We start from the raw sequence: 71892 nt of genomic DNA, 5'->3' as shown, positions 1-71892 counted from the left end.
ACCACATTTTCTCTACAGAAATGTCGAAAGAAGTAAGCGAAATCGGAGAAACAGCAAGGCGAGACTATGTCGACCCACCACCAGCACCCCTCCTTGACATGGCGGAGCTGAAGCTCTGGTCCTTTTACCGAGCCCTCATAGCAGAGTTTGTCGCCACCCTAATCTTCCTCTACGTCACCGTCGCCACCGTCATCGGCTGCAAAAAAGAAACCGACCCGATGCGCTCTCTCCCTCTCTCTATCTCTCCTCGCTCTCCCTCTCTCTCCTGCGTTGCCGTCGTGCGCCACCACCAAGCAATGGTGGTGGCCGGCCGATGATTTAGAGAGGTAAGTGGGTGTTGTGTGGTGGGTTTAAGGTGGTGGAGAGGTTGGGGGTACAAACACAAAATTCGTTTTCGTTTTTATGCTCGTTACTTTGGATTATTTATGTGAAAAACTAACAAAATTAATGATTTGCAGCTGTTGAAAACCTGAAAATTTGAGCTCGTATACGGCGTGGTCTTCGGGTTTGTGGACTTGAAAACACCAAGTTTTGTTCAGAATGACTCGTGCTCAATTTATTGTGCCAAAAGTTAAGTTATGATGCATAGCCTTTAGATGTTTGATTGTTTGTGTTACTATTTAATGCATTTTGTACCAAATTGAAATCAAAATTGTGGCGGTGACGGTGGAGGGTGGAGGAGGGTGATGATGGGTGGAGATTGAAGATGAAGTGTGGTGGGGGGAGGTTTATAAATAAAAATGAAGAAGATGCTCGGATAGTCCCTATGGTTTGGCCTTTTAAGGAAAGGGTATTTTTGTCATTTCACACCCTCTTAACAGAGTAAACAAACTGAAGTTAGACCCAGGGACTATCCGGGAACAAAAAATGAAAAGTTGGGGACTATTCAGGTAATTTTAGAAAGTTGGGGACTATAGGTGAAAAAAGGCGAAACCACAGGGACTATCCGGGCATTTTTCTCTTCTAATAAAAAAATTATATGTAAGTAATTTGGGCTTGCGATTGTTTGTGACCTCGTGGTGAGTTTTGTTGTCTATAATCTATTATATATAATAAATGTGTTAATTTTTGCTGATGTGTCAAGCTAGGAGCCTCTAAATTTTGCTTTTTGGCGGGAAAACTTCAGGTCAAAGATTTTTGTATATGGGCTACAGCGGGATCCATTTCCTATTATTATGACCCGATTTTATTTTGTACGACATACATTTGTGTTTCTTTTCCAAAACCCTAGACAGCCTCCATCTCCATTCTAGCAACTGATTATTTGTTACATCCAATCTATTACAATCTCAAACCCTAAATCTCAGTCGATTATGACTTCGAAGATTTCAAGCTGGGCGATTTCATATACTGATTTCATCTGCATCAATTTCATATGGATCGTGGTATGTTTTTTTAATCCACAATTTGTAGAGAATTTTACTTGAATTTCATATGTTCATCCGCTTCTCTCTTCTTTGCAGACCATTTCTTTTGGATCGTCGGACGGATGACGGCTTGGGCGATTCCTGAGGCTGAAGACAACAACTGCAAGAGGCACTCCGGCGGCGCGATTAGGGTTTCTCTATGAACCCTAACAGCAGTGGCAGCGGCGCATTTTATTTTTGAAGATTTGATTTTTTCCAATGTATCAAACCGTTTGTGTTCTAATCCGTCTCTTGCTCTAATTGTTTATTTGTTTTTTTATTTTCTTCAGGTGCAGTCCAAGTTAAGTTTGTGAAAATTTAGTCATAAAATTAAGCATCAATTTTGTTATTAGATAAGGTATGTATTTCGTCTTCAATTTCGTTTGTAGTCTGACTTTTTGTCGGTTTCTTAAGGTTCTTTTTTTTAATTTCTAATCATAATTTATTCGCTGCACATATTGAATTAATGGCTTTTTGTGTTGATTTGGTGCTTTTTGGCGCTGCAGTTGCACTTTAAATTGATAGGGTTCTGGTACTCGGAGGAACCAATTAATGGCAGCTCAATCCTCATATTCTTTTGTTATTCTGAAATTTTCTCCAACCATTTTTTTTTTATTCCTTAATATCTAGCAATTTCATTCCAATCATCAGGGCAAATTACATAAGGATAGCAGGTACGAGCAACAAACTGCGCCGCCATCCCTTTTTGGATCTGATTTTGGATCATGTTTAAGCAGAGATCTACGTGGAAATAGATTATCTGGTCAAATTCCAGATGAGATTGCTGATTGCAAGACCCTCAAGAACCTGTAAGCATCATATAAAAAATAACCTTTTTTTTGTGATTTCTGGGATCTGTTTTTTATTTAATAACTTTAACAAGTTTTGTGGTTATGATTTATGATTAAATTACTTTACTAGGGATCTATCATTCAATATGTTAACCGGAGACATCCCGTTTTCGGTATCGAAGTTAAAACAGCTCGAGCTCTTGTACGTATAACATTCACTAATATTTGCTAGCTAAACATTGGCCACATTTGATGACACTATTTCCATTTGTATCACAGAGTCTTAAAAGACAATCAATTAACCAGTCCGATCCCTACAACGTTATCACAGATTCCTAATTTGAAGATTTTGTAAGCATCATTCCTTCATTTTCTTCCTAAAAGAATAAAAAAATAATAAAAAAATCCATAATTTTATTTATATAAATGATGGCTATCTTAGGGACTTGGCACAAAATCAGCTAAATGGCGAAATCCCGAGGCTTATATACTGGAATGAATTGTTGCAGTATCTGGTACTTTCTAAAGCTTGTATCTTTAAAGTAGGTTCGGGTAAGATTGGTTTTATGTTAGAATGGGTTGATTAAAATAGTTTTATTTTTGGTTCGTGTCATAACCAGTTGATTAAAAAAGTTTTAATTTTGTTTGGATCAGAATGGGTCGATCAAAAAAGGTTTATTTTGGTTTGGGTCAAAACGAGTCGCTTTGAAAAAAGGCATGGCATTTTAGTTTGGGTCAAAACTCATGATTACATTGATGGCAATATTGTTTCTTCTTCACTGCTGACATATTCCTTTCAACTTTGGCAGATACTTTACTATAATATTGGAAATCCACAATCACTTGGTCAAAAGCCTATAACTTTCTTTCGAGAGGTTGCGATGCTGCATCTTTACTCTCAACATAAGTAATTTCCATATACTACCGATCATGTGTCTTATCTTATGCCAGGTTTTTGCATTATGTGATTACCCTGCTTTATTAGACAAGAGAGAAACAAACAATTCGTTTAGGTATGGGTTTATCTATCTTATCTTGGTTTTTGCCATTGATGAAACAATTTATTGTTCTTGAATGAAATTGTCATGGTGAATCAACAAATATCTTTACTAACTTCTTTCAGTGCAGATTCCATAAAACTTGCATTATTGATCTTGTATCAAAAATCTTGAAGAGCTGCTGGTGCATATAGCCACAGTCAGGTAATTATTCCCGTTATGTTATACGTTTGTGCTCTAAACTAATATGATATTTTTGTGTTGTTCTTAATCCATGAAACAAATTAAAAATATGCGAAAATAGTCATCTCTATAGGTATTGAGATGTCATTGAAGATGTATTGAGAAACTTAATGTCGACAACTTCAACTGTCAAAATGGACTATGTTTCACAAAGGTATGACACTTTCTCATTTTCATTTGAAGCTTTATTCTGTTGAGCAGTGCTTTTATATTAAAAAGAAAGAAAGAAAACAAAAGCAACCAAAAAAATAATCCACTCTTAGTTTGCTATTTATACTTAACCTTTTGGGTTTAAATTATCTTCTTTGACCGGGTACAAGAATTTGAATTTAAAATGGGATCTTTTTGTAGTATCCAGTAAGTTTTGGTCAAAGACCTTAATTCATAATTGCATGGTGCATTATTTCAAGAAAAAGTAAACTTATAACTAAATAAAGGGACACATTTAGAGTTCAACCAAATGTTACCATTGCAGCCAAAGAAGATAAGTTGAATCTACCTATTACTACTTAATAATTACACTGATAAGCTTCATGCTTCCTTTCATTAATTGGAACACATCCCCATGGCCAGTTGGGAGCAATCTTGACTCACAAAAGAACTCCTTTCTAATTGTGAGAGCATTGAATGGCAAGTATCTAAAATGCAGTTTACAAATCATGTTTATTGTTTCATGAAACCAATTAGGGGTCTCTATGTCCTTTCCCTCTCTTCATTACCAGACTATATTTTTATCTTTTAACCTCTTTTGCATAACCTATTGTTTCTACTCTTTGTTTGTTTGTTGAGATTGTATAAACTTATGTTTTAGTAACTAAGTATCTTTATTCATTCTTCATTTGGATATCAATATTTATTGTCCATATTTATTCATTCTTCATTGTTCTATATGTATCCTTTTTTTATTATTTTAAAAGTCTGGTTAATATAATTAGGGATATAAGGCGCTTATAACTATTTCCGGATTGCATCAACTCCACATATTTAACTTTCTTCCACACATTTAACTTTCTTTGACGCAGATACGCGAATGGAAATTCTGGGAAAAAGATACCGCGCATCAACAAGATAGTGCACATGTTACGTCATTTCTACGAAGGCAAAAAGTGTTAGTGGAACAACCCAGGCCAACCCGATCCAGCCTGTTTCAACCAATAGTACATATGTGAGTTATTTAGACATGACCCGTTTTGACCCCTCTGTCGCCACCTCTTAAGTAACTTGAATATTTATGACCCTTTTGATAAATGCCACTATTAATGGATCCAATGTTGTTTATCTTGAAAACTAATTAGACAAGAAAACGAGAATAAGGAGGTTACTGTCAATGATACAATGATTCTATGCACACCAGTCACTATAATATTATAGTACATAGATAGTGAAAACTATTTCATTTCATTGATCTATAAAACTTTTTTTTTTTTCTAAATCATCCACACCAGTAACTATAATATTATAACTACTTAGATAGTGATCGTCTCATGATGTATCTATCGTGACGTGTGTGTATATATATATTATAGAGGTTAATGAATTATTTCATTTGATATAGCACCAATGTGGTCGAGTATGCTCATTGAAGTAGCTTAAAATATTTATAGATTTAGATTATTACATTTCCTGTCGTACACCAAGATTTCATAGTTAAATTATTACTTTTTATAGCTATGCAAACGGGCTAACTCATATCGACTCTTTTTCCCTGAAAATTGATCAGCAAGGCGCATTTGTTTGTTACAAAAAATTTAATCGGGTCAAGATTTGAACTAGCTTTGTGTATCTTATGTGCTTAGATTCTTACATGTTGCCTTAAACTCTGTGTATTTTGCAATGACAATAAACAAGAGTCTGGGTCAATCATTATCAAGGATTGGATTCTTAAGAGAACCGATTTTCACTCATGGGCAGCTATACGCGACACTTTGAAGAGTGAAAAGCATGAACAAATTAAAACTTTTATAGTTTCTAGTTTGTACTTTCACACTTTGTGTTTATATTTATTAGCTGTTTATGTTTTGTTTTTTCTTTCCTGTTACTAAATACTTTGATTTGCATTTTTTTAAATCTTTCAATAGTTTCATGCATTTGTTACATTACAGAGTTCAATTACTATTTGAATTTGTTATTACCTTTTTAAAGTTATTCCCGTTATGTTATACGTTATCTAATTGTATGAATACAGTTGGGAGGAAAAGGAGCAAATCCTGCTGAGATGGCAAGCATTGGTCTATCAGTTCCTCCTGGGCTCATTATTTCAACTGAAGCATGTGATGAATATCAACAAAGTAGAAAAAAAACTGCCTCCAGGTTTGTGGGATGAGATTTTGGAAGGCTTACAGTTTGTCCAGAAAGAAATGGGTGCATATTTCGGCGACCCGTCTAAGGCTCTCCTCCTTTCGGTCCGTTCAGGCGCTGCGGTACGTATTCTTCAAGCTATAATGCATACACATTTCCTTTGGTACGACCTGATATTTTAAGAACTGGTCGATTTGGGCTATATTTTATCCAACATGAGCGATAAAAGATTTAGCTAGCTATATAGAGAACGGGTCGAATGACTTAGAAGTCAGCAAAAGTTTAACTCATAAAGTGTGCTATTCAAACATGTAAACTATCATTGTAACTATAGTTAGTGCATTAGTTATCTATAACCAAATTTTAAAATGGATATGAAAGGTGTTCGTGGGTCAGCCCAACCCGTTCTACTTGAATTTGAGCCGGTCAACCACTTACCCAACCATGTTAATTTTATATCACGCCATATTGTGGTTTCATGGATATGTACATCACAAAGAAGATAAACAAATGATTTTGACTCATGAAAACTATATAATAAGAGAGTAAATTATTATTTCAGGCTCTGAGGTTTAGTCAACTTAACATTTTCGGCCCCAAAAAGGAATCTTTTGACACATCAGACCCTGAGGTTGCATTTTGTTATGGTTTTGGCCCCTAACACTAATTTTGTTACTTTTTTTTTGTCAAGTGTAAGAGTATTTTGGTCATTTTACACCTCAGGGGTTGTTTATGTAAATGAAAGAATTTAAAAAAGAAAGATTTACCTAAAAAAACCCTTAATGCGTAAAAGTAATAAAATACTCTTACACTTCATAGAAAAAACTAGAGTTAGTGTTGGGGGATAAAAGCGTTACAAAATGCAACCTCAAGGTTTGATGTGTCAAACGATTCCTTATTTGGATTGAAAGGGTTAAACAGACCAAACCTGATGGGCCAAAATAGTAATTTACTCATAACAATATAATTCTTTTAAATAGTAATTTACTCATAACAATATAATTCTTTTAAATAAAGTAATTTTGAGAGGTTGTATGCATGAAATACACTCTGGAGTTTGGTTGGCTTTAAAACTGTTTGACTTATTAGTGATTAATTTAAAATGTGTAATACAACCATCAGTACTAAATATACTAAAAAATGTATCTGTTATATCTTAACTGCAGGAACAAATATTCTTAACGGAATCAAATCTGTGGTTGACCCAATAACTGAAATAACCTACATGGAGAATCCAAACACCGAATTCATCAAGTTCAACAACTTCTCTTACGCTATAGTTGTGGTTGGTGAGCATCCTTACACAGAGGTGTTCGGTGATAGTTCAAACCTCACAATTGCAGACCCCGGTCCAAGTATCATCACAAATGTTTGTGGGAATGTGAAGTGTGAAGTGTTTTGTGGTCATCATATCGGGTCGCCCGGTTGTGATTGAACCATATATGTCTGTTATCGATGCTTTGGTTGCAGCCTGGTTGCCCGGCCTGAATGCCAATGTGTGGCTGATGTTCTTTTCAAAGACCATGGATTTACCGGTAAACTTTCAAGAACTTGGTTAAAAATGTAGACCAACTCCCTATGAACATAGGCGATCCACATTACGATCCGCTCTTTCCTTTTGGATTTGGACTCACAACAAAATCAATGACTGAAAGGTAAAAACTTGTAGATATCTGATTAGTTTCTTTTGTATCTTTTGCCATTGGATCGAAGAATATGACTATAACTTGAATGGTACAGACACAGAGTGACAAAGTACAAGAATCTTGTACATTGTTAATAGTGGTAAATAGCGACAAGCTATCTATACGCTACGTAGCAATAGCGAGTGCTATTTGATGTTTAGCGATAATGTACTAGAATTTTTTTTCAACAAAATTAGGGGTTTATTAATGAATTTAAGATTTTTCGTTGAAATTAGTGAAGACTACAGCTAATGTCTTTTTTTTGACACTAATTATTTACTTTATAGAAGTATTTCAGTTTGATTTTATTTACTTGAAATTTTTTTGTTATCTATTTCTCTAGGTATATATTACATAGCGTATGAGTGTGAAAAGTGATTGAAGAAGTCAAAGCCGTCGCAATCCTTTGGGTGAAAAAATAGATCGAAATAAGTTGTAATATATTTTTGGTCGTGTCTTGGCGCTTTATTTAGGGTTTGTATTGTACTATGGCTAATGGATTGCCTCCACGTACTGTAATATGTTTCTTTTTTGAGGATTCTATACAATTGGTGCTTGCTACTTGCAACATTTCTAATGATATTATGTTGGCCTTTTAAAAAAAAAAACTGTCTCACGTTGAAAAAAGACTACATTTGGTAAGCGAAGTTTGAACGAGAGAGAATACCCTCTTTTGGACAGATAATTGTTTAGATGGCGGAGCAACTTTTTAACTCTAATTATACCAACACATTAATCTGTCATACATTTTGTATCATTTTTAGTATGTATTAATCATAAACAATAAGTATATTAACAACTTAGGTCAAAAATCCCTTAATTGAAATTTGAAAGGGCATTTCTATCCAAAACATCCCATTCAGCCTTAAATGAGTTGATCAATGTCATTTCTTAGTTAGTGGAGCTTTTTTTAAGATAAACTATATCATTAATTTAATATATTTTTATGTACTTTTAACATTGAATTATTGAATATATATCCTCACAAATTTTATAAAAAAACTGTTTTAATAAAATTAATAAAATATTAATATCCTTAAAAATAGAGCGACCCGTGGGTACCACGGGTTATAACCTAGTTATAAATATAAACGGATTTTTTTAACATCAAACTTTTACACCTAAATACCATTTTCGCAAAATAGCCCATGTCACTTAATTGAAAGAGGAACATGAACTTGCTGAGCAACAAAGAAATTTACTTCAAGCTGTAGTAATAACAGAAGTTTATTTATATATTTCTAAAATCTTGTATGAATATTGCTTGTATAATAAGTTAATATATATGTAGTCATCATCACATAATAGCATTCACATTGCAACCTTTTTACTTATCATTTCTTTATAGTATAGAAAAAAATAAAAAACACAACTAAAATACTACTACAATCGATTCTCTATAATATAGAATACTTTAGAGAAAACTAAAGTACATCTTTATATTTAGAGGCTTATATGGTACATATCTAATTTTTTTGTGTGTGTATAATAAAGAGAAAAAAAAAATAAAATAAGTGTTTTTAAGTATGATAGAGATAGAGATAAAGAGTTGGATACGAGAAGTTTTTATGAAATAAACAAAATTTAAAGAAAAATGTGTTTTTGTATTAAATAGATAGATGAAGATGTAGGCTCAAATATAAACGCTCACACATGATTGTTAGATTGTAAGGTTAATCAATACATTTGATGATTAAAATTATATCATATACTTCAAATTACTTTTGGTGGTAACGGGTTTTCTTAAACAGAAAGTAGCTAGTTTATCTAAAGAATTAGGGTGGCTGAGGCACTTTACGGGTAGGAGTATACAGGTAAGGTACCCGCACGGTAACATCGTTGCCGCCCTCTAGGGTAGGCTATGCGGGTTCTAGTCACGAGTTTACCTATGCTAGAAAGGGTAAAGGTTTGAGGGTTGGGGTGTAAATGGTTGTGTGATAGGTGGGTGGAGTAAAAGAGTGGGGTCCATAATTCTAGGGTACTTGTGGGTAGGTGCCGCCAGTATTTTGTGGTTCTAGAGTACCTTGTGTGTAGAATTGATATGACAATGCGGATTGGTCGGGGCTAGGGTAGTACCCTTGAGGGCCCCTTCTTCCCTTAGAGGCTCCTTTGTTCGTAGGCAGCGCTGGAGCTTGAACGGAAACTCAGTGGAGGCCGGACTCTCACAATCTAAATTTATAGTAGTTGACTCTTAAAAACCAAATATTTTACACTACAAAAGGTAATATTTCTTTAAAATTAGAGTTAATTATTGTTTTCGTCCCTGTAGTTTTTCAAAAATCACTATTTCAGTTCATTAGTTTAAAAATTGCGATTTCAGTCCCTGTGGTTTCACTTTCGTAACCATTTCAATCCATTTATTCTGTTAATACAGGGACTGAAATGGTTACGAAAGTGAAACAGAAAGACTAAAATCGCAATTTTTAAACTAATGGACTGAAATAGTGACTTTTGACACGTTAAAGAAAATAGTAATTAACTCTTAAAATTAACAAAAGGGAAAAACCTATAAAGCTCCGCCCTTTCCGTAGGCAAGTCTCTCTCTCATACACACGTAGAATCCCTTCTTATATTGGTTATTGGTTATTTGGTTATCAGTTTATTTATTTTATTGCCTAAATTAAATTAGAATTGATATGCTAATTTTCTTTTCTCGATTTCTGTCCATCTCACATGTGTTGCATATGATATCATAAGCGTTAATGTCTTTATGCAACTCTCCAAGATTTATCAAATTGAACCTTTCTAGCTGAAGAATATCTATGTTTCATTTGGCGTTTTGTAACGGTAATTTTTTTTATTAATCCCTGTGGCCTATAAGACTTGAAGTCAAGACCTTTTTGTTTTCAAACTTTGGTGTAGGCTTTATCTTTGTCAATAGCCACCACCCCATTGGTGTCTACTTTGGCAATTGATCAGTCACTATATCTTAGGTGGTGTTTGGTATACTGGAATAAAAGGCTTAATGACCATTATGAGGGAAAGAACAAAAAGGTGTTTCGTTGGTCAATACAATGGAACCACCTATTACATAACATAACGCATTCCATTTCCTCAAAATCATTTCATCTTCCCATATATTTTTTTTTTCATTCCATCCTCACTTGCACTTGCACCGTTCACTCATAACACCCTAACCCACCACCACAGTCACTACATCTTAGGCGGTGTTTGTACTATCTGATTCACTCAATTTTCTTTCTATAGAGCCGTGTGTGTGCTTTTTTACTTTCTTTTTCTTCTCTTTTGAATTTTTATGTATTTTTGAATGCTTATAAAGTATGCATGTTCTAATACGAAAACAAATTACTCAGCATATCAAGTTAGCAACTATGTGAACTTGCTATCGAAATTAAAGCAACTACGTTTTGTTCTTGTAGTTTGCGCAACGAAATTTTGTTCCTAATTGCCTTTTAATCTTTTTTTTAAGTTTAGGTTAAATTAATCAAGACTATTATGAAATTAGTCTGTTAGAAATAAATCTAATCTTAAAACAAGTGGAGACCAATGTTGGATCAGTTCTATTTAAATGTAATGGAAAACATGAATAATACCTGTTACAGCAGACAGGCCAGCAGAGAATCCAGTCAGAGATGCAGCCATTGAGTTCGACATGATTGTCAGGATGATCTGGTTCCTCCTTAGGGTGTAAGTTAATGATGGTGATGAAACCGAAATTAGGGAGGTTTCGGTTATGGAGAGAATTCTTGATGTTATGAGGGTTTGTGATTGTGTAATGTGTGTAACCCTTTAACTCTCTAATAAGCCCCTTATTTATACACCCAAGAGGAAACCCAATTAGTTAATAAGGGTAATATGGTCCATCAACAATTACCAACTAATTATTAATAGGTTATTAAATATATTTTGATCTAATATATAATATAAATGATTATATAGGCTACAAGATTAAATATTACATTTATATATTTAATCTCACATTCTCCCACTTAGCCAAGTAATCATTTATCATGAGTATTAGGTAAGCCTGGCCAGGAGTTAACACTCATTTTAGCTTTAAACCAAGAACTATAGCAGAGAAATACAGCCGTTGAATCATCATTCGACTCAGGAACCCCATTAATCATACTATAGCCTCAATTTAAAACCTAATAGTTACGATCAAAATATGTATAAGCCCTTTAGCGTCTGATTCGTATTTATATTTGTCTATATGTCATTACACCGTCAGAACATATGTTAGAGACATACAAAATCAAACTGAGGAAATTTCATTAATTAAAACATAAGCTAGTACAATATGTCATTAAATAAGGTCTTTAGTAAGTCCCATATTCGATACATGTTCTTCGAAAACTTTAGGTGGGAGACCTTTAGTCATCGGATCCGCTAGCATATCTTTAGTACTAATATACTCAATACAAAGATTATTTTCCTCAACTCGTTCACGTACGAACAAATATTTTGTATCGAGATATAAACCAGCTCCAGTCGAACTGTTACTGTTCGAGAAACTAACGACAGCTGAGTTATCACAGTAAAGCTTCAATGGTCTAGAAATGGAATTAACGATTTTGAGTCTAGTGATCAGATTTCTAAGCAACATTCCATGACAGGTTGCGTTGTAAACAGCAATGTATTCTGCCATCATTGTGGAAGTTGTAGTTAACTGTTGTTTATGACTCTTCCATGAGATAGGTCCGCCTGCTAACATAAAGATGTAGCCCGAAGTGGATTTCTTGTCATCTTTGCATTTGGCAAAGTCAGAATCAGAATAACCTACCACTTCTAAGTGATCACTTCTTCTATAAGTCAGTTTATAGTCTTTCGTCCCTTGCAGATATCTGAGGACCTTCTTAGCTGCTTTCTAGTGATCTAGGCCAGGATTAGTCTGATAACGGCCTAGCATTCCAGCAATATAAGCGATATCTGGGCGAGTACAGACTTGAGCATACATCAGGCTCCCGACTACTGACGCGTAAGGTATCTGGCTCATTTGCTCCTTTTCAACCTCTGTTGTCGGACACTGGAATGAACCGAAAACATCTCTCTTAACTACTGGAGCGACGGAGGGTTTGCACTGTTGCATGTTGTAACGTGTAAGGACACGATCTATGTAAGTCTTTTGAGACAATCCTAAGATCCCTTTGTGTCTATCTCGGTGAATTTCGATGCCAATGACGTAAGAAGCATCTCCGAGATCCTTCATGTCGAAGTTATGCGAGAGTAACCGCTTTGACTCATGCAACATGTCTAAACTATTACTTGCCAATAGAATATCATCTACATAAAGAACAAGTATAGTGAAGTTACTCCCACTCATCTTGAGGTAGGTGCATTGATCCACTTGATTCTTCATAAAACCTTGCCTCTTCATGACTTCATCAAACTTGAGGTACCATTGACGTGATGCTTGTTTTAACCCATAAATGGATTTCTTCAACTTACAGACTAGATGCTCCTGACCTTCAGGTTTAAAGCCTTCAGGTTGTTTCATGTAAACATCTTCGTCTAAGTCTCCGTTAAGGAAAGCAGTTTTGACGTCCATCTGATGTAGCTCTAAATCAAAATGAGCTACTAGGGCCATAACGATCCTTAATGAATCTTTACGAGAGACAGGTGAAAACGTCTCTTGATAATCAATTCCCTCTTTCTGAGTGTAGCCCTTTGCAACCAATCTCGCTTTATAGCGTTCAACGTTCCCATTCGGATCCAGTTTTGTTTTGAACACCCATTTACAACCTACAGGTTTGACACCGTTGGGTAATTCTACCAAATCCCAAACGTCATTTTTCTTCATGGATTCAAGCTCATCAATCATTGCTTTGTTCCATTCAGAAGACTGATCACTGCTAATGGCTTCATTATAAGAGATAGGATCATAGAGCTTTCCAGCATCCATTTCAGTCAGGTAGGTAACATAATCATCCCAATTAGTAGGCCGTTTCTGCCTAGATGACCTCCTGAGCTGATTTGTGGGTTCAGCGTTGTCTTGGTTTTGAGCGTTTGATGTGCCTTCGTTATGAGGTATGATGGGTTCTGGTTGTGGAGATGGAGTTTGTGCAGTGGCTTCAGGTGCAGTTGCATGGGGTACAAGAGGAGTAAACAGAGTAATGGTAAGCGACGAGTCTCTCCCCCCGCGTCTTGTACTTCTTGCAATTCTTCGTAAGGGTTGGTACTGCTCCCACTGACCTTGAAATCCTCCAGGAACGCAGCACGCTTGGTTTCAACAATACGGGTGACATGGGAAGGACAATAGAAACGATAACCCTTTGAATGATCAGGATACCCAATAAAGAAATAGGTAACTGTTTTAGGGTCAAGTTTCCTTAGGAAAGGATTATATAATTTTGCTTCAGCAATGCAGCCCCATACTTTCATATATTTAAGACTCGTTTCCTTCCTGTCCAAAGTTAATAAGGAGTTTTAGGGACAGACTTAGAAGGAACTCTATTGAGTATATGAACAACTGCTTTTAACGCTTTAGTCCAGAGGAATAATGGTAAATTAGTGTTGGCTAACATACTGCGCACCATGTTCATAAGGGTACGATTTCTTCGTTCAGCGACACCATTCTGCTGAGGTGTACCAGGCATGGTGTATTGGTTTACAATCCCCTGGCCCTTACAAAACTCATAAAATGGACCAGGAGCTTGACCCACATCAGTATGTCTTCCATAATATTCACCGCCTCTGTCTGATCTCACAACTTTAATCTGACGATCTAATTGCTTTTCAACTTCAGCTTTATAATCTTTAAAAGTTGTAAGAGATTCAGACTTTTCCTTAATAAGATACAAGTACATGTAACGAGAATAATCATCAATGAAAGTGATAAATGAAGTATGTCCTGTGATGCCAGCGATTTGATAGGGACCACTAATGTCAGTGTGAATGAGTTCTAATAAATTAGAGCTCTCAGTGGCACCTTTCTTATTCGCTGATGTCATTTTGCCTTTAAGACATTTGACACATGTTCCAAAATCAGTGAAATCGAGAGGAGGTAAGACTTCATCCTTTACGAGACGATTTAATCGTTCTCTTGAGATGTGGCCTAAACGTTGATGCCACAACATAGATGAAGTCTCTAAGTCTCGAATTTGTTTCTTTTCCATCTTTGTGAGTGATTCATTAATATTATATGACAACAAAGATTTGGAAAAACTATCATCTAGTTCTAATCTATAGAGACCACCATCCAGAATGCCAGTACCATAAACAACGGAATCATAGAGAATAGAGAGTTTGCGATGACCATGAGAAACGACAAAACCGTCCATGTCTAACTTTGGTCCTGATACAAGGTTCCGAGTTACCTCAGGAACATATAATGTATCATAAAGTTTAATACATAAACCAGTTTTCAAAAATAATTATAATGTTCCTATGGCCTTCACTTCTAATTCCCGATCATCCCCAACTTTAAGTGTTCTTTGGTTTCTTCCCAGCTTCCGGATTGTAAGGAATCCCTGAAGTGAATTGGTAACATGAACCATAGAACCAGAATTAAACCACCAAGAATTAGCAGGAACATTTAAATTAAAGGACTCAAGTATCATGAAAAAATCGTTATCTTTCTTAGCCAGCCACTCCTTGAAGTCAGGGCATTCCTTTTGCTTATGTCCTGTTTTCTTACAGAACTTGCAATAGGGTTTGCCTAAGGAGTTCTTAGAGCTGGAAGGTGCACTTGTATTAGGATTTGGATTTGGCTTTTGAACCTTAGAAGCATCCTTTCTTTGATAAGAGTTCTTCCTCTTCTTTGAGCTGGAGGTGGTGAAGTTAGCAACATCAGTAGTGCGATCCATCTTCATACGCTCTTCCTCCTGCACGCACATAGCGATCAGCTCACTCATCGTCCATTTGTCCTTCTGAGTGTTGTAATTGATCTTGAATGCTTCATAGGACGAAGGAAGCGAAGTGATGATGAAGTGAACAAGAAAACCATCACTGATTTCCATCTCAAGGCCCTTCAGCTTATTGGACATGTCATGCATCATCATGATGTGTTCGCGAATGCCGCTCCTCCCATCATATTTAGTTGTCACCAGCTTGAGGATAAGAGTGCTTGCGTGTGCCTTTGATGTTCCCTTGAATTGATTCTCCACAGAAGCCAAATAGGTTTTAGCATCTTCAGAATCAGGAATGGCCCCTCTGATTGAGTTATGAATGGACTGCTTCATGAACATGAGAGACATGCGGTTACACCTAGTCCATTTATCATGGACTATCTGCTCAGCAGCAGTACTTGTAGCGGTAAGGTCCGCTGGCTTATTCTCTCTTAAAGCATAATCAAAGTCTAGCAATCCTAGAGTAAGCATGAGGGCATCCTTCCATTCAGCAAAGTTATCACCAGTCAAAGGTGGAATCCCGCAATTGGGTGCTGATAGTGGAAATAAGATGAGCAAGTTATGATACAAAAGAAGAAGTCCTAATGTGATCTAATGGGCTTGTTATACTAAGGCAGGCATAAATAAATAATGACCATTTTAATTATGAAGATGTGATAATGTCTATTACTAACATCAAAATAATAGACTTAGTTAAAAAATTCTACTTAAACGAAGACAAATCAGCTTTGGCCAGAAGTGTAATCATTTAAGTATGTGTGCAAAGTAATCGTGACAAATCAGCTTTGGCCAGAAATGAGACAATCACTTTAGTTATGCACTTGTCAAGCATGCTAAACATAAATGAATTAAATCAGCTTTGGCCAGAATTAAGACATTTCAGGTTTGTAATGCATACTCAACATAGCTTTTCATAATACTTGAACAATAAATAGATGTATTAAATCAACTTTGGCCAGAATTAATACATCAGAAGCTCATTCAAGTAAAGCTATTTTGGTTTTGCAAAAATTATCTGATTCTGATAAATTAATTAAGTGTTAACAAAACCAAGTATTTAATAGCAAACCACCTGTTAGCGCGGAACGAACTAAGTTTTAAACAGCCTAAGTTTTGAGATCTCGAGTGAGGTCTCGAGTCATGGTCTCGAGTCATGGTTTCGACTGAGTTTTGAGATCTCGAGTTAGTTATGAGGTCTCCAGTCGCAACCTTAGTCTCGACTTGTAGCCTTATTATCTCGAGTAGCAACCTTGGTCTCGAGTAGCAACCTTGGTCTCGAGTTATGACCTTATGGTCTCGAGTAGCAACCTTGGTCTCGAGTTATGACCTTATGATCTCGAGTAGCAACCTTATGGTCTCGAGTAGCAACCTTATGGTCTCGAGTAGCAACCTCATGGTCTCGAGTAGTAACCTTATTAACAGCTGTTTTGTGATGATAACTGAAAACTCGAAATTTTAGGGATTGTGGGATAGTGTTTCCTGTTTTAATGCTGATCTAAACTTATCAAAAGATTTCGAAAATAATAACTGATTATCTTTTAACAGTTTCCGAAATTTTTAGTAGATAAAATTCAGATCAAAAACAGTAAAACACCCACTAATCCGGATTATATTCCAAAACTTAATGAATTTTTCGAGTTTTCTTAGAACATTATGATTGACCCTAAAAAATATAAACATATTTCTGGGTTCCGAAATCTAGATTTTAAGATTTCAGTTAACAGATTTCGGATATTATTATCCCGTTTATGGTTTCGAGTCAAAAATTATTAAACTTATTTTCCGTTTTCCAGATTTTTGATCCCAGAATAATGGATACAAAACCAGAACTGATTTATCAACATACGCTCTGATACCACATGTTGGATCAGTTCTGTTTAAATGTAATGGAAAACATGAATAATACCTGTTACAGCAGACAGGCCAGCAGAGAATCCAGTCAGAGATGCAGCCATTAAGTTCGACATGATTGTCAGGATGATCTGGTTCCTCCTTAGGGTGTAAGTTAATGATGGTGATGAAACCGAAATTAGGGAGGTTTCGGTTATGGGGAGAGAGAGACGAATTCTTGATGTTATGAGGGTTTATGATTGTGTAATGTGTGTAACCCTTTAACTCTCTAATAAGCCCCTTATTTATACACCCAAGAGGAAACCCAATTAGTTAATAAGGGTAATATGGTCCATCAACAATTACCAACTAATTATTAATAGGTTATTAAATATATTTTGATCTAATATATAATATAAATGATTATATAGGCTACAAGATTAAATATTACATTTATATATTTAATCTCACAACCAATTGCTTCACTTGAAGATGTGGTTTACTAATTACCTTTGATGTTCACCATTATTTTTTTTATCAAGTTTTCTATCACGAATTTGTTTTTATTTGCACCAAAGATCAAGGCCCAATCACAACTGATTAACTGAATAGTTCGACACTTCGACCAACACGGAGAAAAAAAATATCAAATCAAGTTGATCGACATCCGAAAACCGAATGTTAGTATACTCTTGAAGGGAAAAGATCAAATAGGAAGTTAATTTTCGCTAGGAAGGATAGGAAGCCATATAATTATGCCATGTGGCAAATTTTAAAATAAAGAGAAAGGGTATTTTAGTCAATCCAACTCCTTCTTCTTCCTTTTTCAAAACCCAGTAACTTCAAAACCCACCATTTTCAAAACCCAACATCTTCAACTATTTCTTCACTTTCTATCTCAATAATCACTACATTATAGTGCGATTTTCATCACCAATTCACCAATCAATGATTCAAAACCCGATCAACGTGTTCTTCAGCTTTTTTTTTTTTTTGAAGAAAACCCAGTTTAATTTCATAAAAAAATCTCGTTTTTTCCGGTGATTTTGGAGATAATCACTCGATTCGTTCGATTCGAGCGTTGATAAGTGTTTCTATCATTCAAATTTCGTCAATTGATGAAGAAATCGGCTTCGATCCTGTAAGAAATTCTTTAATTTCATTTTCACGATCTGGGTTTTTGATTCAGTCATTGCGTTTTACGATCTTTGCGGGGGTCCGGGGGCGGCAACCCCTGGTAGCGGGGTCCCAGGGGCGGCAGCCCCTGGCGGGGTCCAAGGGACAGACAGTTAATTTTTCAGAAATTGGCTCATTTCGAAGACAGTAATTCGTAGACAATTCAGACAGTTCACAGTGACAGACAGTTTTATGTGTCAATTGCGTTTTAGAAATAAGAGAGTTTTATGTGGTTTCTGGCTATTGCGTTTTAGAAAAAAACACATTTTTAAGTGTTTTTAGTCATTGCGTTTTAGGTAAAACACATTTTTAGGTGTTTTCAGTCCATTGCGTTTTAGAATGAGTCATTTTTAAGTGTTTTCTGGCCATTGCGTTTTACATATAAGACATTTCTTTGTGTTTTTGGTGCATTGCGTTTTAGATAAAACACTTTTTTATGTGTTTTCTGGCCATTGCGTTTTACAAATAAGACATTTCTGTGTGTTTTCTGGCCATTGCGTTTTACAAATAAGTCATTTCTTTGTGTTTTTGGTGCATTGCGTTTTAGGTAAAACACATTTTTATGTGTTTTCTGGCCATTGCGTTTTACAAATAAGACATTTCTGTGTGTTTTCTGGCCATTGCGTTTTACAAATAAGTCATTTCTTTGTGTTTTTGGTGCATTGCGTTTTAGAAAAATGTCATTTTTTAGGTTTTTTTTTCATTGCGTTTTACGTAACTGGTGGTTTTTCTATTGCATTTTACGCAACTAGGTTTTAATTTTTTTTAATATAGCAATAATATACTCGTAATAAAGATTAAAAAACGCTCGTTTTTTTGGTACAATTTTTATAAAAAAATAATGTCGTATGAAAGAGTTATTAACGTTTAAAAAATGGGGGGGAATTGGAGGAGAGAGAAACTATTGGCTTGGATTGACTAGTTGCCCTTGAACAAACTCACGCGCCTCTTTTTTTACTTTCAATTTCCCTGATTTAATCTTAGCCCTTGATTAACTTAATGGATGGTCAAGATCACTTTCTAACCTTCCTAGCCAAATAAACTTTCTATTGTATCTCCACCCTACTCTTGAAATATACTTTAAAAAACATTATAATAAGTAAAAAATACTTGAAAATGTACTGTCCCCAGACACCCTTTTAGATTCCTTATCTTTACAATGAACTTTAAATATATGTACGCATGATTTTTAATTTCTCACATCTAGCCTCAATTTCAGTGCACCCAATTATGTGTTTGTATTGAGTTTGAGTTTGTTTACACTATCGGGTATGGGGCTTGGGTTGGGGGAAAACGCTCAAGCCACCACCTCTGGTAGGCTTGGGTTGGGGCGTGGCCCTTGGGGCTTGGGTTTCAAGCCGGGCGTGGGGCGGGGAAAGCAAGCTGACATGGCGGGCTGTGAATGATCAATTCAAACTAGTCGGTGGGTTAGCCGTTGGCCTAGCCATTGGGGGCATGTTTATTTTAATAATTATTTTGTATGTTTATGTAGTTTTTAATGGTTATATATATATATATATATATATATATATATATATATATATATATATATATATATATATATATATATAGGGGAAGGTTCAAATGAAAACCACTAGTTATTGTGAAAACTAGAAAACTAACTAAAACCCACTAAAAAGGAGGGAGGGAAGACTTTTAATGAAGGAGGGGTAAAACTGGAACAAAAAATATATAACTTTTCAAACATTTCTCATTTCTCCATACGTTATCATTTTAAAACAAAAATGGCACCATAAGATCACAAATTTTCTTATCTTTCATTCAAGTATATTCGAGCATATTTTTTATGACATAAAAAAAGATTTATGGTGTCGTCTTGTTTTCAATACTATTATTATAGTAGTGCACATGTGCAATATAACATGTACTACAATGTGCATTACATGCTTAAAATTAGTTTTTTTATTCTAGTTTAGCTTTTAGGGTTAGTTTTTTTGGAGGTTTAGGATTAGGATTAGGTTTTTGGGTGTGGGGGGGAGGGGGTTTAGGTTTTTGGGGGGTGGGGGTGGGGGGTTAGGTTTTTTTCGGGTTTATGTTTAGGGTTTAGTTTTAGGTTTTCGGGAGGGTGGGGGTGGGGGGGTTTAGGTTTTTTTTTTTTTTTTTGGGGGGGGGGGGGTTAGGCTTTTGGTGGGAGGGTGAATTTAGGTTTTGGGGGGGGGGGGAGGTGGGGGGTTTAGGTTTTTGGGGGGTGTCGGTGGGGGGTGGGTTAAGTGGTTTAGGCTTTCCGTATTAGTGCACATGTGCAGTACAACCAATTTTTTTTTTTTTTGAAATTTTTTTCCATATATAAAAAGTAGCGATTTTTCTAAAAAAATTGTAAAAAAAAAAAAAAATTTGTATGTTTTTTAGGTTTTTTTAGGCTTTTTTAGTTAGTTTTCGAGTTTTCACAATAAAAGTGGTTTTCATTTGAACCATCCCCTATATATATATATATTAAAAAAAAGCTAATGTGGCTTGGCCACGCCAGCCAAGCCACGCCCACCATACCCCATCCAAAGTGGGTTTGTGAATTGAGTTTTGAAATTACACGTGTCAAACCATGCCCCAAATCCCCGCCCCACCATACCCCACGGTCTTATGCACGTATCTTTTTATAACAAAGGAGTTGGTGGTGGAGTGGTAAGGGTGAGATATGGTGTTCTAAGTGACCCAGATTTGATTCCTATCCCTACCTAGTTTCGCTGGCACCTGGTGATGATGGGAGAATAGGTTGTTGGGAATCATGGTATCAAAATAATAGCGAAAGCGGTTTATATAATTTACCATAAGCCGATTATATAAATTTGATTTATTAATCCGATTAATAAATATTCCCAATCAGGATCAAGGTTATACTGATACGTGGTCGAAAACTGGTGCTTGTAATTGTTTAATTTGATGTTTTTACGCAAGTTTTAATTTCGAATAGCCTACTTTTGATTAGATACTTGTTTTGCAGGTCTAACAGAGTTTAAGGAGCTTTTCGAGAGCTTTACGGGTCACCGGAGTGAAAACTGGACCACCGGGACGCGAAACGGGTCAACCGGGAGCAAGGAACGCGAAAAACGGAGAATTGGACTTGGGAGCACCGTCACCGACGCCCATACAGGCCGTCGCCGACGGCTGGTGTAATCTTCCGTAGCCAGAACTCCGTAAACAGCAAGTTAACCCGTCGGCCGAAACTAGAAAACCACACACCGTCGCCGACGTTGGTTAGGTCCATCGGCGACGGCCCTCAGATGTTGCTGCGCGAGTGTTTCTTGTTTTGGGTCAAATAAACGAATCAAAAAGGGTTGTTGAGGATCAATTCGGGAGTTACACTTATTTTGGAGATTTGAATTCATCTTGGGAGCCATTTTTCATTACCATTCACCTACCAATTCATCCTTAGTCTCCATCATCATCAACATACAACCCGAATCACCATCACCATCTATACATTCAATCCATCATCCACAAACCCTAATCCTTCTACCATCATCATCTTTTACCAAACATCATCATTCACCATTCTCAAGGCTTTAATATGTTCAATTTCGAGTTCCAATCATCCGGTGATCAAGCTTCTTCAACCATGAGCGGCTAATCATCTCGGTTTCACCCCGGCGTAGGTAGTTGTAATTTTAGGGTTTCGAATTGTTTATTGCTTCAACTTTGTGACAACTTGTGTTTGATTTTTGAAACCTTTGATAATAGTGTTACATTTGTTGCGAATTCGTAAATTGTCGAACGATGTTAAAAGTTATGACTTTGCGAAATGGTGATATGTAATTGTGCATTGTCGTGGTTAGGATTTACTTGTGTTGATTACAAAGTGTATTCTTGTCCGTTCTTCGGGACGTTGATAGTTATTAGCACCTAAGTCACGGTACACTAAATCCGCTAATCATATGCATTTGAGTTGAACCTAAAACTTGTAGAAATCCTAAGTTAGCAATTACCGAAACCGGGTGTGATTCCTTTTTCTTATTATTGTTCTAGTAATCAATTTTCTTGTAATCATTAATCATTAGTTGTTAATCAAATTAATCAATTTACTTAGTCTAAACTCATATCTCCCAATTAAACAAAAACACAAAAATATTCTAGCAAGCTTCATAAACCGTGACATTTATTTTAATTCAATCGAATCCACACACAAACCACATACACTTCGTGGTTCGACCCCTTGCTACCATTAACACATAGTTAAGGGTAATTTGGGCTTATAAATATTATCTTTGACCGGAGCGCGACACTCCGATCATATACACGTATAAACAAATAAAAAGAATAAACAACCATAGAGGGTTTTACTAATCAACCTTTGAAGACTACACCGGAATTGTAACACGTGGGTTACAACGAATCCTCACTAGTAGGAAGTTCACAACTGAGCACAAGATACCCGAGAGTAGAACCGGCCAAGAAGGAGGCGGCGGCGATGCTTGGTCGACGACAAGAGGATGGCGGCCAAGGTTAGGAGGGTGGCTAGGATTTTGTGTTTTTATAAAAGTGTATCTAGGGTTTCCACCTTAAACATCCTTTTATAAAACCCAATCTTACATTAAGGCCCTTTAAGATTATACAATTATAATCCTCTTAATAATAATCTAATTAATATTAAGTCCCTCGGGTTTAAACTATTATTATATCACAAATAATAATCTACCTACTCGTGAACATATACGATTCGTGTACCAACGTGTAACTATCCGGATTGTATCGAGTTAGTTACGTTGACTTTAATTAAGGTCCGACATACATATATCCAACAATCTCCCACTTGGACGATTTTAATTAAATGAGTCAACGTGTGTAGAGTTGGACGCCTAGCTGCATCGCACTGCTCTTAACACGGCATGACACTTTACAGTCGTCAACTAGTTCTTTGCGTTCAAGTAACACTTTACTTAACCAAATACTATAGCCCTGATAATTCTATCAATAAGTCCCTTCTGTATAGAACATTCGTTGATCATAAGACATGGATCATTCATTCTTATATAGTGATCAACCATTCTCTATTCTCGTCTTTAATTCAAAGTGGTCTAACGAACTACTTTTAGTCCGAGCGTGGCCACGCGTTTATTCCAGTTTGAGTTAACGAGGGCGCTAGGATGTCTAAACTTCTAATCCCATAGAAGTACAGAATTCCATCAGCATCATACAACTCCCGCTTAACCTTGGATTCCTTACAACGCTACCCGGATTACTACCCATGTTTCAGGACAGTGTTAGATAACATCAAAGATTGTCCTTGATCAATGCAGTTTAATATGTGCCTAAGGAAAAAGGACAGATTGAGCATATCAATATCAAAACATCTCATGACTTAGATCCATGGAGATCGTTTTGAAGCGAGTCACTTCCAATATCATTCCCTAGTGATATCTGTGAATTTTGATTCTCAAACTCTTGAGTTATTCATCTCATGAATACAATCATCTCAATTCACAATAGTCTTACATTCAAATTCATTCCCATGTAATTTGATCGACTACGGATATTTTAGAATACGCTTATTCAAGGATATAAACATACAAATAACGAACACAGTTACAAAATAATTAAACTTGCATTTAACCAATAAATCAAATAACTATTTCAATGTAACTGTTGTAGTTCAAAATTAAAACACCAATACTAACTACAGATCATGCCCACTGTCTAGCAAATCTAGCCCTATTTTTCCAGCATGCTCCTCATGTTTAGCTTGAGGTAGAGGCTTAGTAAAGGGGTCAGCCAGATTTAGATCCGTATGAACTTTGCTTATTACGATGTCTCCACGCTCTATTATCTCTCTAATATAGTGGAATTTTCTGAGTATATGCCTTGTGGTTTGATGCAACCTTGGTTCCTTTGCAAGAGAAATGGCACCAGTATTGTCACACAGCATCTCGATTGGTTTCTTTATGCTAGACACAACGTCGAGATCAGTAATGAACTTCTTCATCCAGGCAGCCTCCTTAGCAGCATCCGATGCAACATTGTATTCTGGTTCACAGGTGGATTGAGCAACTACACTTTGCTTCGAGCTCTTCCAAGTAACAACCCCACCATTCAGAATGAAAACATATCCCGTCTGTGATCTTGAATCGTCACGATCAGTCTGGAAACTTGCATCAGTATAACACTTAACTGATAGCTCCTCATCCAGTCTTCCATATATTAAGAACATGTCCTTAGTCCTTCTTAAGTACTTAAGAATGTTCTTCACTGCAGCCCAGTGACTCTTTCCTGGATTCTGTTGATATCTACTCGTCATGTTAAGAGCATACGAGACATCAGGTCTGGTACATAACATGGCGTACATGATGGAACCGATAGCAAAAGCACATGGAACTCTTTCCATTTTCTTCTTTTCCTCTTCGGTCTTAGCACACTGCTCGCCATTAAGAATGGTTCCATGTGCCATGGGCAAGAGCCCCTTTTTTGAGTCTTGCATTGAGAAGCGTCGTATGACCTTATCAATATATGTACTTTGACTTTAACCTAATAACTGCTTTGATCTATCTCTATAAATCTTTATTCCTAGAATATAAGCAACTTTACCAAGATCTTTCATTGCGAAACATTTTCCCAACCAAGCCTTAACATCTTTTAGCATAGGGATATTTTTTCCAATGATTAATATGTCATCTACATACAGAATTAGAAAAGTGATATAGCTCCCACTAGATTTCTTGTAAACACACGGCTCATCTTCGTTTTTAATGAAGCCAAACTCTTTAATTTTTTGATCAAAACGAAGATTCCAGCTGCGAGATGCTTGCTTCAATCCATAGATGGATTTATTTAGCTTGCACACCTTATTAGGATTATTTGGATCGACAAAACCTTCAGGTTGAACCATATAGACATCTTCAAGTAAGTGTCCATTAAGGAACGCGGTCTTGACATCCATTTGCCATATCTCATAGTCATAATATGCAGCAATGGCAAGTAGAATTCTAATAGACTTAAGAATGGCTACTGGCGAGAAAGTTTCCTCATAATTAATTCCTTGAGTCTGAGTGAACCCTTTTGCTACAAGCCTTGCTTCGTAGGTTTGCACATTTCCATCCATGTCGGTCTTCTTCTTGAAGATCCATTTGTTTCCTACAGTCCGACCTTCGGTAGGAAGATCAACCAAATCCCAGACTTGGTTATCATACATGGATTGCATCTCTGCATTCATGGCTTCTTGCCATTTCTTGGATTCTGAATCCAACATTGCAGCTTTGTAAGTAGCAGGTTCAGCTTCATCAATCATGAAGATATCGTCATACCTTTCAGGTGCACGACGATCCCTAATACTTCTTCGAACACTTGGTGTTTTTGTTGTTTCTTGAGTCCTCTTAGGCTCAACTTCAACAACTAGATCAGTTACTTCTGGTTCTGTCTGAACAATTGGTTCAGTCACTTGTGATTCTCGAATTTCTTCAAGATCCACATGGTTTTCTCCAATCCCTCGTGCCAGAAGCTCTTCCTCCAAGAAAGTGCCTCTGCATTTAGTGAAAATCTTATTTTCAGTGGGGTGGTAGAAAAGGTAACCGATCCTTTTAGCGTATCCGACGAAAACCACTTTTCGCCTCTGGGATCTAGTTTATCCGAAGATTCTAGAGTGTCATAAGCGTTACATCCCCAGACCTTGAGATAGGATACTTTTGGTTTCTTTCCATGCAATATCTCATAAGGCGTTTTGTCAACCTTCTTCGTTGGAGCTATAATCACAAGTTTTGCGGCAGTTTCCAGAGCATAACTCCAAAAGGGGCGTGGGAGGGTTGTTCGACACATCATTGATCGAACCATATCTAATAGAGTTCGATTTCTCCGTTCAGACACACCATTATGTTGTGGCGTTCCAGGTGGAGTGAGCTGTGAAACTATTCCACAATCCTTTAGATGGTCGATGAACTCCTGACTAAGATATTCACCGCCTCGATCTGATCGAAGCATCTTAATAGTTCTATTTAGCTGATTCTCTACTTCGTTTTGGTACTCCTTGAACTTTTCAAATGTCTCATGTTTATGCTTCATAAGATAAACATGACCACATCTACTGAAATCATCCGTGAATGTAATAAAGTATCTTTCTCCATGTCTTGACATTGTTCTGAATGGACCACATACATCTGAATGTACAAGTCCCAACAGATCATTAGCTCTTTCTCCAACATTTGAAAAAAGGTGCTTTTGTTAACTTTCCACTTAAGCATGATTCGCATTTGCCAAACGTTTCCGAACCCTTAAAATCTAAGATTCCTGCGGTTTTAAGTTGTTTAACACGGTTCTTGCTTATGTGACCAAGTCTACAATGCCACATATACGTATCGTTGAAGTCCAACTTGTTACGTTTATGGGAGATGTTGCATAATATGTTATTGTTTTGGATTTCTATCTCATAGATTCATTGTTTGGTTTTGCATCAAAGTAAAATACATCATTAAAATAAGCAGAAATAAATTCACCATTAAAATGATAATTGAAACCTTGTCCATGCAAAGCAGAAACCGAAACAATATTTCTAGTAACACTAGGAATAAAATAAACATTGTTCAAAACAAGTTCTAAACTAGAAGGAAGTAAAAGAACATATTCTCCAATCGCCTTCACAACAACTCTTTGTCCATCGCCAACATGGACCTCCAAGTCGCCTTGTTTCAGCTTCTTAATCTTTCTTAGTCCCTGCAAAACATTACAAATGTGAAAACCACATCCTGTGTCAAACACCCATGTTTTGCCAGAAAAAGAAAAGATTTCAATAACATATATACCTGAGGACTCTCCTCCTGAAGCCTTGGCTTGCTTCAGTTCAGCTAAATACTTAGCACAGTTCCTCTTCCAATGCCCAATTTCATTACAATGAAAACACTTGACATCCTTCTGAGGCTTCTTGTTTGAAACTAATTTGCCTTTGCCCTTCCCTTTGCCTTGATTGCCCCTTTTCTTGGTGTTAGGTTTCTTAACATGACCCTCCTTGATCATCAGCACTGGTGCAGTCTTGCTGGGTATATTCACCTCAGCAGTTTTGAGCATCTGATGCAGCTCTGCAAGTGTCTTCTCCATCCCATTCATATTGTAGTTCATAGTGAACTGAACTGATCATATGACTTAGGCAATGAGTTGAGGGTGATATCCCCAGCTAATTCATCACTCAAGGGGGATTCCAGACGAGCCCAGTGATAAACATATGCCTTCATTTTTAGCACATGAGCGCTAACTGATGTACCCTCTTGCATACGAGTGGTTATGAGTGATCTCATCACATCAAACCTCTCATGACGAGCCTTCTGTTGGAACATTTCAACCAGGTGCTCATTCATCTCATATGCCATCTTGTCATCCATGGTCCTTTGAAGTTCAGGAATCATGGATGCTAACATTAAACATGAGACTTTCATAGAGTCATCAAAGTTCTTTGCATAGTTTCTATATGCAACAGTTTGCTGATTGATGGGTTCATCAGGGACTGGCGTTTCAAGAACATACAGTTTGTTCTCCGCCTTGAGAACAATTTTCAAGTTGCGGTGCCAGTCCATGAAGTTGGAGTGGTTCAGTTTGTCCTTCTCTAAGATGGACTTGAGAGAGAATTGGGAGGAATTGTTTTCAGTTGACATCTACAACATTCAAAATTAATTAATTAGTATTTTATGTTTTTAATATCTTAATTTAATTTTATGACCCATAAACAAAATTTTAATTAAGATTAGATCCCGATTCATCATATGACAGTGAATTGGCTTAAGCACTATCCACTGGTATGACTATGTAGGTAAACAACGATTGTTAATTGTGTCCACTACCCAACTCTCCATTTGGGGTTATCGCTTAAAACGATGTATACAACTATGCCCACTTGATGAACAAGCGATGTTTTGTCCTTTACTGTTAACTGTAACACCGGCCTATGTTACACAGGAAACGCGATGATTACCTTCTTTCATGATGGACGCCCAGATGCAGGGTATAGCACTAACATTTGGGTTCGATTTAGAATGAAGTGTTACCTCGTTAAGGGTGGCATAAAACATCAATTTAAAATTTGGGATTTATTTTAATATTTACCAAAAATATTTTGAATAACTCGTAGCATGAGGCGAGTTACACAATAGTTTATAAAATCCGATTTTATATAATTCGTGATAATAGAAACTCCTTTCCACGCTCGCACAATATAGTTTTAAATACCCTAATAAACTATATCGGTCGTTTTATCGCGAATGATCTTGTTTTAAATATTAATAAAAACCTTTTATTAATTATACTTTTCAGTTTTATAAAACTTGTTTTAATAAAACCGTTGTCTTGATTGTGAAAATTTTATTTATTTTGGGTTATCTAGATTATTTATAATAAATAAAACACAACCACAAAACACAATAAAAAAAACGAATCGAGCCCCTAATAGGTTGGCCGTTTCGTTTTAGCTAGAAACGAAACGAACTAGTCAAAAAGGGGTTCAAAAGCTAATTTTTGAAAGCTCCCACTTGACCCGCGATCTCTATCTTCATGGTACATGTTCGTCATTTATCTTGATCTTGATCTTGTACTCGAAGGATTACAATAATAAATTTGAAAATACAATAAAACCAAATCTATTCTAATCCTATCTATTACATCGGATCCAATATCCGCAACAAAATACAAATAAAAATACTATTACATCGGATCCAATATCCGAAAAAAAAAACAATCAAAATAAAACCATAACCAACACAACCATGACAAAGGTCATAACCTAGGGCTCGATTCACATCACAATCCATAGACAGCCAAAAGCTTTTGATCTTTTGTCAAAACAAATATTTTTTGACAAATAAAACATAGATCAAAATTGTAACTTTACCATCTATACGCGTGTAACCGTGGCTATGATACCACTGTTGGGAATCATGGTATCAAAATAATAGCGGAAGCGGTTTATATAATTTACCATAAGCCGATTATATAAATTTGATTTATTAATCCGATTAATAAATATTCCCAATAAGGATCAAGGTTATACACGTATAAACAAATAAAAAGAATAAACAACCATAGAGGGTTTTAGTAATCAACATTTGACGACTACACCGGAATTGTAACACGCGGGATACAACGAATCCTCGCTAGTAGGAAGTTCACAACCGAGCACAAGATACCCGAGAGTAGAGCCGGCCAAGAAGGAGGCGGCGGCGATGCTTGGTCGACGGCAAGAGGATGGCAGCCAAGGTTAGGAGGGTGGCTAGGGTTTTGTGTTTTTATAAAAGTGTCTCTAGGGTTTCCAGCTTAAACATCCTTTTATAAAACCCAATCTTACATTAAGGCCCTTTAAGATTATACAGTTATAATCCTCTTAATAATAATCTAATTAATATTAAGTCCCTCGGGTTTAAACTATTATTACTTCACAAATAATAATCTACCTACTCTTGAACATATACGATTCGTGTGCCAACGTGTAACTCTTCGGATCGTACCGAGTTAGTTACGTTGACTTTAATTAAGGTCGGACATACATATCTTCAACATAGGCGAGTAGGCGGCGATCGCTAGTTCGATTCTAGAACTGAGCAGGTTTTACCTCACCACACTGTCGTGTCTTTGGGTGAGTGTTCACGGGCTTCAGCCCTAGGTGAAGGTTTCTCCGGTTCGGAGACGAGTATATCCCAATGTGATGAATTTCGCCAGTAACTCATTTGGAGGTTTTGTTGGCCGTTAAAAAAAATGTATCTTTTTTTTTATTTATTTGAGTGGGTCCGTTAGATGTGGTTTTGTAGTCATGACTAAGGTTACGTTGGCACTAGCTAACCAAAGATTTTTTTATTTTACTAGTGTTACTTTATAAAAATGTTTGGATATAGTTTGGTTTGATTGTTTAGACAAATTAGGGTATGTTTAATTTCTGACCAAAGTACTTGTTTTGCTGCTTAACATTGGAAATAGTGGTTGTGACCAAAGTACATGTTCTTAACGGCTGTTACCAACTAAATGCTGCTAAAATATGTCAGGGGCCATGCATAATTGCATATACTATGCTGGATTTGATATGAAAGTGGAACAGATTCTAAAAGCTATTTTGATAAAGGAACAGGGCCGGGCCCTGAGAATTCGTATGCCCCGTTCGAGCCCCGAAAAACGTTTTCTTAGGCCTTAACGAAATTGGGTATTAGGCTCACCAAAGTTTAAACCTAATGAAAATGGGCTAGTAAGGGGAGTGGGGCGGATAGCTTTTCAACGCTTGATAGCCAATTCAACGCGTGGAACAATTGTGAAGACCACCACCACCAACTTTTTCACGAGTGATGATTTCAAGTGCGTGATAAAATCAACGCGTTATGGGCTTGTGAGTGATAAATGGATGTGAGAGGGTGTAAGGGTTTATTGTTGGGTGTTGTGAGTGATGACCATTGCAACTAAAAAAGGATGTGAGTGATGGAAAAATGATTGATGACATGGCGAAACTTGATTGGATGTTTGTGAGTGATAGTTTTGTAAGTGGGTCTATGTTGGTATTTGTATGGGTATACCCTATTAATTTATGTATTTTTACATATACATATCGGAGTTTTTTAAAAAATAACGTGTCTTTCGAAATATCGGACCCTGACCGGTGATCCTCCCCGCCCACCTTTAGGGCTGGCCATGTCGATGAACAGTAAACTGGAGACACTGAGTAGAATGGTATGGCGAAATTCAGATTTTAGCAGACTACTTTTATCTGTACTCAGAGAAAGTACAGTCTAGAGATGGATCATATTGGTACAAAGTTTATTTATTCATTTTCATATTTGCGTCTATACATATATTGATGAACATATGTTTACATGTTTAATAGGGTGCGTGTGCATATCCTATACATGCATATATACATGTGTGCATCCGTCCATGCATACTTATATACGTAACGTAACGCGTACATACATACTTATATACGTAACGCGTACATACATGTATATGTAATGCACTAATGCATTCATCTTATATATGTAATTCATACATCTATACATATATATTGCATACATGTATACGTAATGCATACATCTATGCATATATATTGCATACATGTATACATAATGCATGCTTGTATACGTTCCTACATACATAAGTACATACATACGGATCAAATAAAATACCATACTTGGATTTTGGATCATGATTGGTACAAGAAAAAGAAGGTGCCAATACTTGTAAATACATCTGGAAAGGAAGGACATAGTTGGTTATACATATGAAAATAAAGAATCTAAAGAGGGTAAATTCTAAAATAATTTAGTAATAAATAAGAAAATAAAAATAAAATTTAGTTGAAAGCCATATACTTATTTATATTCATGAAATCTGTGGACTCTGCCTCCAGCAAAGTGTGTCTTTTGCTTTCAGAAAGTGAAACCACAAATTTTCAAATTTCAACATGTTATCAAGAAAGCAGTTATAGAATTGGAGGACTAATGGAGATAAACAAAGTTAGTGATCATAATAATAATACCCAAGAGCCACAACCCAAGAAACAAATTAGAAGGAGACTCCACACAAGCAAGCCTTACCAAGAAAGCTTTGTGAACATGGCTGAGGCTAGAAGAGAGATTGCCACTGCCCTCAAGTTCCATAGAGATTCCATGAAGGCGGCTGCCAATCACGACCATCGATCCGAACTAGAAAAGAAGCCAGTCTATCCGGATATGGTCACCACCAACTACTGGCCTCTTGTTCCTCCACCTCCACCATCACTAAATCAAGAATATTATAATCTGGACCAGCTTCCTAATCAACCATTGGGGCTAAATCTCAATTTTAAAGATTTCAACAACTTAAATACAAGTATTTACTACAACCCGATGCCTGTTTCTTCCGCCCAATCAGCCGCCAAGAAGTCCTTGGAGACCAGTGAAATTGGAACAGTGGAGGATGTGACAAAGTCTGTTGATTGGTGTTATGAGCCTTTTGAGCAAGTCATGGAGTTCCCACCATGGTTGATCAATGCAAATGAGACCTCTTGTTCCCAACACATATTTGATCACCAACTTTCTCTTGATCCTGCATTGCCTTGGTAAGATTCTTATTCTTATCAACTTTACATTCACTTCTTGAGTGATTTTATTTCTTCCTAGCTAGAATTACATTTTTTAGGCTATTTGCACCAAGATGCTACATACTTTTGTTTTTACCACATACTTTTACATTTTGATGGAATTGTATATTGGAAGAATGTGACGCAAAGCGGAAACATAAAACTTAAAAAAAAAGTACTCATGATAGAAAAAGTTGATAAATTTCTTTATGAGAACAAGTATTATATCATGATCATATAATATAGGAAAAAACTAATCTTGGCACCTATCGAAAAAATCGACAATATAGAAATTAAAACGCGTGAATTAATAAAATACACAATCCTCGTATTTTTTAGATAAACAAAGAATTAATTAAAATGGCGAATTTTGGAGAAAACCTGTTAAAGTAAAAAATCAAACTATCAAAGCTTCATATATGAAGGAAAAACCGTAAAATCCGAAGTGGTTTTCATCTATAACTGATTATGTAACTTCATGCGCATTAAAAGTTATGTATGTTTTAAGTTAGACATTTTTCTAGCTTGTTTGCTTTTGTTTTGTTTTTTTGTTTTATTATTTTTTTTTTTTTTGAACGGCAAATTTCTTTATTCCTGTCGTTTGTGGGACAGCTTGAACCCACCAGTTGTTTGCTAATCTGTACAACTGGTTTAGATTTAAGTCCGAAAAATATTAGAATTAGCACCTTATGATAATAAAAGTACAATGCATACATTGTAAAAAGGATGAAAGTATGTTGCAGTTAACCCTTAGTTTTATAACTAAATCTTACTAGAGCTCCATTTAAGTTACTAATGGAGATGAAGCTGTGATTGGACTTGTCCTATTCTAGTAAAAAGACTAGACATAATTGCATTATGGGACTTCAAAACCATGACAGTGAGACCACAGAGGTCCCCACCACCATGTTTTCTCAGTTTGTGCTATAATGCACTTGTTATCATTTTCAGATTTTGTGACAGATACAGTGACCTCTTTTAATTTGGTCTGAAAATTGTTGTTTACAATCCCCATGTTGCCTATGCAATAAAATGGAAGTTACCATCTTTCTTACTGCCCACTTTTCACATAGCATTAGGTCGGTTTGGGCCGCTTTTCGCGACCCGTAGTATTCGGGTGTCATGCCTGTTTCAGTCATGTCGAGTTTCGGAAACATTGTTTTCCATGTTTATTTGATGTGCAAAGATGCAACTAACTGTATGTGGTTAAAATTTAAAATTGCAGCATGGACATTGATGACATTGAAGTGATGGATGGTGAGGAGTGGCTTGCCTGAAAAAGGACTTTGATTGTTATTTATGGCTTATCTATGGCTATATATTTATGCAACCTCTTGTGTCGCTATAACAAAGTTTCTATTGAACACGTATGCATTTGTTGGTCATGAAACAAATAGATAGATATATAAATGCCTCCTTAGAGATTGTGAAAGTTTTAAACAAACGAATCTAAGTCACTACTAGAAAACTACTACTATTCCTACCAAAATTTCCTACACATTTCCTACGAACGAAAATGCCGACACTTTTCCCACAAAATTCCCACGAACAAGAAAGGGTCTTAGTTTTGTGACAAAAAAAGCTACAAAAAAGCCACAAATTGTTATGCGTAGGAAAAGTGTCAGAAATGTCCCACGGACTTCCGACGGAATTCGTTTTCACTTTAACTATTAGTCAGAAATCCGTAGGAATCGGTATGCGTAAGAAATGTGTCGGAAGTTTTCGACGGAATTCCGACGGAATTCGTTTTTATTTTAACGATTAGTAGGAAATGCGTAGGAATCCAATTTATCGTAAACAAATATTCATAATAAACAAAATTAATGATACTAAAATATAAATTTTATTATTTTATAAAAATATCTGTTATTTCTAACAGCTATTGCTTATTTTTGTTATTTTTATATACAGGTCTTTAGCCTCGGTCTCTTATTTTTGTTATTTTTATATACAGGGATTCGCCCATGCTGGATTTTGGAGGAACAACAATTAGCATTCATTAGTGAATAATGGCGATTTTGTAATTTAAATGTGTTTCGAATTTATGTTATTTGTTTTTGTTAAATTTATGTTCCGGATCATATTTATCATTATGCATTTTTCAGGCAAAAACAAGCATTTTTTGTTTTTTTTTTTTATTTTTTTAAATGTATCCGTAGGAAACATGTAGGAAAAAGAATAAACAGGTTTAGTCACATTCCGTTGGAATTGTGTAGGAAACAAAGATAAATTCGTAGGAAATGTGTGGGAAAAAATAATACATTCTGTTGGAATTGTGTAGGAAAAAAAACTAATTTTGTAGAAATTGTGTAGGAATCCAGAACACATTTCGTTGGAACTGTGTAGGAAAAAAATATTTCCGTAGGAGCTATGTAGGAAAAACGAATACATTCCGTTAGAATTGTGTAGGAAGAATAAAAATTTTGGTAGGAATTGTGTAGGAAAATTAAAATATATAAAATATATATAATAAAAATAAATATAATTGATTTAAACACAAAATTTTAAAAAAGTAATGTTCCGTGGGAAATGCGTTGGAAAATTAAGAAAATTAATTCCGTGAGAAATGTGTAGGAGAATTCTAACGAAACATTTATGTGGGAAATGAGTAGGAGAATTTGTAGGAAATGCGTCAGAAAAAAATTACCCACGAGCATAATTCCTACAGCTCATTTTCGTGGGAAATCCGTGGGTAAACGCAGTTACCCACGGATTTCCCACGGAAATTGACGTGGGAATAGCAGCAGTTTTCTAGTAGTGAGTTAATATATTTATTTATATATAGGGGTTGGTTAACGTACAATTTGTGTTAATGTACGCTGCGTACGAGATTGAATTACAACATGCGAACTTCAATTTCACCATGCGATTTTTTTTATACATGCGATTTTTTCATTTATAAACATGCGATTTTTTCCATGTCTCAACATGCAACTTTTTTTGTTTTTTCAACTTGCGAGTTTTTAAATCTTATAACATGTGAGTTTTTAGTTATGAATCTTATAACGTGCGAACTTCAAATCTCGCATGCTCGTACAATAAGGCATATTGTACTAGGGGTGTGCACGATTCGGTTCAGTTCGGTTATTAGCATTATCCGTAACCGTAACCGAAGTCATCGGTTAATCGGTTCGGTTAATTCGGTTAATTTGTCGGTTTTCGGTTCGGTTCGGTTAATTTTCGGTTAATAACCCATTCAAACAATGGCTAAAGTTTTTGCTTGGAAATACATGTAATGGAGGTATAAATACATGAAATAGATGTACAAATACATGAAATGGATGTATAAATAAATGAAACGGAGGTATAAAAGCATGAATAGATGTTTAAATAAATGAAATTAAGGTATAAATAAATGAAACGAGGGCTTAAATAAAAGAAGAGATATTATTACATGAAATAAAAGTATAAAACATGAAATACATGAAACAGAGGTATAAAAGCTAGAAATATATATAAAAAAAATAAATGGTTCGGTTCGGTTAATTTCAGTTAACCGATGGTAAAAAAAATCCGTTAACCGACTTTCGGTTAATTCGGTTTCGGTTAATTTCGGTTCGATTTTGTCGGTTTTCAGTTCGGTTTCGGTTAACAGTTCGGTTATTGCACACCCCTATATTGTACATTACACTTTCACTTTATATATATATATATATATATATATATATATATATAGGGTTAGGATCGTGTGAGAAGCACTAGGATAATTGAGAAATTTGAAAAGCATTCTGCATCACACATTTTCCCTAATCTTTTCGTGATATACACATATGTATGGTTTAATATTTGACCATATACATATGTGTATAATTCAAGATTTGACAATATACATATAAACATAAGATCAAATGCAAATATCCTTATCATACAAAACGTACGAATAAGGTGAAAATATTAAAAAAAATGCGGTAGCATTTTCATAATTATTTACTCAAAGAGTAATTATCAAAAGTACTCTACAAATTATCTTGTAGGGTAATTTTGATATTGTAGAGTAATTTTGTAAAATATTCTTGTAGGGTAATTTTGATCTTGTAGAGTAATTTACTCTACAAGATCAAAATTACTCTACAAGATCATTTTTAGAATAATTTTGATAATTACCCTACGAGCAAATAACTACGAAAATACCACCGCGTTTTTGGCCTTTTCATGCCTTTCGTACGTTTTGTACGATAAGGCACTCTGTACGTGAACTTAACCCTATACATATATGTATACAGTCAATTTTAAACTATACATATGCGTATATTACGAAAAACTTAGGAAAATGTGTGGTTCAGAATACTTCTCAAGTTTTTCAAATAGGGTGCACTGCTAGAAAACTGCTACTATTCTCACGTCAATTTCTTTGGGAAATTGTAGTTACCCACAGATTTCCCACGAAAATGGGCTATAGGAATTCTACTCGTGGGTAATCCTTTTCTGACGCATTTTCTACGGATTTTCCTACTACTTTCCCACACAAATGTTTCGTTGGAATTATAATACTTATTTCTCACGGAATTAATTTTCTTAACTTTACAACGCATTTCTCACGGAATATTTATTTTTAAATTTTGTGTTTAAATCAAATATATTTATATTTATTATATAATATTTGTTATATTTTAATTTTGAGTTAACTGTCATTTTTGTCCCTGTGATTTGGTGGAAAATGTCACTTCAGTCCAAAAAAAAATTATGCTAGTTTCGTCCTCAATATTTTTGAAACGTGTCACTTCAGTCCAAAAAGATAACGCCCGTTAAAAAAATCTGTTAAAACTAAGGACATTCTTATTTTTAACTAATAAGGACTGATTATATAAATTTGTTAATATAAAGGATCATTTAAGTAAATACTGATTATGTAAATTTGTTAATATGGCGTTTTAGTAATCTTCACTTTGTTATTTGTATGGTTTAAGTGTGTTTTATAGTTAATATTATGGTGTTTTATGACTTTTTACACTTTGTAGAAAATATGGACTTTGTAGCCAACTCCCACTCTATATTCAAACATTAAACTATACTACCTCCTTACTAAATGTGCCAATGCCAAATCGATGCCACCAGCTAATATAAGCCAACTATTGCACCAAACGTAGGCCCTGGTTGTGCCTAACCTCTATTTCGATGCAATACATCAATCAAATCAGGGCCGTCTTCGAAATTCTTGAAAAGATTTTGGGCCCAGGGCAAGAAAAAAAATCAGGCCCCTAAAATATAACGCCAATAACTCGTGTGTAAAAAGTCTATAGACTATAATGCGACAATAATTGTTATGAACCCGAAGACAAAACAGATACTATGTATAGATATGAAAATGTCTCTTATACAGGTTCAACCAGCTCTTTCAGAAAACATCAAATATTAAGAAGTAACATTTTAAAAAAATAATAAGTTATAATTTAATCATATCAAGTTCAGAAGAAAATTTGTAATTTATAATAGATTTAATGCATATGATTGTTTATGTGGTTTAGACCCACAACATCTTATGTTGGATTTAGGCTGGAGTCATATAAGAAAGCTTGTTTTATTTATATCATTTCACTCATTTACGGTAATCTTATTAGTTTATTCATTCATTCATTCATTCAGTATATATATAATAAAATTTTAATAAAAATATGTATCTGGGCCCTCAGGAAGACTAGGCCCTGGGCCGTCGCCCACCCTGCACTCCCTCAAAGACGGCCCTGACATCAATCGTACACAACAATGATGACTAACACGTAACCATATACTATAACCTTTTGAAGTTCAATTTACTTCGTTACAAGTAAACTACCAATTCAATTTACCTTGTGTTACGTAAGTTGTACTTTATGCTTAATAAATATTTTTAAAACATTTAAATTCATACAAATTTAAAATCTCAGAATGAATTCAAAAAATTGTTGTTTTAGTAAATGCCACACTGCTATTCTAAACGATCAGTATACACAGAAATCTACGTTCTAAAGCTCAAAAAACACACATACGTACATTAATGTCTACAAGAATCATTATAAAAATGGAAGCTCTTTTGTCACGAAAAGAAAAAATTCGATGACCTGATCATTCTCTTTGAGAGGGGGTTTGATATGTCATTGATGTTGGTCTTCGATCCTCAAAGAGACGAGTTCACTTTCGTGTTGGGCTTGTTGACTTCTTGATTTTAACTTCTTTGGGAACCATCTTCTGATGCTTTCAGGTAACCTGGATATAATCGTGTAGACAACAGAGTTAAACCAACACATGCACTGGCATATAATAGAGGTAGAGTCGTTTTTTGTCCAAATTTATACTTTTTATGAATAATAAGTTGTCAAAGATGTATGCCAAAAGAACTTACAGATCTAGTCTTTCAAAGAGTGCCCGTCGTACCGAAGAGTTGAGGCCGTATGCTATTGAGTTGAACAGACCCTGCATCATGTTTTGATGCAATGAATAACAAAATTTTGATAAATTTTTATGAAAAAACATATTGCAAAAAGAAAACAAAGTTGCAACAATATTATTTTTTGGACAAAAACAATTTAATAGGTTGTAACTTGTAAGCATAAAATACACTTGGGGTTTTTGACCTCTTTCTTAAATAACAAACTTAATTGAATTGGGGCCGTTTGGCAACATCTGAATGGTTAAGTGTTAAACCAGTAAGAGGTCTGAACCATTAAGAGCCTATATAATGCTAACCATTCAGAGGCAAATGTCTGAACCATTCAGACATTTGCTCGTGAAACAAACAGTCTGGACCATTAAGTGCTGAACCAGTAAGAGGTCAGAGGTCTGAACCATTAAGAGCCTCATTAAGAGGTAAACAAACAGCCCCATTACCTGTTTGAGGTATTAAGAGATAAAATATAACCTGAATCAACCCTTTCGAAAGCAAATGGGTTGAAATCACCACCTCTAGATATAAACAAACAACGCAAGAGAAATAGAGATCTGGTGATTTACCATTAGCGCCGCCATTCCAACATCAAGAACCGAAATCCAGAAGATCTTATGGCCTGGTTCAATGAAGTCATGAATGCGGTTGACTGTCCCGAAACTCCATGATCCTATAAGAATGAGCGGATAGTAACCCCACCGGTTCAAAGCCTATATAAAGTAACACAACAATGAGCCAGCATCAATAACCTGAATCAATCCACTAATCATATCTCATGAAAGTGATGAAGCATAACATCGATACCTTCATGTCTGCTCGTGTATCTGACTGGGACCCACGATCTGACATGCCCACTGCCATCTGAAATTTATTGAACCGTCTTATTGTCTCTCACATAAACAAAAAGCTACAATAAACGTCGGTAGAGTAGTGTGAACTTACACGAGTTACATTGTTTAGCATACGTATAACTTGAAAGTAGGTGATTCCATTGAAAAGAATTGCACCCCACAGAGGTGCATAAAAGGTAAAGAAGTGGACAGCCTGTAAAAATACAGAAATTTAATAAACATGCCTGATCATATACTGTGCGTTTCAACAACAAATAAAATGGAATATATATTTTCTACGATAGGCCTTTTCAATGCAATTATCAATGGTAAGTTAAAATCTAGAGTTTATTACAAGTTTTGTCCTTTATGTTTGTCCCAAATTTCAAGCGCTGTCCTTTACCTTCAAAATTGATGACTTTTGTACTTAATGTTTGAAAATATTGCATGTTATGTCCTTTATGGCAAACCCAGTTATAATTTTCAGTTAAATTAAGTCATGTGCAGGGCACAATGAGGGTAGAAATGTAATTACACCTCCCATATGTCTTTCCTCATTATTTAAAACCCAGTTACACCTTTTACACATTAAGGTTCATCATTTGCACATTAGGGTTCATCCATCAGAAGTTCTGAGAAAGAGAGAAGAGAGAAGGAGAGACTTTCCCCACCACCACCGCCACAGCTCCGCCACGAGCCACCGTTCAATCTCCGACACCGACTCTCAACTCGACGAGTTCCACTCTCCTCTCCGCTCCGACACCACCTACCACCACCATCTACCACCAGAGAAACGGGTTCTTTCAGGCTTGCAAGATGGTTCACCATCAGAGAAGCTAGTGCTTCCTTCCACCGCGCTTAGAACTAGTGGAAGCTTCTCTAATGGATTACAAACTTCAACCCCTGTTTCCATAACTGACGATGCAGCAGGCAATTTACCAATTTACAAAACTTGCATTTCATCTTTCAAAAATCATAACTTGTAATTTGACCCGTTTTGAGATTTGGGGATTCCTAGTGATTCAGTTTAGTTTTACTATAGTTTGAGATTTGGGGATTCCTAGTGATTCCCATAAAAGACCATATTGGGGGCTGATGGTTAATCTCCAGAGACTGATTTATGAGTTATGGATGATACTGGGTGGGTACAAATTATTATTTGACTTGTGTGAGTGACTAATATCCAGTCTCTAATAAAGAGGAAACATTGCAGAGACTGAAAATCAGTTATAACATATTAATATTCCCAAAATTGATCGAATCGGGACTACTATTCAGCCCAAAATGTTATGTATATGAAAGAAATTGGGACTGGTATTCACTATCCAATAATCGATGCATATTCTATCATAAAATCTGTCCTAGTGATTTGTGGATTTTTTGTTTGAGACTGGATTATGTTGATGGTGATGTTGGAGATGGTGGAGTGGTGATGGTGGGTCAGGCGATGGTGGAGACAGTGGGTGATTGCGGCAGGGGAGGGTGGGAGGTGGTGGTGGTCGGCGGCAGGTGAGGGTGGGAGGTGGTGGCGGTAGGTGATGGCAAGTGGTGGGTCTGCAACTTTTGAAGATGGTGGGTATTTATTTTAAGTTAATTACATAAATTTCCCTAAAAAATGAAATTACAAAAATGCCCTCATGTGCCTTGCACATGATCATATTTAACAAAAAAAAATTTAACTGGGTTTGCCCTAAAGGACATAACGTGCAGGATTTTGAAACGTTAAGGACAAAACTCATCAATTTTAAAGGTAAAGAACAACGCCTGAAATTTGAGACAAACATAAAGGACAAAACCTGTAATTTACTCTTATTTATAGTTTACCAAGAAAGATTTAATTTGCATAAGTATATGTATACGATCTTTTTAAGTATCAAAGAGGAAGTGACATGTTAATGATTGAGTGGGTAGTCAGACATCTAAGTGGGGACGTAGAATATGAATATCCCAGTGACTTACTAAAGAAGATTCTTATATTAGAACTGTACGCCTTTAACAATTGCGTTTACTAAATGGGATCAATATCTGCTACTGGAAACGACTCAAAGTATGCAACAGTAGTCAATATCATTATATTTCTAATCTATTTGCAAAATGAATAGCAGATAAACATATTTCCAACCAAGAGACACGTAGAACATGAATAAATTACCATAAACAAAAAAAATCTTATAGCCAAACAAAGACCAATTCATACTTGCCTTTCCTGTTCGTCCAGTTTCTGTCCAGCACCATGCAGCTACGCGACCTATGTGGCCTACATGTCCATGTTCATTACCAATAGATCTTAAAACCGTCATAACAACCGATGTTCCTGACAGAAAAAATCAATGTCAGCTTTTGTAATGAGGACAATGAAATGACTCGAAAGGAATGAAGTAAGCAAACCGTTTATCAATGTATCAGTCAAAATTTATCAACTATGTAATCAAGTACAAATTTTGCATGTATACACACTGAAAGTCAGTACGTACCCCAAACATACAAGTGAAACATGGGCTCAAAATCCTCGACATCAGTTTTGTGTTTGACAACTGTACGGTGAAGAGTAAACGCAATGGTAGTAGTCCATAAGAAAGATGCCACACAGAAGAAATGAGTGCTATAGCCCTGAGCATAACAGAAGAATCCTTTAGATGGATCACTGCATATAGAAAAAACTATTTTAGCAGGATATAGCCCAGGATATAACATAAGAACCATTTAGATGGATCACTATGTATACAAAAAAAGACCATGTTAGAATATACAGAACTCTTATCAGATGAAGCAAACAATTTCACTTCATTTTAACATCCATACCCGACAATGCTGAAAAAGCTACAAAGCATATCCTGCACCAAGAACAGAAAAGAAAGAAAAACATAAGTTATTTCCCATCTATTGATCTTCCAGCACTAAATAGAAACTGATAGAGGCATGACAAAAATGGAATACTTTCTATGCCCCATGAATATTGTAAATTCTATGCAGTCAATAGCGTACTATAGCGGTGCTATAGCGCCGCTATAGCGCTTAGCGGACATACGAACCCATAGTGGTCCAAATAGCGGTCCCGCTATTAGCGCTGCTAAATCCCGCTATTTTGAAACCCGTATAGCGGTCGTAGCACTGCTTTTAGCGGTTTTTCTTATTTCAGGCCAAAAGTAAGGTAAAGCCCACATTGATCAACTTTTTGTTAATAAATAAACCCAAAAGTAAAGGCCCAAACTCAAAATTAAACCTACATCGAGACCAAAAGTCTTCATTCGCTGGTTCTTCATCAGTTCATCATTCAACAAAATTAAACCTAAATCTCTAAATCGCTGGACTTCCTCAGTTCATGTTTTGGATTTTGATATTACTACTAACATTTTGCATGATAATATGATATTACTATAAATTTTGATATTATTATTAATATTTTTCAATATATATATTTATGAGGCCAGTTAACGTACATTACGGCTTAACGTATGACCAGTATGCGACCAAATTACGCACGTTATTTTGAAAATCAGGCACATTATAAACTCAAAAACCCAAATCACGCATGTTAAAAACATTTATCACGCATGTTGAAAACCATTAATCACGCACGTTATACACATAATCACGCACGTTGTCGTACGTGATGTACGTTAAGCCGTAATGTATTTTGCACTTCTTCTATATTAATATACATATAAATACATAAAATATGCATGATATAAAAATTACCGCTATAACACCGCTATACCACTGCTATAACCTATAATATCATATAGCGGACCTTGACCGCTATTTGATTTTGGACTGCTAATAGATTGTAATTTCATAAAGAACTGATGGAAGAAATGGTTATACAAGGTCAGCTTTCATTCAACAGGTAAGAATATGGAACACATTCTATGCCCCATGATCCTATACTAAAAGTAGCGACTACCTTTAGCCTATCGTTTTCCCCTATTGCTCACTTAATTAGCATTGACAGTAAACAGAACACCGGAAATTTTCTCTATATCCTTATCATCAACAAATAACAAAAAAAAAAAAAAAAAAAAAAAAAAAAAAAAACCCGTTTAAGAGCAGACTAGAGTGTGCGACTGTGCGCAATTAGTTTGCATTTGCCCAAACCAAGAACCTGTAAGCAGTCAATTCTGCCCCACAATGGAGTAAACAATTCTCAACACAGGAACACAGTCCTCCGCATAAGCTACATGTCACTTTGAAACAAGTGATTCGGTAAACAGCAAAACTTCTTAGAATCCTAAATTCATATTATGTTAATCCAGTCCAAAATTCACCATGCCTACTTAAACAAATATCACTTAAATGCAATCCACCACATCAAACCTATATTCTAGTAAAAAAACCAATGCTGATTCAACTATTCATCCTAGATCCATTACAATCCAAAAGTTAAACAATCAACCAGTTCCTAAATATCAAAATTAACCTTCAACTAACCAGTAACCATCACATTCTACACATTAAAATGATCCTCAAACCCTAACTAACCAAATCAATCTACTAGATCAACCTACTTTAATCACCGTAACAGTTAATTTTCCCCAATTTTACACACACAAAGCACAACTAAACTACGAAATTCAAAGCGATCTGAAATAAATAGAGAGAGAGAGAGAGAGCGGTTACTGATAGAGCGAGAAAGAAGACGAGCTTGAATGAGAACTTGCGGAGCTCTTTAAAGCAGAGGTAGCAGAGCACAATGAATCCGGAACCTAATAGTGATAGTGTGGATGCTCCGCCGTTAACTGTCGTCAGAACTTGCCGTTCTCCGGCCGTTAAGTTGCCTAAAACCGCCTGAATTGTAGCCATTTTGGTGTTGTGATTTTAGTTGCTTTTTTTGGAAACTGGCATTTGTTAATGAAAACTGTAAAATGAATGAATGAATTCTTGAGGGGTAAGGAAAATGACGATCTCACTTTTTGCTTATAAACCTACATCAAAATATTATAATTTTAAGTCATATGAATATACTGCAGAAAAGTGCATATAGCGTCGCTTTGGCCGAGTGGTTAAGGCGTGTGCCTGCTAAGTACATGGGGTTTCCCCGCGAGAGTTCGAATCTCTCAGGCGACGTTACATTTTTTAGTTTTTGAAGACTTTTATCTTGAATGACTTTTTTAGCTATGTAGAACAACTAGTTGATGCCCCGTGTTACGGGGCGATGGCCGAATAATTCTCAATCAATTAAAAAACATTATTATAGTTTTGTTAGGAAAAAAAAAACTAAAACGATGACAAGACTGTAGTTTTGAGCTCAGGGCAAAACTGTAGTTTGTCAGAATTAATGAGCGAGTGTTAGGCAGCTCTTTCACATGGAAAAAAAATTAAATCCATCAACCAATTAAAAAAACACTCTTATAGTTTTGCTAAAAAAAACTAAAACGATAGCAATATTGTAATTTGAACTGAGGGCAAAGTTGTATTTGTTGAGTTGGGTAAAATCGTAATTTGCCAAAAGTTAAAGTGATGGCAATACTATAAATTTGAACTAGAGACGAAATCGTAATATAACTTTGCACTAAGGACAAAATCGTAATTTTAAGCTGGGGACAAAACTATATTTTTAATTTGAACTGGGGCAAAATCGTAATTTTGAATTGGGGGGCAAAAGCATACTTTTATTTTGAACCGGGCAAAAACATAATTTTTAACTGAAGACGAAATCATAAACGGGGCGAAAATGCAAAATCGTCGTTTTTAGTTTGGGGCAAAAGCAAAAATTTATTTTGAACTGGGGCCAAAATTGTAATTGTAATATGGGGATAAAAGCATAATTTCGAACTGAGGGCAAAATCGTAATTTTGAGCGAGGGACAAAAGCATAATTTTATTTTGAAGTGGGGGCAAAAACGTAATTTTATTTTAAATTAAGGACGAAACCGTAATTTTAAAAGGAATATAAAAAAATAAAACGGTTGGTCCAATAGGAAAGTGTCACGCAGCTGCGTGGCACTATTCCTGTAACTTTCTTTTGTATATGTAGTAGTTGTGTGGCACTATTCCTCTAACTTTCTTTTGTATATGTAGGAAATAGTTGCATCGCACTATTTCTCTAGGAGGAATTTTGTATATGTAGGAAATGTATATGACATAACTAAATCAACAATAAATTTATTTAACTTTAAAATGAAAGAAAATCGTAGTGTTTCTTGTTATCCGGTATCTCTTCTGAGTTTAATTTAAAAAAAAAATAACTTTAAAATGAAAGAAAATGGTACTCTTTATTGTTTCTCTGTATCTCCCCTAAGAAATTTGACAAAATTATTTTGATTGTTGTTATGTACATTATTAAAACCTTATTAAAAACCAACTATTTTATGCATATGGTAGTTGTACCACTAGCTTTGGGAGTTTCTCAAAAAAAAATTGGATTTTTTCTTTTTAACCCTAAAGTTTCAGTCTTTTGCAAGTTAAGTTTAAAGTTTTAATATTTGTTTCCTTTTTAACCCTGAAATTTTAATCTTAGACAATTTGAGTTTAAAGTTTTAATTTTTCGTAATATTTGTTTCCTTTTTAACCCTAAAGTTTTAATCTTTGACAATATGAGTTTAAAGTTTTAATCTTTGGTAATTTAACCCCTTTAATTAATTTGATTTTTCACTTCTAATTCAAAAGTTTCCATCTTATACAATTTAACCCCTTTGATTAATTTGATTTTTCACTTTTAATTCAAAAGTTCCCATCTTTTGCGATTTAACCAGTTTCATTTTTTTACTTATGTGTTGTAACCTTCGCTTTGGGGGTTTTACAAAAAAAAAAATTTGATTTTTTTACTTTTCACACAAAAGTATTTCATAAATTACTTTTAACCCAAGACTATTTGTTTTTTTTACTTTTAACACAAAATTTTTTTATCTTTTGCAATCTATCCTCACAACTTTTTTTTTGCTTTCAACTTTGGTCCTTTATAGTTTTCATTTTCTGCAAATTTTTCTCTTTATGCTTCGTTCTAAATTGTGTGACTTAACACATCACAACGTGCGTCTTTGGTTTAACGTTTTTATATTTCGTTCTAAATTTTGCGAGTTAACACAACGCAACGTACGTGTGTGAGTGAACGTTTTTTACATTGTCTATTTTTTCCCGTTTGACAGGTTCAACATAACGTTCGCGTCCTAAATCGAGTTAATTATAACTAAAGAATTCCCGCCGCATTGCGGCGGGTCGTAATTCTAGTTTACATATTAATATGTAATCCACATGGTATTAGTTATTAGAGTAAACTGCAATTTTACCCCCTGTGGTTTAGGTCAATTGGCACTCTGACCCCCTTTACCGAAATAATTGCAATTTTACCCCCCAACGTTGATGTTCTGTCGCAGTTTTACCCCATGCCGTCAGTCAACAGTTATTTGACTGTTATAGGTAGGGGTATTTTGATAATCTTACCGCATATTTATTATTATTATTATTATTATTATTATTATTATTATATAAAACAAATAACAGTACGAAACACGTCTTCTTCTTCGCAATAACAAACCACAAAACCTAATTTCTAATTTCAGCCGCCAACAACGATTGATGATGAAGGTGACAGTGTGGTGGTGCGGTGGTGCGGTGGAAGGAGAACGGAGGTGAAGGTGAATAGTAGATGCGATGATGTTGATATACGGTGATGATGATCTGAAAACTTGAAACGATGAGTTGCAGGTTGAAATGTAAATGGTCAATGGAGGTTGGTGAAGGTTGGTGTTGCACGGGGTAGTGGTGGTTATGGAGGTGTACGCTGATTGAAGGTGGTGACGATGTTACGCAGCAGCAGAGGAGGTTGACGGTGACCGGAGGTTAGTGATGGTGTAGTGATAAGTGATGAAGGATGGTGGGTGATGGTTCTGTCGGAATGTGGTGATGTAGATGGAGATGGTGTTCGATGTCGGAGGTGATGCACGGTGGTTGTTCAGAGGTGGTTGGAGAAGAAAGTGGTTGCCGGAGGTGTTAATACAGCGATCGGAGATGGAGTTGCAGGTAACTTGAGATTACCCCCTGGTTCATCTTGTGCTTCATTTCGTAGTCTAAGTGGAAGAGTTGATAATTTGGTTAGTAATTTGAGATTCCTTGTTATAACTATGGGGTTGTGAATCGGTGGGGTTGGTGGTGGTTGTGGTGGTGAATGGTGGTGGCAGTGGTGGTACCCGGTGGTGATTATTGTGGTGGATGAGAGAGAGACAAGAGAGATATGGTTGTTTGAGTTCTTGATGAACCAGAGGGTAATATTACAGTGTAGAACAAAACATAGGGGGTAATATGAAAGGGCATTATAGTCATTTCACATTCCAGTTAACAGATCTATTAACTTATTTGACGGCAGGGGGTAATATTGCGGCATAACAACAACGTTGGGGGGTAAAATTGCAATTATTTCGTTAGAGGGGTCAGAGTGCCAATTGGCCTAAACCACAGGGGGTAAAATTGCAGTTTACTCTAGTTATTATAAGGGGGACGGGATACTCACAGATAGAAGCGTCTAGGTAGTTACCCATGTGAGAACACTGCCGCCACCCCTAAGGGTAGGCAAGGCGGGTTCCATTAGCTAGCACAGGCACCCGCTTACTTTTTGTGTTCTTCAATGCTTAAAAGGTAATTTTGAGACATTATTAAATTAAAAAAAATATATATAGTTTATGGTATGGGTAGACGCCGCCATCACTTACTAGTTAATAAGTCAATGGTTAGTTGTATTAGTTGTGTTAGTTGAATGTTAGTATAGTTAGTTGAGTCTTTTGGGTATAAAAGAGATATGTTGTAATAGAATAGGCCATCTCGGAAATAATCACAAACTTTCTTAGTCTCTCTTTCTCTCAACTGCCATTAACGACTTTTCGAAGCTCATTATTTCAATTGAATTTCCTGAACGTTAATAGGACTTAACCATTGTTGATTCAATCTCAAATTTATTCAAATTCAATCCTTATCAAACACATTCAATTTATAACTCTGATTATCGTGTATAGTTCCATTTTCTTTTTTTCTTTTTTTTCTTTTTTTTCTTTCATATAACATGTTCATTCCATTCCATTTATGAGGGAACCCATCACATATAAGTAATTTTTGTTGAGATTTAAAAAATTATTTAATATCTTAAATAGATCTCGTTTAAAAAATTAAAATTAATATATGATAGTTAGAAAAGTGAATGAACAGTAAAAAAAACATATCTGGCTTACTATTTTACACGTGTTTCAAGCTCCTTTCTTCCATCTTCTCAAAAGGGATATACAGGCAAAGAAAGAAACGAGAGAAAAGAGATGCGAAAGAAAGCAGAGAGAGAGAGTGTGTTCCGGAGCCGGCGAATCTCCGGCAACCGGCCCCACGCGTGCTTGCCTCCCACCCACAGAAACAAAGTCGTCGAGTCTACTTTTCCCGGCTAGGGTTCCGATCAAGTTCTGGCAATTTCCGGTTAGCCTTTTTATCTTGCATGTTGGCTATTTGGTTAGATCGGTTGTCCATGAACCTTAATCTGACGAGTCATGCTGATCTGTGGAGTAGGTTACCTCCGGTGAGGTTCCGAGAAGATTTCGGTGCCGCTCGGATTGGGTAGTCTTTGTTGTTCGCTATCACACTTCACCTTCAGACTCTGTCTTGGACGGTGAGTTTATTTTGTTTGCTCTGTGTTTTCACGTGGTGCTTTCTTTTGGTTTTTGGTTGAAGCAAGTATAATGAAAGAAATTGAATTGAATCTTAGAAACCCGGTTTGATTTTAACTTTTCCAGACTCGTGTATGTGTTAAATAGCATATGAATTGAGCTTGGTTTAATAAAGTATAACTTTAATATATTTATTTTTGAGCTTTCAAGTTTTAAATTGATGTTGCTTAATGTAGCATATTAATTCTGATGTTCAATTATTAGAGATCTTGAATTGAGCTCCAAGTTTTTTCAACCTGTGTTTTAGTTTCATGTAGATAGCACACTCCACCATCAAACTACCATTCAATAATGAAGTACATACGCAGTGAATCTTTATTACTAAAAGATAAGCTATAAAGTGTCATGTAGATATGTAGATGTCTGAGACTCTGAAGTGTGTCTAGAGACGCCTCAGCGCAAGGCGAAGCACACATCGGCTCAGGTGAGGCTAGGTGTAGGATTGCAGAAATTAATTTAGAGCATTCTACTTGATAATATTACAAAGCATCAAAGTTATGAAAATCAAATCTACCAACAATTTAAAAAGTAAAACAAACCCTATATAAATTTTGGGCAGCTGAGCTTTCTGATACAGGTACAAAAAGAAAGGTACCATAAAATATTGACTCATCTATGAATGCATTCACATGTGACAGATCCAATAAGATTAGTATTAAAGTGAGTTTTATACTATCATGCACTGAGTTATTTTATTTTTTATACAGGATTAACTACTTTTGAAATCGGAATTTGTGTATTTTTTTCATTTCCAAAAGAAGAGATCGAGTAGATTTAAAACTGAACGGCTCCTATTTATTTTTCAGGCAGGTCAGCTGGCGAAGCGTGTTTTGGTGTATGGCTTTGGAGTGGGGTTTGTTGGTGAAAATGGTAGTCGATGGACGCACTGTTGTTGTTAAAGTCGAGATCGAACCGTGTTTACATGTTTGCTCTACGTACAAGTATTGTATATAACAGACGTACAGTGGGGTTATGGATTCCGTGAAAGCCACACTTGAGAGTGACACAAGAGTATGTTTTATGTTATCTTCCTTTCAACTCATTGTTAATTATACTATATAACATCCGTCTGTTAGTATTATTTTTTTCTTAGCTGCTCACTTTCGAAGCTAGAAGAAAACATAAAACCAAGGGCAATACAACTTCTGCAGGTTATTTGAACATTTCTTTCTTTGTTTGTTTTTCTTTTTTTACTATAAATATACTTTTGTGAGTGCACAAAATTTTCCTTCATTTGTATCGCATTGAATCATATCCAGAATTTAAAGTTTCCCATGTCTATTTGGAATTCACGCTTCTAAAACAATTAGAACTATAGATACTATGATTAACTACTATTTTGCAAAATTTCTCTTTACATAAAGAACTATCTACAGGTAATTTATATGAAAAAAGTGGCAATTTGTCCCATTTTCATATGATTGGGTTGATTTGGGTTATATGTGTAATTTCTAACGTTTTTCACGGGTAAGAAATTTGAAAAAGAATTGCGTAATAGAAGGGTGTTTTCTATAGGGTAATAAACCACGGTTAACATTTCACATTATGATAAAAGAGGGCATATATTAATGTATATTCTTAACCAACAGGTGGTGGAATTGAATCCATGAGGTTAGAATCTGGACTCGGGTTTGTGCCTGAAGGCTTAGATATCAGCTCCAACTCCAACTCCAACTCCGGAAGGTTAGCGAGCAGTATCTAATGCATAATGGATAAATAAATAGAGTCGCATATTTTGGAATGGGTCAAAAGTGACCAGAAGTGTATTTACTTAATGCTAACAACCTATTATATGTCTTAATTCATATATATTGGATTAGTAATTAATCATATTCAATACATTTTATATATATGATTCAAGAATAAAAAGGAAAAAGTGGATGTTTGTGGACCCACCCAAGCAACTTGATTTGTTTTGACCCGTATTAAAAGTATTCCGACCCAGTACCCAACCAACCCATTTTAACAACCTCATATATTATGTCTATGTTTAAATTGTTTAGGTCCAACAAGAAGAGAGTTTTCTCATTGACTAGAAAAGGTGGGTGTGGCCTTCAGCCAGTGGCAGAGGAGTTGCCAGCCAATCATGAATTGGGTTGGACCAACAGTGGCAGAGTTCACTGGTCCCAGTTTCAAGTTGACTCGACTTTCTAAAAATGAATTGTCACCGGAAAGTAATGGTTCATCATTCGGTTAATTACTTTTACATTATATATTCCACTTAGAACTGAACCAGTCATTTCTGTTTCTTTACCATTTGACTGTAAGATTTATTTTTTATTTCTTACAGACGGGTCAAATGGGTAAAAGTTATTTCTAGCAGACGGATATGTTGAATTCACCATCGAGATGTCCGCGTCTGAGGTTTGATTAGAGGTATCTCTATTCAGACTGTTCAATAACTATGAGGATGATATTCTTGATTGAATTGCAACAGTGGACTTGATCGAAACGCATTGGAGGATGGGGTTCCACCAACACTGAACAAACTCACAAGTCTTGGCAAGTTGTGGATAAAAATTTGTATTCTTTTACAAACATATTTGACTTTGACTTTGACTTTGACTTTGATTATTACTTGAGCTTTGATCTTTTGCTCTTCTTGTCATGTCATGATCAGCATTATGAAATTTGGATCACTTAAAAGGAGGCTACAAGAAACCTTATTCAATCTATCTGGAATTCTACAAGTGTAAGAACAAAAAAAACCATCTGTGGATTATCAACTCGAAATGCCTCTGTGGTGGCAATGGAAGGTATACAGAGGATAGTATTAGCGACTCGAAGAAAACTAGGTATCCAGACACATGAAGCAAATGGAAATGAAGAAAACTACTTTTCGATCTATGTATAAGCGGAAGACTGTATATATTAAAACCTATGTGTTTGTCTTAAACGTCCCGTTGAAACGTATCAACATCCCTTTGTATCAACTTCATTAGTGTAAAAGGATCAACTTCATTAGTGCAAATAAAATTTCAAACCGAGAATGATTCGGTTTAGCGCGCCGCAACGCGCACGGGGTATAACACTAGTTATACCTAACATATTAATTTATACATTTCTAAAAAAAAAAGAAAAAAAAAACATTGGTGGGTTAGTATATACTTAAAATTAAGTAAATTGAATGTGCAACGTGTTAGAATTTTATGAACCAATATTCTCTTTTCCCTTGCATCTTATTTCACCCCTTTTTTCTTAAAAATTGAAATCACACTAAATCCGTTTTTGACGGGCTTTAACCCTTCATCTCAAAGAAAACAACACCTTAACTCTAATCTAATGGGTTTGTCAATTGGACCCAACCCCCACCCTTCATTTTCAACATTATTGCTCTATTAGTTAATTAATGTATTTATTTATACGTAATTTCAATAATATCTTATCTCTAAATATCGTTTTATAATTTATAAATCTTCATTATTATCTATTTTTTTCTTTATTAAACCCATGTAATACACGAGTTTTTTTTTTTTTTTTTTTTTTTTTTTTTGACACATTATGTAACCATTTTGCTTCTTATACACTTATACTTAATGCACTCATTAAGCACTAGCGTTTTTGCAAGACCATAGTAATTAACTGTCTTGAACCAAAACGTTTATTTATGTGTGGTGGTCTACTGGTCTTTTATGTAATTTGAATGGATTGTAACAGTTGTAGTATGAACTTATGCACCGTTTCATGCAGATAACTGGCCAAGTCATTCTAGCCAAAATGTATGTAGACACATCACAGAGACATGATTAATCTGAACAAACTTCCAGGAGATTTAGTTCACTTTTGAGAGATGGTTCAAATCGGCAACATGTGACATCCACAACATTTGTGCAAGTCACAACTCACTTGTGGTGACAAACACTTCGCTTGTGTCCAATTCATGGATTTCACAACAAAACAGGTACAAAGATATCCGGCAATGCATCTATATGTATGTCTATGACTAGGATATCGTTTTCTCTGTGTATGATGGTGACATGAAAAAAGTCACATGACACGTTGTAGGTCATCATCATCATACTTAGTAAATTCCACCAATAGCAAAGCTAAGGTAGGGTCTGAGGAGGGTAAGATGTAGACAGCCTTACCTCTACCCCGTAGGAATAGAGAGGTTGCTTCCAGTGAGACCTCTAACTCGATGGTAGTTTTGCATCAGCGTTACGTTGTAGGTGGCGTGTCATTTTTGTCCTCAAATGTGATATTTTACATAGTTGAGTGTCCCAACCATTGTGAACTTAATGCTCTTGGGTGTTGTTGTAGATGGATATTTTACTTGGGAATAACCCATTAAAGAGGTTAAGGGATCTATGATGGTAGGAGCATTGGTTTTGGAATGGCTCCAACCATATATGTAACGATTTTTTTTTTCTTCAAAGTGGGTTGTTTAAGACCCTTGATAACATGTGATGCTTTTTGTTACCATCATCCTTGGGTTCTACATTGTTGCTAATAGCGAATTCCGTGTCTTGAAGTTGCAAATCTTACTTGGGAGAGTTGGAGCAATGTTGATTTAAGTAGTTTGGGGATATGATTGTAAAAACTTTTGGTGTAAAACTTTTGGTGTAAAATTTGGTGAACCCTTTTGTTTAACAGTTGGTTAACTAGAAGCATGAATAAAAATTTGTTGGTCTTTCAAAAAAATATAGCGAATTAACTTTTGTAGATAATCTAGCTGTTTGAATTGCTGTTAATGAAGACAAAATAATCTAAAGAGTTAATGTCATTTTAGTTCTTGTAGTTTGTGTCATTTTGTCACTTTAGTACAAATGTTTCATTTTTCGCCTGTGGGTCCAAAAAGGTTTCACCGTTGCCATTTTAGTCCGCTGGGTTAACTTCATCCATTTTTTCTGTTAACAAGAAGGGCTATTCGGTCATTTTATATGGCCGAATTGCCCTTCTAGTTAACAGAATTACATATAAAATGACTGAATTGCCCTTCTCGTTAACAGAAAAAATGGATGAAGTTAACCCAGTGGACTAAAATGGCAACGGTGAAACCTTTTTGGACTCACAGGCAAAAAATGAAACCTTTGGACTAAACTAGCAAAATGGCCCAAACCACAGGGACAAAAATGGCATTTAACTCTAATCTAAATTAGCTTGTCAAGATACAAGTTCATCACTTTGCAGAACAATTTGGTCATTAGTTTTTGTCTTCACCCATGAATTTGTGGTTCCTAAGGGCATATTAACTTTGTAATGTCAACTTAAGGGTAGGGCTAGATAGAAAATCCTATCTATATAAAAAACCCTAGAAAACCCAACCTCCCGACATTTTTTTTTTGAAAAAAAATAACACATGTAATATACATGTTTTTAAGAGTTTTGGGCCAAAAAAATCAAAAAAGCGCCGAAGGGATAATTTTAAAAAAAAAAAAATTTTCAGCAACTTTCAGCATTTTTGTCTAACACATGTTATGCACTGAATTTTGTTTATTTTTTTTAAAAAAATCCCTTCGGCGCTTTTTTGTTTTTTTTTTTTTTTTTTTGCCCAAAACACTCTAAAACATGTATATTACATGTGTAATTTTTTTCAAAAAAAAAAATGTCGGGAGGTTGGGTAAAAATGGGGGGAGATTTGGGTTTCTAGAGTTTTCTAAGAATTTTAGTGTTTTTTGTTTAGCATTACCCGTCAACTTAATGTCAAATCTTTGTCATAATTTACTTGTTCAAACAAAACTTATAAAGAAAACCATACACCACTGCATCATTATAAAATCATGTATCACAAAATAATATATATCCATATTACATCTCAACCATTTATATTAAAACTCGGATCCTCGCAATTTCTCATAACAATATTACAGTTTATTTGCTTCAATCTCTAGTTTACTTGGTTCAGTCTCTAGTGGGCATGACAATGGCTTTGATAACTCTTATGAATGTATCTCAAAAGATACAAGAGAGGGTTTTCTTCTCCACAAATGAATCTGATAATAGCACTAGAGATCGGAGCAAACAAACTGTAATTTTCTTGTGAATTAGTATGAAAGATGTGGATAAAATTTGTGGAAGTCAAGATACACTCCCTAGAAATTTAGAGGGAGTTTAGAGTGAAGCAACAAAGCCCTTGTAGTCTCTAAGAGGTGTGTATGTTTTCACTCAACCACATAATGTGTTGTGGAGTTTCCACACAACTAGTTATGCAAAATACTTGGTTCATCAAATAACCAAGTTCAAAAGCATTATCTGATTGATTGCGCATAATATTTGTTTGAATCCGAACTTTAACCGTCTCGTTGCTTTTGGTGGTTGACAAACATGGGCGGATCCAGCCCTGTTTTGTGGATTCACATGAACCCACTTGGTTTGGAAAAAAATAGTAAGAACTTTGCATGATTTGGAAAAAAATAGTTAGAATCTAACAAAACAAACCCACTGAAAGAAGTTCTTGGATCCGCCACTATTGACAAATAAATCCATGTGACTCGACTAAAGTCATCTACAACGGTAAGAAAATAATTGCACTCAAACTCGCATCTTATATGATTTGTAATAATAAACATGATATACACAAACCAACAAGATAATTCTTTGTTGATTTGATAATAATTAATAAAAAAAAAACTCTTAACGCCCTAGAGTTTTCAATATTAATCCAAGATATTCCCTTGGCACAAAATTAGAACATTCATACAAGAACATGAAACGTACCAAAGAAAAATGCATGTTGTAATTAATCATCATTTAAAATACTTATATAACGTAACAAAACAATATTTTTCTAAGTAAATCAAATCTTCCCTTTAAGCTTTCCACAATTAATGGTAATAAATGAATCCAGGACTATTTGTGGATGTTGCAAGTTCACACTTTTAAACCGTTGGTTAAAACTAAACGTCTCAAATTAACCTTTCAGTTACTACCAAAATACCTAACTCATTTTCTTACCACTCATAACCTTCCCGCCAAAAAAGAAAACACCGTTCACATCTTGTGTTCTTGAAGGGTCATTTAGATCTAATGACGAAATCATGCTATTTGTCCATCTTTCTAGCCCTCTTTTCAACTTTTTGGTTGTGCGTAAACTCGCATTTCGATTACAAAGACGCCCTGACGAAATCGATTATTTTCTTGGAGGCCCAGAGATCTGGGAAGCTTCCTCCGGATCATAGGCCTCCATGGAGAGGTGATTCGGCTCTCGATGATGGAAAAGAAGCCGGTGTAAGCGTTAGAAGCATCAACAAACTAGTCTTCTTGTTAAGGTTTTGATCCCCTTTTGATATTGATCTTTGTTGTGTGTTTGTAGGTTGATTTGGTTGGGGGATATTATGATGCCGGAGATAATGTGAAATATGGGTTTCCGATGGCGTTTACGGTCACCACGATGGCGTGGGCTGCTTATTTTTATGAACATGAGATTAAGGATGCTGGGGAATTGAATAACCTTCTTGCTGGCATTAGATGGGGCACTGATTATTTTCTTAAAGCTAGTCTTCAACAAAATCGTTTGTTTGTTCAGGTGATTGATCTATCGGTTTCGATATGTGTTCGCCTGTTTCACGAGTAGAAAACTGGGCAACTACAATCTAATTTTGCGGTAGAAAACTGGGCAATTACGATCTAATTTTGCTACTGTAGAAACGAGCGCAAAATTAGTGACAGATTTGCGATCATGTACATATTGATCGCAAGATCAGCGACCGATCATGGTTTGGTCACAAACATTTTAAACAATGAATCATATTTATAAAACTAGCGACAGAACATCAGGGGCGGACCTACATTAAAGGTTCCGGGTTCCCAAGAACCCATTCGGTTTTGAATTATTAGTAGAAAACGTGTATAAAAATATAAAGTGAACCCATAGATAAATTATAATTGGTGAACCCATAACAAAAAAGCTGAACCGGTGCAATGGTTAGGCGCCCCTTTTACTTTCACCGTGGCGTGAGTTTTATCCTGGTACCAAACGTTTTTCTTGCAATTTCTTTTAAAACTGAAATTAATGAATCAGGGTTTTTTGTATTCGTTCTTGGGCTTTTTACTCATTATGTTTTTGTATTCATTCTTAGGCTTTTTTTTCATTGGTTCCCTATACCTCTCCATGGTAGAATCAGAAGCACTAGATGTTTTAGAACAATGGAACCATTAGATGTTTTCGGCAAGTGTGATTTTTTTTTTTTTTAGTAAAACATTTTCGTTTATTAATATAACCAGAAAATTTGTTAAGTTACATCAAAACAGAAGGTAGACGGGCAACAAGCTGCGCCGCCAACCCTTTCTGAATTGCAAACCCCAACCTCCCGAACACAAACCCCTGCCCCCTTGGGGTCGAACAATTGCTGTGGATAACCCGTTGAACCCTCGTCAAGAAGTTGATGGCTTCTGGCGCTAGGGAGCCAAAAGTATCAAAGGCAAAAGGGATAAAGACATGTTGGTTCTCTGCGCAAGCTTTAGTGTGCTTATCCACTTTCTTTGATTCTGCCTTTCTTGCTGCTAGTCCAGCTACAAACCCGTTTTCCCTTAAACCAACCAAAGGGGAAACCCCCGTGAGGTCTACACAAGCATGTTTCCCCCCAGCCCAGCTAAAGACGAGCAGATCCGCTGGTCGCAGAGTAGATCTCCCTTCCATAGGGTCCGTGAGGAAATTCACAGGGGCCTCTTTCTTAGCAGAAATCCCAGCTCTTCTTAAGATGTCCCCCAAAACATCTCGCACCCAGTCATGCCGATATTTAAACCCAGGGAGCTCTTTACAGTGAACTGCGTGCTCCCCATATTTATCCATACAAGCTTTACGACATATCGGGCAAGTTTCATCTTCTGGGTACATAGGGATCATTAGCCGGTATTTGAGAATGGTTCTATATTCTACTGCCGACATGCATTGTCCTAACCCCTCAATCGGGATAACGGTAAAAAATTCCTGAGCATGGGGACCCTTCAGACACTCAAACACCGCCTTCTGGCGGGATGACAAATCAAAAGCTTCTCCCAGGCTTTGAGCGATTTTGCTAAAAAGTGTATTCGCCAAAGTTTTTTGCGGCTTCGAGGGGGCGGTGTCCTTGTTAGAGAAACCGCCAATATCCAAGTCTGGGAGAGAAACATTTAAGCGTTCGAGCGCTTGTTGATAGTCTGGATCAAGCCCGAGGACCCCACCGTTTCGAAGGATATGATCCTGTAGTTCCCAAGACCGAGCTCTAGACGCCACAAAGGCATAAGCCCCAACATCTCGGGCTGAGAAGAGGCCCAAACCACCTAGACGCATTGGCAAAGATGCTAGACGCCACTGGAGGTCACCAAAGAAGGGGCCGCCATCCACTACTATGTCTTCTATAGCCATTCTAAGGCCATCATCGAACCGAGATACCGCATCCTCCATCAAATGGGGTTGACAAGTCCGCAGCCCAAAAAGCAACTTAGCAACACCCATGCACAACCTTAGCAGGAGGAGTTCACATTGGGGATCCCTCAGGCACGGTAAGAGTTTCATAAGGTCAACCGCCCCCGAGGCCCGCCGCCCTGCCAACTCTCCAATAAAGCTAGGATCCCGACTAACAGCTCCACCAAGGAGCTTAACCCCCTTCTCTGGTCTACCGATCCCTCTCGGGAAAAGCCCGTCCTGAACTTTCTGGCCGTCGGAATTTTTATATTGTAAAAAAATAACCATTAGTCGTCTTCTTAACTTATGAAATTAAACATTCATAAAAGAACAACTCATAGCATTATATTCAAAACGTGCTAGAGGATTGAAGAGGAATTGTCAAACTTTCTATTAGTTTATTTTAAATGTCAAACTGGAGCTTTCAATCAACAAGAAATTCCTTCTTAGCATTATATACCAACCTCTACATGTAAACAACGTTAAACTGCATCCGCCACTGGTTGTAAAGCCTGACCGACGACTGGAAATTCTAACGTCAAGTTGACCGAAATTCGAGCACTTAAAAAAGTGAACCCAATGGAAAAAAAATTCTAGATCCGCCACTGCAGAACATGATCTGAAAATGCGATCGTAAATACCCAGTTTCCGAGTAGTGTTTGTTTTATGTTAACAATGAATTAGTGTTTGTTTTATGTTAACAATGAATTATATTTAAACTAGTTTTACTCAAGAGATTACATTGTTTACTTGCAACATAATTATCTTATAAAAATCATCAAGTTTCACTTATAGGTTGGTGATCCAAAAATGGACCATCAGTGTTGGATGAAGCCTGAGTGCATGAAAACGCCGAGGACCGTGTTGGAGATTAATCAAAATCGTCCTGGAACTGAGGTTGCTGCTGAGACTGCTGCTGCTTTGGCTGCTTCATCGATCGTTTTTCGCAAAGTTGATCATGCCTACGCTGAAACACTCGTTAGCCGAGCCAAAATGGTTTCTCAAATTCTATTTTGCTGTGTTTGCAACACTACTTACTATTAACTTAAAAACAGTTAAAAGGTTATTAATAGTTTACAACTTGACTTATATACTGTGTAAAACTCACTACAAGAAAAATGACTTTCACCGACGGACAAATTTGTTAGTGATACCCTGTCAGAAATCAGAAAGTGGGTAATATGACGGATTAGTGACAACTGTTCTAGTCTTGAACTCCGACGGTTTCTCCGACAGATTATTTACTGAGATGCTATTTACCAACGAATTACTGTCAGCAAAAAGCTCCCACAAAAAAGAACTGAATTCTGACTTACCCGCGTTGGTAGTTGTCGGTGGTTGTCAGTTTCTTCCGGGTACTGAATTCGTCGGTAATCTGTAGGTAATCATCAAGGATCTGGATTACCGACGGGTTTTTTAATTTACCCTTTTCTGTAGCTTTTTACCGGATTCCATGAGTAATCGGCTACGGATTACCGACAAGGTTTTTTTAGTTTACCTTTTCTTGTTTCTTTTTTTTTTTTTTTTTGGCTTTTTACTGGATTCTATTGGTGATTACCAACAGATACAGACCGTCGGTGATGCGTCATCAGTGAGATTCACCTGAGTAGTAGCAAATGTCCATGATTCATCGCAAATTTAGTGATGAAAGACATCCTCGCAATTTTCGTATATAAAATAGAACAAAACTATTTGCCACCAATTTTAGACATCATGTTACTATGTTGTGTTTCTACATATAGTTTTGCTTAGAACAAATTTAATTCTGTTTACAGCTCTTTCAATTCGCCGAAGAACATCAAGGAACTTTCGATGGCGCATGCCCTTTCTACTGCTCCCACTCCGGTTACAACGTATAACCCCTAACCGCAACTTTCATACTAAAACATAACAGATTTACAATGCGTTTTCACTTCCAGTATATGCATTATTTGGTGCTATTGTTGTAAAATTAGTTAACATTTGAAACAAGTTTTCAGGATGAGTTACTATGGGGGGCATCATGGCTATACATAGCAACAAAGGATCCACTATATTTGCAGTATGTAAATGAGGAGTCCACCTCTGCTGTTGTTAATGAGTTCAGTTGGGATCTCAAATATGCAGGTGCCCAAGTCCTTCTCTCTCAGGTATCAGAAAATCTAAACACCTTTATGTTTTTTTATTTAAGGTAAAATTACTAAAGGAGTTTTTTTAATAGAATCTGGCTTGTTTAAATTACTTTAATTTTATTTACATTTGTAAGATAAAAATAAACATAAAAATGCTGCCAGGTGTTAAACAAAGATTGTTTAGTGTATGTAATTAAGGTTTTGTTAACTTCCAAACATTTATATCATGATTTTGAGGTTGTCACTTGGCAAACCTTTTGCTGATTTTTAAGTTAATTTTAACCAGTTTAGTGGATTTAATTTATTTCTTGAATATTTTTGCTACAAATTGGATTTATCAATCAATCCAAACTATAACGCACTGACTAACAATGATCCATACAGCAAAACGGGACCGATAACACTAATAACAACTTTCGTTCCCAACAGGAATCCATCTATCAGAAAAGTAACTTTGTTTGTCCTAATGACCAATTGAGTGATGTCTGATTTTTATCTCAATCGGCTAAGTTGTTTTGAAACGACATAAATGAAAGTTAAGGATAGACAAAGTTACTTCTTTGCTAGAGTGGGATAGTTCTTTGATTATTAAAGAGTTAATTACACAAATGGGTCCTGTGGTTTATACCTAATTTCGCCTTTGGGTACTAACTTTATTTTTTAACAGGTTTAGGTTCTATGGTTTCAATTTTGTAACACCTTTGGGTACTAACACCAAAATTAGTTAATTAATGACTAAAATACCCTTGCATTTTTTTAAGTTTATCAATGTAACACATTTGGGTATTAACACCTAATTTTATTTAAGTTTAAATCAATTTTACAAAATTTATTTATTTTTTTTATTTTCATCTTTTTATTATATCTCTTAATTAACATAAACTCTATTTATTTATTTTTATTTTCATATTTTTATTAAATTTCTTATTTAACATAAAATCTATTTGTTACACCAGTATTTTTTAAATAGATATTTTAAATAAAATCTACTAGCTATAAAATTTATGTAAATTAAATTTCTTACTCGTTTTAAATATTTTATGTAAATTAAATATCTTTCTAAAATAGTAAAATGTAAATGAACAAAAAAACAAGTTAAAAATGACTTATTTTTTTACATGAAAGATAGTTATTATTATTATTATTATTATTATTATTATTATTATTATTATTATTATTATTATTATTATCAATCATATATATCCAAAATTGAAAACGAGTAAGGTTTACATTATTTAAAACTAGTAAGAAATTTAATTTACATAAAACTATATAGTTAGTAGATTTTATTTAAAAAATCTATTTAAAAAAAATACTGGTGTAACAAGTAGATTTTATATTAAATAAGAAATTTAATAAAAATATGAAAATAAAAAAATAGACTTTATGTTAATTAAGAGATATAATAAAAAAGATGAAAATAAAAAAAATAAACAGATTTTGTAAAATTGATTTAAACTTAAATAAAATTAGGTGTTAGTACCCAAATGTGTTACATTGATAAACTTAAAAAATGCAAGGGTATTTTAGTCATTAATTAACTAATTTTGGTGTTAGTACCCAAAGGTGTTACAAAATTGAAACCATAGAACCTAAATCTGTTAAAAAATAAAGTTAGTACCCAAAGGCGAAATTATGTATAAACCACAGGACCCATTTGTGTAATTAACTCATTATTAAATTAAGTTTGCCAAATCTAAACCCTATAAATAAACCAAATTTAGTATTTGTTTTTGAAATAGTTGTATTGGGAAGGACAAAAGGAGCTTCATATGTTCCAACAACAAGCTGATGGATATATCTGTGCAGTTCATCCTGATAGCCCTTACCGTCAGCCTTTTATGACTCCAGGTGTCTCTCCTAGAAACCCTAATGTACTAATACGTCTGAACTGATTATTTTTTTTTGAAAGACAATGCTACTTCTAGGTGTTCTTTTGGAGCGTCTTGTACTTCTACGCAGTTTACTACCCCTGTAAACGAACTAGGCAAGTTCGCTTGGGTGGCAAGCAAACTCCATAGCGTTTTTCATCAAAGTCTATGAAGTTCGCTTGCCAGTACTGAAGTGAACGTACCAAGTTCGCTTAAACCACCCACAATAGTATGGTTTTAGGCGTTATAGAGAAGGGATGGGGTGGAGGAGAGAGGATGTGACGGTGTTCATGTGTATGAATGGCGGTTATAGAGAGAAAGTGGTATGAGTGGGGAAAAGAGGGTGAATTTGGGTGTAGGCATATTTTGAGACACCAAAACCGAGCCTAGCTAAGGATGCTCTTGTAGAGGTAGCGAACTGTCTAAAAGTACAAGACATTCCAAAACATCTAGAAGTACTAGTCTCATTTCTAAACAACCTTCTAATATAATGATAGGCCAAAACTTCTTCCGATATGATCGAATACGCAGTTTTGGCCAAAGTTTAGACTCAAATACTCATAATCCAATGTATAACATCCTTGCAGGAGGTTTGATTCACTTTAGAGATGGTGCTAACTCACAATATGTGACATCCACAGCATTTCTTTTCAGTGTTTACAGTGATTTGTTGGCTAGACACAATGTGCAAGTCATTTGTGGTGAAAAAACCCTCACTCATACCGACCTCATGTGTTTTGCTAAACAAGAGGTACAAGGTTTGTTAACCACATACATGACTAAACAAAGGAGTATCACTCTTGACAATCTTACAAAAGTTGTCGGTAATCAAGGGCGGACCTACCCATAGTCGTGGGTGGGCCGGTGCACCCCTTGAAAAAAAATTAGTGTATATTTTAGGCAAAAAAACCCGACCGCACCCCTTGAAAATATGGTTGAACGCCTCATCCGCACTGTCGGTAATGCCCATTCGTAATGTGTAGCAAATGAGATTACGACGGTCGTATTTCTAACCGTTTACCGACAGATCCCACTGGTAATAGCCATGTATTACCAACGGATTTAAACGCTGGTGATGCTTCTTTGTTTAGTAGTGATACGTATAATCATTGAACTTAATGTTTGTGTCTTGTCATAGATGAATTATTTGCTAGGACATAACCCGGCACATAGATCAATAATGGTCGGGTTTGGTCACAACCCGCCTCTCCATGCGCACCATAGAGGTGCATCGATTCCAGTAACGGCAAAAACTGAAGACGTAACCTGCGGGATGAGCTTTGCGTTATGGTTCAACACGGATGCACCTAACCCCAACGAGCTCACGGGTGCCATTCTTGGTGGTCCCGATAGGGCGGATGTCTTTATAGACTCGCGAATGAATTCATCTTACACAGAGCCATGTACGTATATTAATTCGCTTGCGATCGGTGTCCTAGCAAAACTGGCACATAAGGCAAAACATCATGAATTGTGATTTTGATCAATGTTTGTACATATTGAACTCAAAGTCACGGTTGCTTTTGCTATGCCGTTGCCTATGTAGGATTAGGCGTAGCTTGGCAAGATAAAATTGTAGAATTTTGTGAATATTAGGCTGATATAGAGGAGGATGTACATGAATCATATAATTAGTGGGATATAAATGGTCTCAAGCAACGTGTATTTTGACAAACAAGCTTCAATATACAATCTAGGATTCTTTTTTTCATGAGTTACAATTATTCGATTTTAATATGTTTGTCAAGAGGAATTTTTATGGGTTAAATTTTAATTTCTTTTTTTTCTGGAATTGAGCTTGTTAGATTAGTATATATTGGTAGTCTTAGAAGTGTATTAATTAGTAATTCATGGAATGACATATGTGGTACTGGTAGTCTTAGAAGTGTATTAATTAGTAATTCATGGAATGACATCTGTGGTACATATGCTAGAGGGGTGATAGGATATTTCAAATTTATAATTTTTGTAAACTATTTGTTTATTAGATGAATATTGTGACAGGTTATTTCAAATTTATTATAAATTTTGTAAACTATATGTTTATTAGAGGATTATTATGTCCTTAGAGCTAGTGGCGAACCTTGAGATTTCCGACCACGGGTCGAAAACGCATATACCAAAAAAATTTATAAACCGAGAGGTCAAAAATGTATATACCCAAAATTTTTCATACGAAAACTACATACTCTCCACTACTGAGCAAAAAGTTAACTTGAGATTTGTTGTGGGTATAAATAATACAAAATTTTAATGTATTTTGTCAGAATTTTGTCGAAAAGCTAATTAATGTTGTGACGAAATTGCTACAATTGGTAGTTGTGTGATAATTTTGTCGGAAAACTGAAGAAAAGTTTTGGGTTTTTTTTGTTTTTCTTTTTTGTGAGAAAACTGTAGAAAAATTGTAACAAAATTTGAGTTGTGGGAAATTTGTGGAAAACTTTTGTAGGAAAATATGTATTTTTCTAGTAGTGGTTCAGGGGTCAGCCGCCCCCACAAAGCTACGCTCTTTCTTAGAGCATTCACATTGATTTCTTTATCCATATAATTTAGGCAAATTGGAAAATAATAATCCCATCTTTCTGAAATTGGCCGATAATAATCCCAAGTTAGTTATTAGCCAATAATAATCCGACCTTGTCCAATTTTTTTGTAAAATAGTCTGCCGTTAAAATAAGCTTAACGGAGTTAAGTGTTTTTCCGAATTACAAACTGATATTTTAGGGCTTTTGATCAGAACAAGGATACGAGTCGATTGATGTAAAACTTACCCCGAAATTGTGTTCGAAATGACTTGAATTTTGTTAATTGGAAGTTAAACACCCGAATTGAAGCACCGTTTTCGTGGGTTGGGGGCAATATTTCGAGGTAAGTTTTATATCAATCGACTCGTATCCTCGTTCTGATCAAAAGCCCTAAAACATCGTTTTGTAATTCGGAAAAACACTTAACTCCGTTAAGCTATTTTAATAGCGGACTATTTTAAAAAAAAATGGACGAGGTCGGATTATTATTGGCTAATAACCGACATGGGATTATTATCGGCCAATTTCAGAAAGATGGGATTATTTTTTTCCAATTTACCTATAATTTAACCAAAAAACTATCATTCTATAATGTTATCCTTTTTTTAACGGCAAATTTCATAACAAACAACAACGCAAAGCAAAAGGCTAGTGGACAACACCAAAACATTACAATTTAAACTTCACCCACTCTTTCCACTCAACCAATTTATATCTCGACTATTTTTTGTCACACCCCGATAAATCAGAGCTGGCGTGACTGGACTGGTATCTTCATTGCACAGCGGGAAGCAGTTAATGCTAAGACTCCTAGAAAGCGAACGCCCACTAAGTACTCGAATCCTCGTGGTTCTCCTATTCCAATCGTGCCATAGTTTAGAAAAGTAACCTGAGAAAGAAACCTGTTTAAAATCAACATAAAGTTGAGCGAGTTCATATTTTGTTTGTAAAAGATTTGAAATAAATCTTTTTGAATAACCGGTTTTCAAAATATTGTTGAGAAAACGAATTAAAAATCATTTTCTTGGGTATATTATAGGAAAACTTTGTATTCGTGAAATTTCGTATGTGTAACGCATTATATTCGTAAAACCTTGTATTTGTAAACTCTTGTGTTTGTGAAATTTGTGTAACCGTCAATGTCCACCCTGACATTGACAACATGCATGCATAATCCTATGTGTTGTATTTGTATAAAACATGGCATTAGACTAGTTAACAGGGGCGGCCTTGAGGGTGGGTGAGGAGAACAACAAGTCAGGGCCCGTGATTCCGAAGGGCACATTTAAAAAAAAAAATCTGATTTTTATATGTTATCATTTTTTTTAATAGTATACCCATACAAATTATTGTGGGTAGTGAAGGAAATTAATTGAGATGAAGAGAGAAAAATGGAGCTGAAATGACCGGATGTTTTGGTCGATGCTAGCTCCGGCGAGGAAAGGAGCATAAGGGCTCTGCAAATGATAACGTGACAAAGAAAGGAAAACCTAATTTATTTAAGTTGAACTGGGCCTTTTTAAGTCTAAATTCAAAGCTCATATATAACTTAACCATTCTTACTCTTATTTGAAGTTTTTTACCTTTTTCAATGGTCAAAGTAAAATAACACAAACCAAACAACTGTTTATTTACATTTCTTTATTTAGCTTGATGTAAAAGTTATATTAAATATATTTTATTTTATTTTTCTATCCTTATATTTAGTTTACCGTGTATTATTTTCTACATTAAGATTTTGGTTCTTATTTATATACGGAAGTGAGGAACATATTGTCTGAATAGAAAAGAGAAACATTATTTTTTACTACACTACATTATTTGGCGTTAAGTGTTAGTTATTTAGGTGTTATTTAACATTGGTTGTCGATTATTTAGGCGTTAACTTAATTTGTTAGAAACTATGTCCATTATTTAGGCGTTAATGGTTTCGAAACAATCATCTGGATGGCAAAAACGTTAAGGCCTAAGGACACATATTTTCGAGCTCGAACAAGGCTCACGAATTCTTAGGGTCGACCCTGCTAGTTAACAACTTTCTCAATTCCATATTTAGCTTTCCTTTCTACAATATATTCATCAAGTTTTTTCAGGAAAAACAGATTGCCTATTAGACCTTCTAATAACACTTGTGAACCTGACTCACCAGTGTCTCCTTAAAGGAATTATGAGCATCACTGATAGTAGTCACATGCTCAGCCTTATCAGGTGACCCATGATTACCGTTAGTCTGTTGTGTATCAGCCAAGACATTAATGTCATCAAGGTTACCTAACTGCTAAGGCCCATGGGTTCCTATCTCAACCTCACTTGTACCCTCTCTATCATCATTGGGATCACTCATCGGTTCAGAAGTTTTAGACTCTGTGTTATCATACATATAAAGAAAATAAGATTTGTAACTTGTTTATCTTGATTGGAATCAAAAATACGAACAACATTTTTTCTTTGAAAGGAAAGAATGTTTCATAGAATTTAACTTCCCTAGAAAAAAAACTCAATTTTTTATCAAGACTAAACAATTTGTAACTTTTTTTCTCCTGAAACTATCTAATAAAAACACACTTCCCTGCCATACTATTGAGTTTATTAGTTTCGTTTAACATTGTACAATAACACATACATCCAAAAACTTCTAAATGATCAAGAAAGGGTTCAAAATTATGAACAACTTCATATGGAGTTTTTCCACTTAGCACAGAATAGGGTGTCCTATTAATAAGATAAGCAGCAACTAAAACACAATCAGACCAAAATTTCACAGGAATATTACTTAGAAACAATAAAGCCTTAGCTACATTCAACAAGTGCATATGCTTTCTTTCAGCAACCCCATTTGCTGAGGGGTATAAGACTATAAGAACAGGATGTTTGATGCACAATACCTTTATTTTTACAAAACAAAGTCATTTGATTATTTACAAATTCAGGCCCATTATCACTCCTGAAACACTTGACATTCTTTTTTTTCAAATCGAGTTTGAATTATATTAAAAAAATCAACATGTTCAAAAACTTCAGATCTACTTTTCATCAAACATATCCACACAGCTCTAAAAAAGTCATCAACAATAGTCAGGATATATCTAAAACTCTCTCTACTAGCAACTCTATAGGGACCCCACACCTCCAAGTGAACAAGTTCCCCAAGACTGGAACTTTTCTGATCACTGAATGGGAAAGGTTCCCCGTGTTGCTTGGCCTTGTGACACACATGATATGGACCATGATCAGATACATTTGGCATTTTAACTTTTTCCTTAAAATGCCCAATGGCCTGATCAGAAGGATGCCCAAACCTAGCATGCCATTATTTGTAAGTACTTACACTATTACAACATATTTTATTATCCAGCACATTATTTCCACACACATGTAGACCTTTAAGCTTATTACGACTCACCGGGACTTTCTTTGTTAACAAGTCTTGTATATTGTTGGACTCTGTATGCCCAAGAAACATATTAATTTGATGTGGCTAGTACATTATGATCCAAGTCGGGTCATACCCAATTACAAGCTAGACAAACACTTATAATATTTATTTATGATATGATCAAACAAATAAATATTAACACTTAGAATATTTAGAAATTGGTTTTCTAAATAATTGCACTTGAGAAACTAATAAATTATATGGATTATTTATTTTGAGAGAATATTTTATTTTGTTATTTAATGGGTTAAATAACATTTTAAATGGTTGCATAAGTCTTATAAAATGTGATGTTATAATTTTATAAAAGTTATAAAATTAAATAAGACTTAAAATGTTAAAAAAAATATTTTTTTTAAAACCCAAAAGTGCCCCCCCCCCCCCTGGAGTCTTCCCAATACCAATTTTGGTCCAATGATATTACATGAAATTGTCATACTAGATGACTCATGATTGGGTGTTTTAGGTGGCTACTTCTCTCATCCTTTTAAAATGTTTTGTATGACAAAATCAAAAGTGGAAGACTTGGAAATTCCTCTCAAAATTTTCGACCATAAGGTTTTCAAGTTTGATTTTTCAAGTGTAAGAACTCTAGAGAATGCTCTCTAAATTTTCGGCCATGTATGGTTGATCATGAGGGATTTTTCAAGTGAGTTTTAAGTGTAGAAATCCTAGCTAAAATTAGGGTGTTTGTTGGAAGGCTTGGGGTATACAAGCTTGAGGTCTTCAACTCTTGAAGATTACCATTCAAGAAGCATCATCCTCTTCATGTCTTTTACTCTTGGAAGGTAGTATTCCAAAACACCATATGGTTATATTTGATATAGCATGCATGTTCATATATGGATCTGGGTATTGAGTTTTACTTATAAAATAAATTTTATATCTTGTAAGTAACATGTTTTAAATAATATTTCCGCTACGTTTTTAATTTATAAGGATAAAATAACTTTGATAAACATGTGAAAAACCCAACATATATAACAGTTGTTTTCATCAAAATCAACAAACAACTTGTTATCCTTTGCTAATTTATGGATTGATATTAGATTAATACAGTATTCAGGCACAACAAACACATCATGTAGTATGACACCATTAACTACTTTTAAACGACCAATTTTAGTGACTTGAGCATTAGTTCCATTAGGATGTTTAACATTTATGTTTAAATTAGTGACATCAACAAAATCTGTTAACTTTTTTTCACTCTTAACCATGTATTGATTTTCCCTTTAATCTATTATCCATCCAACATCATTCTCATTTTGAGACGGATTAGTAAAGCAATAAACAGGTTTGCTATACACATTAGAACAAAACAACCCACCTGTAACATTGCATCTCTGAGGGTTTTCAGTAGTTCTATCATTTAACAAACTTAACAACTTAATCAGTTGATCATTAGTCTAAGTAGAAACAGACACACTAGACTCATCAGAATTCACATTATTACCAACAACCACCTTTTTTCCCTTGATTCCCTCCTTGTTTTAACCAAGGGGAATATCCAATTATTTCAAATCACTTTTCAATAGTATGACCAGTTTTATTACAATGAGAACATTTCAAGTTTTGATTAGATGTTTTATTAAACCTTTTGTTAGAATCATTTCCTTGACTTAACTTAGAAACAAAACCTCCTGTTTGATTCTTTTTTACACTTCCACTACTAGAATTTGTATGAGATTCCTCTCTAAATATAATAGCAAAAGCTTTCTTAACAGAAGGTAAGGTTTCTCTTGTTAATAAGGTGGTTCTAACACTTTGATAATACCTATCTAATCCCATTAAAAACTGCATTAATTTTATCATCTGATTAAAATTGTTAAAATCCTTTGAAGCATTACAAACACAAGTAAGTAGTTGTAAAATCGGATCTAGTTGCTTCCACATAACATTTAACCTATGATAATATTTAGACACAGATAAACCATTTTAACTGGAAGAATTAATTTTCTGATAAAGATCAAAGACTACTGGCCTGTCTACTTTATCATAAGTTTCTTTTAATTCAGACCAAACATCAGAAGCCAATTTAGAAAAGACTTGACCCATGTACAATTCATCACTAATTGAATTTAAAAAGCATGTAAGGACCACAGAATTGCACATATCCCTTTGTTTAGCAAGAATATCATGTAATTCAGATTTTTTACAAGTTTTATCAATTCAAGCCTAGTTTGTTTTAACCTGTAATGTAAGCATCATAACATTAGCCCATATTGTATAATTTTTTGTCCTTTTTAGTTGTACATAAAGAATGGTAAGATTACTTCAATCTGATGGATGCAAATATAATGGATCACTTGCATCCAGTTTGCTAATAAGAGTCTCGGGATGTAGATTAGAAGGACCACCTCTTGTTTCTACCACAACATCGTCTACCATATATCACTCTAAAAACCATATAAATGTAATCAACCAAAGAGTTAAAACAAACATAAACAAAAACACACAAATATGGCAAAACCAAGATAGGGATCCAATCAGGGGTTCGTCACTCAATAGGTGCCCCCACAAACCTTATCAAGGGAGCCTTCCTAGACCTAGATATTGAATAATAAAGCAATTAACAGAGATAAACAACAAGTATATCTACACACAGAATCAAAACCAAACAAACATAGAATATGCTACAAATAATGCACAAAGACTCGATCAACCACCGGTCTAACTAACCCGGCCACAAAGGATGTCTAGACACAACAATGAAATTGTGATAAGAAAGAAAAAGTTCAGAGAGGAACATCCCACCCGGGGTGCGTATAACTCCAAGTAAATCAGGCTTACAGCCTTCACTTAGGGCTATAAGGTATTGAGCAGAATAAACGCCGACAAGATTCTATCAGTTTGCCTTGTAATCTTCAAGGATTACAGAGACCAACAAGAATCACAGCAGATAGTTCCAAGACCAATCAAACACTAGATTAGGGTTTGAATCTTCAAGAACCTTCTACACTAAGCACGAACCCCAATAAACAAGAAATGCCTAGATCTAGAGTCAGCAAATAATGAATCCACCAAGACTCGTACAAATCCATCTGAAAACAGTCAATTCTGATCAGATCTAACTCTCGAAAACACAGCAGAACAATAACAACCCCAAGAGCTCAAAGGAGCTCTGATACCATGTCAAAAAACTGGTATCAAACACTCAAATATCAAAGAACACATAATACCCTAACCAATTTTTTTATAAATGCTAGAAATATTCTAAAATGATACACGTATGAAATGAACTGAACAGGAACCCTCAACTCTCACAGTCTGTAACTATCAACACGATAATCACACTAGACTACAACAAGAATCACCAAAGATCTGTGAAATACAACGATCCACTAGACCAAACCCTAGAAGCCCTACTCGCCTTTGAGAGGAAAAAGAGAGAGCAACAAACAAAATGTCTCAATTATGACTTAATGAGACTGGGTATGAGTACTTATAGAGAACCCATATACCCGCACCACTTGACATGAATATCAAAATATACTCGGAGTTTGTTATTAGTTATAACAAACTCAAGCCTTCTATTCTTCTATGC

General features: G+C 35.4%; 4 protein-coding genes, 1 long non-coding RNA gene, 1 other non-coding gene and 1 pseudogene across 23 annotated transcripts; 6 read left to right on the top strand and 1 right to left on the bottom strand.

Annotated features, from left to right (window-relative positions):
* The first annotated feature begins 1169 nt into the window (after positions 1–1169).
* On the top strand, positions 1170–5859 carry LOC110878923. The gene is made up of 11 exons (XR_004861396.1): positions 1170–1385; positions 1464–2215; positions 2328–2399; positions 2477–2548; positions 2640–2712; positions 3007–3072; positions 3149–3210; positions 3326–3399; positions 3500–3592; positions 4461–4603; positions 5624–5859. It is a non-coding gene; the product is annotated as an uncharacterized LOC110878923 (long non-coding RNA).
* A 737-nt stretch (positions 5860–6596) lies between these two features.
* LOC110876471 lies at positions 6597–8001 on the top strand (annotated as a pseudogene).
* Positions 8002–31517: 23516 nt separating this feature from the next.
* Positions 31518–34361, top strand: LOC110874733. Of its 3 annotated transcripts, none has more exons than XR_004861395.1 (3): positions 31518–32228; positions 33475–33616; positions 34204–34361. XR_004861395.1 is itself a non-coding variant. In XM_035974770.1 (3 exons), the coding sequence occupies exons 1-3, from the start codon at positions 31630–31632 to the stop codon at positions 34257–34259; spliced, it is 687 nt and encodes a 228-aa protein (XP_035830663.1). In that variant the 5' UTR covers positions 31518–31629; the 3' UTR covers positions 34260–34360. The 3 variants fall into 3 exon arrangements, 2 of the variants coding, with proteins under 2 accessions (XP_035830663.1, XP_035830664.1); XM_035974770.1 differs by having other exon boundaries at positions 33475–33506; positions 34204–34360; XM_035974771.1 differs by lacking the exon at positions 33475–33616 and having other exon boundaries at positions 34204–34360.
* Positions 34362–38090: 3729 nt separating this feature from the next.
* On the bottom strand, positions 38091–44523 carry LOC110878922 (G-protein coupled receptor 1). The gene is made up of 9 exons (XM_022127320.2): positions 44058–44523; positions 42243–42274; positions 41915–42084; positions 41642–41754; positions 39553–39654; positions 39415–39471; positions 39177–39320; positions 38569–38639; positions 38091–38432 (listed from the first exon to the last, which is right to left on the bottom strand). Exons 1-9 carry the CDS (start codon positions 44238–44240, stop codon positions 38321–38323), a joined length of 984 nt encoding a protein of 327 aa, XP_021983012.1. The 5' UTR covers positions 44241–44523; the 3' UTR covers positions 38091–38320.
* On the top strand, positions 44423–44504 carry TRNAS-GCU. The gene has a single exon. It is a non-coding gene; the product is annotated as a tRNA-Ser (tRNA).
* A 4122-nt stretch (positions 44524–48645) lies between the features above and the next one.
* Positions 48646–52164, top strand: LOC110878920. Of its 15 annotated transcripts, XR_004861394.1 has the most exons (9): positions 48646–48829; positions 48920–49019; positions 49884–50088; positions 50171–50228; positions 50667–50760; positions 51081–51251; positions 51368–51441; positions 51515–51600; positions 51698–52078. XR_004861394.1 is itself a non-coding variant. In XM_022127319.2 (6 exons), the coding sequence occupies exons 3-6, from the start codon at positions 50050–50052 to the stop codon at positions 51229–51231; spliced, it is 342 nt and encodes a 113-aa protein (XP_021983011.1). In that variant the 5' UTR covers positions 48646–48829; positions 48920–49019; positions 49884–50049; the 3' UTR covers positions 51232–52085. The 15 variants fall into 15 exon arrangements, 1 of the variants encoding a protein (XP_021983011.1); XR_004861392.1 differs by adding an exon at positions 49419–49501 and having other exon boundaries at positions 50154–50228; positions 51368–52164; XR_004861393.1 differs by having other exon boundaries at positions 51515–52090.
* Positions 52165–55919: 3755 nt separating this feature from the next.
* LOC110878919 (endoglucanase 16) lies at positions 55920–64098 on the top strand. 2 transcript variants are annotated; one of them, XM_022127315.1, is made up of 8 exons: positions 55920–56244; positions 56330–56542; positions 59198–59398; positions 60178–60255; positions 60382–60531; positions 62256–62364; positions 62972–63135; positions 63523–64098. In XM_022127315.1, exons 1-8 carry the CDS (start codon positions 56044–56046, stop codon positions 63859–63861), a joined length of 1455 nt encoding a protein of 484 aa, XP_021983007.1. In that variant the 5' UTR covers positions 55920–56043; the 3' UTR covers positions 63862–64098. The 2 variants fall into 2 exon arrangements, with proteins under 2 accessions (XP_021983007.1, XP_021983008.1); XM_022127316.2 differs by lacking the exon at positions 59198–59398.
* The last annotated feature ends 7794 nt before the right edge of the window (positions 64099–71892 follow it).

This window comes from Helianthus annuus, chromosome 6 (assembly GCF_002127325.2).
Source record: "Helianthus annuus cultivar XRQ/B chromosome 6, HanXRQr2.0-SUNRISE, whole genome shotgun sequence".
NCBI lineage: Eukaryota > Viridiplantae > Streptophyta > Magnoliopsida > Asterales > Asteraceae > Helianthus > Helianthus annuus.
The sequence above is the reverse complement of the archived record's forward strand: the minus strand, read 5'-3'. Positions and strand labels throughout refer to the sequence as shown.

Excerpts from the sequence above, each read along its gene's own strand:
- LOC110878920 (XM_022127319.2), top strand. The coding sequence starts at position 50,050 with ATGGATTCCGTGAAAGCCACACTTGAGAGTGACACAAGA. Across the intron at positions 50,089-50,170 it reads CACTTGAGAGTGACACAAGA|CTGCTCACTTTCGAAGCTAG; the intron begins GTATGTTTTATG and ends TTTTTTTCTTAG. Across the intron at positions 50,229-50,666 it reads GGGCAATACAACTTCTGCAG|GTGGTGGAATTGAATCCATG; the intron begins GTTATTTGAACA and ends CTTAACCAACAG.
- LOC110878922 (XM_022127320.2), bottom strand. The coding sequence starts at position 44,240 with ATGGCTACAATTCAGGCGGTTTTAGGCAACTTAACGGCCGGAGAACGG. Across the intron at positions 42,275-44,057 it reads TCTTCTTTCTCGCTCTATCA|GATATGCTTTGTAGCTTTTT; the intron begins GTAACCGCTCTC and ends TTCTTGGTGCAG. Across the intron at positions 39,321-39,414 it reads ATACACGAGCAGACATGAAG|GCTTTGAACCGGTGGGGTTA; the intron begins GTATCGATGTTA and ends TACTTTATATAG.
- LOC110878919 (XM_022127315.1), top strand. The coding sequence starts at position 56,044 with ATGACGAAATCATGCTATTTGTCCATCTTTCTAGCCCTCTTTTCAACT. Across the intron at positions 59,399-60,177 it reads TCGTTAGCCGAGCCAAAATG|CTCTTTCAATTCGCCGAAGA; the intron begins GTTTCTCAAATT and ends TTCTGTTTACAG. Across the intron at positions 60,256-60,381 it reads GCTCCCACTCCGGTTACAAC|GATGAGTTACTATGGGGGGC; the intron begins GTATAACCCCTA and ends ACAAGTTTTCAG.
- LOC110874733 (XM_035974770.1), top strand. The coding sequence starts at position 31,630 with ATGGAGATAAACAAAGTTAGTGATCATAATAATAATACCCAAGAGCCA. Across the intron at positions 32,229-33,474 it reads CTTGATCCTGCATTGCCTTG|CATGGACATTGATGACATTG; the intron begins GTAAGATTCTTA and ends TTAAAATTGCAG. Across the intron at positions 33,507-34,203 it reads TGACATTGAAGTGATGGATG|GGATTCGCCCATGCTGGATT; the intron begins GTGAGGAGTGGC and ends TTTTATATACAG.